Source organism: Rutilus rutilus, assembly GCF_951802725.1.
Source record: "Rutilus rutilus genome assembly, chromosome: 17".
NCBI classification, from domain to species: domain Eukaryota; kingdom Metazoa; phylum Chordata; class Actinopteri; order Cypriniformes; family Leuciscidae; genus Rutilus; species Rutilus rutilus.
Window position 1 is genome coordinate 2,481,941 of NC_140230.1, and position 72,089 is coordinate 2,554,029.

General features: G+C 40.6%; 1 protein-coding gene and 2 long non-coding RNA genes across 3 annotated transcripts in view; all 3 read right to left on the reverse strand.

The window, feature by feature from the left end:
* Nucleotides 1-26,808: 26,808 nt before the first annotated feature.
* LOC311276230 lies at nt 26,809-28,612 on the reverse strand. The gene is made up of 3 exons (XR_014625042.1): nt 27,678-28,612; nt 27,260-27,347; nt 26,809-27,175 (listed from the first exon to the last, which is right to left on the reverse strand). It is a non-coding gene; the product is annotated as an uncharacterized lncRNA (long non-coding RNA).
* A 6,148-nt stretch (nt 28,613-34,760) lies between these two features.
* Nucleotides 34,761-37,090, reverse strand: LOC311276522 (protein FAM200A-like). The gene is made up of 2 exons (XM_084386222.1): nt 35,269-37,090; nt 34,761-35,062 (listed from the first exon to the last, which is right to left on the reverse strand). Exon 1 carries the CDS (start codon nt 37,050-37,052, stop codon nt 35,274-35,276), a length of 1,779 nt encoding a protein of 592 aa, XP_084242348.1. The 5' UTR covers nt 37,053-37,090; the 3' UTR covers nt 34,761-35,062; nt 35,269-35,273.
* Nucleotides 37,091-69,915: 32,825 nt separating this feature from the next.
* LOC311306801 overlaps nt 69,916-72,089 on the reverse strand; it is a 4,791-nt gene continuing 2,617 nt past the window's right edge. The window contains exon 3 of the long non-coding RNA XR_014630222.1: nt 69,916-70,503. This is a non-coding gene — a long non-coding RNA (uncharacterized lncRNA). The remainder of the gene's footprint in view (nt 70,504-72,089) is intronic.

A 72,089-nucleotide genomic window follows, 5' to 3' on the forward strand; every position in this document is an offset into this window, starting at 1 on the left:
AATCCCAGTTGTCTCCGACGAAAGTTTATAAAACTATCCCGTGTAAAATTATCACTACAGAGGCGGGTTTTGGCGGTGATCCTCAGCTGTCCATCAAGGTGGCTCTTCACAAAATTAATCCACCTCTTCTTGATCGCATCCAGGTAGTACGCATTTCCGTGACGAAGGCATAGCTAGCTAGTAAACTGTAAGCTGTAGTAACTAATAGTCCTGACAGTGACTCGCGATCGGCAAACTGATGTGAATGAATGTGCTATATTGTTAGGGGAGGGGCAGCGTCAGGGGCTCCAGTGCGTCATCAAGTAGGGGCGTGTCCAGGAGCTCAGGGGCTCCGATGCGTCATCAAGTAGGGGCGTGTCCAGGAGCTCAGGGGCTCCGATGCGTCATCAAGTAGGGGCGTGTCCAGGAGCTCAGGGGCTTCAGTGCGTCATCGAGCCCCCGTTTTAGCCCCGCCCAAAAAATCCGGAACACAGCAATGGTGAAAAACTGTTTAACGGTCTAACTCCACAATTCAGTACTTCACAGTTCACAGTCTTTGTAATATGTTTTAGCAATACATTTCTAACATTTATAATGTGTTTAGAATTTTTTTTTAGAATTGCCTTTACAGGGACTTTAACCAGCTACAGAGAAACTGGCAGCCAGACAACAGACAAGTGACCAATCCTGGAGACTTTACTTCACGGATTCTACCAGCACAGTTCGGCTGAGGATTCATTACCATTATAAGAACCGTTCGGCCCCACGGTGGAAAAGTGGATATTGTGGAGGCGTTCACGTGCGTTCAATTCGTAAATACAATCTTTACGAGATGACGTGAATGCACCATACGAGTGTTGAGTGTCGTAATATCCATTTCAAGTGGACGTGTGGAAGAGACGTGAGACTGAAAGCACTGAAAGCCCTCGCGCTGCTCATATGCTGAGAGAGAGATAATACAGTAGAGCTGCATGATTCATCTTTAAAATACTGTGATCTCCATTCAAACACACACACGATCTTTAAAATACTGTGATCTCCATTCAAACACTTTTTTTTTTTTTTTTTGGTCACCTGATGGAGTTTTAGGACACCATTAGGTCACTTGATGGAGTTTTTCGGTTCCTTGCCACTGTTGCCTTTGGCTTGCTCAGTTGGGGATATTTTGGGGATATTTAATTTGATTTTATCAATCAATAAATTCCACTAGAAACAAACCTTGTTGTATTATTTTAATTTAATACTGTGAAGCTGCTTTGATACAATCTGTATTGTGAAAAGCGCTATACAAATATACTTGACTTGACTTGACTTGACTTAATTACATGTTAAGCGTCTTCGGGAGGGGGGGTACTGTCACGTGTAGTTGTAGATAACGTGTATATAAAATGCACCCTTTCCTTCAGTCTTTGTCCGATCTCCGTTGTGTTTATGTGTGTTTTCCCTGTCAGCTTGTTCCAGAGTACTATTATTAAAGCTTGAGTTTGTACCTATAATCGGAGTCTTCAGTCTGTTCCTGAGGAAACCACAGTGACACAACATTTTTTGTAGTTATTTGGATTTTTGATAAAAAAAAATTAAGTTAATCAAAAAGATTGTGATAATTTGTGATTTAATCATGTAAAAAACATCTTTGGTTCAAAAAGTATTTTTAGTTTCAACTGACCATAGAAATTTGATTTGTTCAAACTCACTTGAGAAAAAGTAAATCGAACTTGTAATACTCCGACACATTTTTTTCAGTGATTATATAAAAGCTGATATAACAAATTAAAACTATATATCACATAAAAATATAGAAAAATTGTAAAAGAAGAGCTTAATGTAATGCACAATTAACAATTAAAGACAATTAGTCATGAAACTATGGAAGCAGAATAGTCTCAAATATAATTCACGCAAAAAACATGATTCACACATGCGTAGACAATTTCACATGCATGAAACCTAATTCACACACACACACAAAAAAAATTCACGTGAGTGAAAAAAAAATATATTCACAAAAAGCAGATCTCGAACTCTTTAACTTCAGTAAACACATAAATGAACTGATCAAGTGCAGTACACATACCTCTGCTCAGCCACTAACCGGTTCTTGGTCGAAAGCTGATGACGTAACATGCCGGTAGGCCCGCCCTCACGTGATACCGATTGGTCGATCGATAAGCTTAAATCTGATTGGCTAAAGAGTACAACTGCTCTGTGTAGGAGGAGTTCGCTGCCAGGAAAGTCTCAAAAACACACACACACAAAGCCAAGGCGATTCACACGTGAATGACGATTTGTACATTCATATTCAAGGATAAACTCGTACATTTTAAACATTCAAAGGTTTTTGTGCACAGTTGTGTATTTACGAATTGTGTTTTGCATTTGTGAAATGTAATTTATGAATATATAATTTTATTTCATGTGAATTGCTTTTTCTGAATATATATTTTTTTCACGCACGTGAATTTTTTTTGTGTGTGCGTGAATTAGGTTTCATGCATGTGAAATTGTCTACGCATGTGTGAATCATGTTTTTTGCGTGAATTATATTTGAGACTAATCTGCCTCCATATTATAACCAGTTGCCCACTGTGTCATATTCATATCTGTGATATATCCAGTTGCCAACTGTGTCATTTTCATATCCTTTTTTACTGTGCTGTATGTAAAATTAGCGTTACCTTGTCTTTACTGAAAAAATATGATTACCAGCACGAAATTGCCAGTACATTGGCGAGTTCTGAGTGTTTTGTCGTGGCTGTAATTTGGTGCTAGAAATGCGTTAATTAGCATTAGCCACAGGGTTATTATCATATTGGGCCAGGTGTGTTTATTTTACAATTGTTTCGTTGTATTTACTGCATTCTTGCACTTTGCATTGAGTACTGTATATTGGAAGACACAGACCCGACCGTCTAATCTGTGTGTATTGTACATATATTACTGATATTATTACTGTTGCAAATCATGTTATTGTAACTCATATCTTAATATAATATTATTTGTAATTTGAATTCTTAATTTCTTAATTGTTTTTTTTATCATTACTACATTATGTAAATGGGAGCTCTCCGGTGTGCAGATATTTACTTTGTTGACTAATCATTTATTTAAAATAATTATTTTAAAAAATGGTGACACCATAGATGGCACTATAACTGTTAAAAACCTTTAATAAACATATATTTCCAATGGTAAATTACCTTTATTGGCTGTAAATGATCAAGATGGTTATGATCAAGATGGTTATATGCTAGCTAAATACATTTTTATGGGCACAATCTCTGGTCACAGTCAAAAAATGATGACGATTGAGCACTATAGGAGGCGCTATAACATGAAATAAACATGTAAAGGGCTATAACCTAGAGTCCTGCAAGGGTTCGGTACAGGTGACCCGCAAATTTTGCTCAAACGGGTGAAAAATATCCAACTGTGTCGGATACGGGTGCGGGTCGGGTCGGACACGGGGGAAACACGGGTCTAAACACGGGTTTAAAACAATCACATGCAAATGTAAAATATGCATATTTTTAGGAACACATCTACAAAAATATGCCTGTATTTCAAGTTGATAAAATAATTTAAAATCCACATCAGTTTATTTGTGCCGACGCCCTCCCAGGATCTATAACGTTACAGGCTACTTTCAGTTTTAAAAATTCATCATAACCGCGCGCGCGCGCGATCTGCTTGCAGTCGTCGAGATGGATGCTGAGGAGTTGAAGAAAAGAATAGCTAGTGGAGATTGTAAAGTTGTCAACAATACGTCATCAAAAATCAAGTCCAGTGTGTGGGAGAAATCTGGAGTTATCTGAAGAAAATATTGTGAAAGGCTTTGCTGCATTTTCGTGTTGGATAGCCGCAAATGTGGAACTTCATCTCCGAGGAAGCACGCAGATAACTGTGTTAACAAACCAAGCCGTTCTATCGAACAGTATTTTTCAAATTTAACACTGTTAAGTATGTGTGGTGTGCAGGGCGTGTTTGAACCCAAAATTGTCAGATGTAGGCTAGATGATTGCGTGGCATAGTGTTGTAGCCGCGTCTGTTCGATTGGTCAAATGTTAAGGCCACTCAGTTTAACAGCTTCGGCTGAAGTTGTCTTGTGTTAACTGTCGTGTAATAACTTCTGTATGACCTGGCCATAGAGGTCATACAGAAGTTATTACACGACAATTAATACAAGACAAACTGATAAAATCAGTTTAGACTATCACATTATAGACACACTTATCAAAATGATTGATAAACATTGTTGTAGCCAATTTCAATGTGTTATATGTTTTTTGTTGGTGGTTAAGTTGCATGAGGGTGACGTTCTTTCACCTGCACACCAGGGGGCATAGGCAGGGCATCACAGGCTATATGAGGAAGTTACAGGTGAATAGCGTCAGGGAATTAGGATCTGGGAAGCCACACAGTTTTTCAACCGTACATGCGTGCATGTGTGGGATGGATTTTGTCATGTCCAGCTACTAACATCATGTTTAATGTTGCTTGCAAACTTACGAGCTCGAGTTACATCAGCAATGCAAGCAGCAGTGTTTGTAAGTCATTTTACTCTGCATAAAATAAAGTGAAATAACGAGTTCCATGGCAGACCTGATTTCTTGCACCGTACGCGTTGGAGACGACTTCAAATTCCCTCAAGTGGTTTTTTTTGTGGTACGATCGCCACTACATTAAGTTGAAAAACTACGCTTCAGTGGACGGATCGCGCGGATGTTGGAGGGCAGAAGCACAGCGCTCCAGCTGATGGCAATGAGTGAACGCCGACAGGAGAAATTGGACGCTGAGAAATGAAAGTGGGTTAAAGCAACGCTGGAGAATAACGGTAGGATTGTTTTGGAATTGTTATAAGCTGTGTGGAAGAGATTGGACTTCTCACAATCAGGATATAGGTAAATCCTGTTTCAATTTTAAAATAAAGACTTCGGCAGCTTGTCTAATCATTGGCATAATGAGTAACGTGGATTTGAATGCACCTGTCAATCAAAGTGAAACGGTGAATGAACTTGGTAAAAGACCAGTTAAACTCACGATTAAAGCTTTGGAAGAAAAAATATTATCACTTCAAAAGGAAAGGAACCTTAGGATAAAGAAACTTTATAAATTAAGAAAGGAAGTTGAGCAACTGATGCTTTCAAAAGAAAATGTGTCCGAGGTACAGATTCTATATGATACTTTTTTAAAGTTGAGTGTGGAAACAACAGAACTGCATGAATCATTGAAACCTTTGCTACCAAAAGAGGAAATGTCAAAACAAAATAAATGGTTTGAAATCGAAATGAACAGTAATACAGAAATAATTAAAAGAATTAAAGAGTGGTCGCTTGACATTAAGGTGCAATGCAAGGATGTTAATGATGATGGTGATTTTGATGATGATGATGAAGTTGACAGTGCTGCGCCACATATGACTGTGATCACTGATGAAATCGGTCCAAATGACAGTGTTTCAAATGTTGGTGGTAAAAGGTGTACATCAGCTTCTTGCTCCAGCCACAGGTCTTTAAAGTCATCAACCTCCTCTGCATGCCTAAAAGCAGAGGCTGAAAGGGCCGCTCTTCTTGCTAGGGCAGCTACCCTAAAAGAAAAACATGAACTGGAGGTACAGGAGGAACAAATTAGACAAAAGAAGGAGGTGCTTGAACTGCAAAGTCAAATTGCTGCTCACACAGCAAAGGTTAAGGTGCTTAAGTACAGAGGTTCTGATGTGCAAAGCTCCAGTGCACATTCTGATGGAATGAATTCATATCTGAAAAGGTCAAAGTACAAATCCTCTCTTAGATCCTCTGCTATGGAATTTGTTCCACAAAGTTCAAGCTATCATTTCAATCATCCACCAAAAGGAGGCAGCAAAGCCACAGTGTCAATGGAGACATGTCTCAAGGATTCAAGCCATCAGTTCAATCATCTACCAAAAGGAGGCAGCAAAGTCACAGTGTCAACGGGGGCACGACCTAAAGAAACTATTTTTCAACAAGGTGGAACAAAAGTTCATGTTCCGCTTCACAAACCAAGCATGCCTCAACAATCCCAGCAAACCAATCACACCACATATCACACACAGGAAACGGCCATGCTTTCCAGCCAGGAGTCCATACAGCGTGATGGTTTAGTGCAAACCAACGTGGAACAAGGAAATATTCTCACTATTATGCAAAGGCAAAACGACATAACTGCTTTGCTAGTACAGCAGCAGTCTTCACTATCATTACCCCCAAGGGATATACCAACCTTTGATGGAGACCCTCTCGAATACAGCACATTCATTAGAGCATTTGAAAATGGAGTAGAAGGAAAGACTGCTAGCAATCAAGATTGTTTGTACTTTTTAGAGCAGTATACCAAAGGACAACCTAAGGAGTTGGTCAAGAGCTGTCAACACATGCCACCTGAAAGGGGGTATCAAAAGGCCAAGACACTTCTTCAGAAATGCTTTGGAAATGAACAAAGAATTGCCACAGCTTACATGGAGAAAGCTCTGGGATGGTCACCAGTGAAAGCAGAAGATGTCAAGGGCTTGCAAGCCTTTGTTTTGTTTCTACGGGTTTGTTGTAACGCAATGGAGGACATTAGCTACATGATAGAAATGAATATGCCATCCAATATGCGTGCTATAGTCTTGAAGCTACCATATAAGTTGAGGGAAAGGTGGAGAAACACTGCTTATGAGTTGCAGGAAAGGCACTGTCGTCAAGCGGGTTTCAGTGACATTGTCAGTTTTCTTGAGAGGCAAGTATCTATTGCCTCTGATCCACTCTTTGGAAACATTCAGGACACATCCATCTTACCATTAAAATATAACGTTGGACATAAAGTCTCACAGGTTCGCTTCAAGGGAAGGGGAAGCAGTTTTGCTACCTCTGTGGAAGCTGTTAATACTGGAAACACACATCAAGTGCAACAAGAGAAAAATGTTACTGATAAGTCAACAAAGGTGACGTGTCTGCTGTGTGAGGAGGGCCACAGATTGGAGTGGTGCCCCAGAATGGAGAAGAAGCTGCACAGAGAGAAAATCGACTTTCTAAAGGTGAAAGGTGTTTGTTTTGGGTGTTTGACTGTTGGACACATGAGCAAAGACTGTCATAGAAAGGAAAAGGAAACCAAATCAGAGGACACACACCAACAAACAAGTCATGTAGTTTCTCCTAAGACTTGTGGCCATATAGGGGCCGGTGCACAAGACTGTGTTTTGCCAATTGTGCCCGTGCAAATCAAGGCTGTGAAAGGTAGTAAGATGCTAAAAACGTATGCATTTTTAGATTCCGGTAGCACAGCCACTTTCTGCTCTGAGCGACTCATGAGGGAACTAAAGGTGAGAGGAAGAAACGCCAAGATCCTGTTGAGAACCATGAGCCAAGAAAAGTTTGTTGACAGTCATGTTATCTCAGGACTGGAAGTATCTGCACTCAATAGTAACACTTTCTTTGAATTGCCTGATGTATTTACACAATATGAGATGCCTGTGACTCGTGATAACATTCCACGACAAGAAGAGTTAAGTGCCTGGCCACATTTGCACTCAGTGGAAATTCCTGTCATCAATTCTGATGTGGAGCTATTGATTGGAACCAACGTTTCAAGAGTAATGGAACCATGGCAAGTGGTAAACAGCAAGGATGGAGGACCCTATGCTGTCAGAACCCTATTGGGATGGGTTATCAATGGACCACTAAGAGGAGGCAATGCTATTGGAAGCAGCTATCCTACCATTACAGTCAACCGAATATCTATTGCTAACATAGAGGAACTGTTGGTGAAGCAATATAACCACGACTTTAATGAGAAATCCACTGAGGAAAAGCCAGAAATGTCCAGAGAAGATCTCAAGTTTATGGAAATTCTGAACAGTTCAGTTGAACTCAGCAATGGTCATTACTGCATGAGATTACCTTTCAGGGAGGAAAATGTTATCCTGCCTAACAACCGTCATGTTGTTGAACAAAGGGCCCTCTGTTTGAAAAGGAGATTCATGAAAAATGCTACCTTTAAAGAAGAATACACTCACTTTCTCAGTGATGTCATAAACAAAGGATATGCAGAAAAGGTCCCAGAAAATCAAAGGAAAGGAAAAGAAGGAAAAGTCTGGTACATCCCGCATCATGGCGTGTACCATGCGAAAAAGGGAACCTTGAGGGTAGTATTTGACTGTGGTGCAAGCTTTAAGGGGATGTCGCTTAACAGTCAGCTACTTCAGGGGCCTGATTTGACGAATTCATTGCTTGGAGTTCTGTTAAGGTTTCGTCAAGAAGTTGTAGCAGTGATGGCTGATATCCAGGCAATGTATCATCAAGTCAAAGTGACAAAACAGGATGTTGATTTTCTACGCTTCCTGTGGTGGCCAGCTGGTGAATTAACACAACATCTTACTGAATATAGAATGATTGTTCATCTATTCGGTGCAATATCATCACCCAGCTGTGCCAGTTTTGCCCTAAGAAAAACTGCTGAGGACAACAGGGCAAAGTTTCCAGTACACGTGACAGACACAATCAAGCATAATTTCTATGTGGATGACTGTTTGAAGTCCTTGCCTTCAGAAGCAGAGGCCATAGCCCTGGTGAGAGACCTGATAACTGTATGCCAATTGGGGGGGTTTCGGCTGGTGAAATGGATTAGCAACAGCAGGTCAGTGTTGGAATCTATTGATGTGGAAAAAAGAGCTAAGGAAGTGAAACAATTGAATCTCGACAGAGACAATCTCCCTGTCGAGAGAACACTTGGACTGCAATGGTGTGCAGAAACTGACACCTTCAGGTTCAAAATGGCAGTTCAGGAAAGACCATTGACAAGACGAGGTATATTGTCTGTAATAAGCTCAGTGTACGATCCTATTGGATTTTTAGCACCCTTTGCCTTACCTGCCAAGTTGTTGCTGCAAAATCTCTGTAGGTTGAACTGTGGTTGGGATGATCACATTTCCCCAAATTACCAACTACAGTGGGTGGGGTGGCTAGAAGATCTAAGAAAGCTCAACACATTTAGCGTACCAAGATGCATCAAGCCCAAAGATTTTGGACAGCTTACAAGTGCCCAATTACATCACTTCTCAGATGCCAGCGAGGATGGTTATGGCACAGTATCGTATCTGAGAATGCAGAATGACAAGAAGAAAATTCATCTTGCCTTTATTCTTGGAAAAGCGAGAGTTGCTCCATTAAAGAAAGTGACAATCCCAAGGATGGAACTAACTGCTGCCGTACTTGCAGTTCGAATTGATAGGATGTTGAAAACAGAATTGCAGCTAGAGTTGGAGAATTCAACCTTTTGGAGTGACAGCACAACTGTGTTAAAATACATCAGGAATGAAAAAAGGCGTTTTCACACCTTTGTGGCCAATAGGATCTCCACAATAAGAGAAACCACTGCTGTCTCACAGTGGAGGTACGTCGATACAAAGCAGAATCCTGCTGATGAGGCTTCACGTGGGGTGAAAATTGATTACTTGCTCACGAGCAGCAGATGGATCCATGGCCCAGGTTTTCTTCTCAAGAATGAAAGGGAATGGCCTGTTAACATTGTGGATTCTGTCTCTATCAGCAGTGATGACCCAGAGGTCAAAGGAGAGGCTACAGTAAATGCTGTAGTCATTGAAGATGTCCTAAATGTAACAAACACTGTCAACACAGAACAGAATGCAACAAATCAGTTGATGACTTATTTCTCTTCATGGAAAAGGCTAAAGATCTCAGTTGCTTGCTTTCTACAGGTGAGAAAGATGTTGTTGCTGTTGAGTCAGAAGAGAAGAGAAATACAAGCTTCTGTGTCCAGCAGTGGACTTGATAAAGTTCAACAAAAGAACAAAGTGGAAAAGGAGATGCAAAGATTCAGAACTACACTGACTGGTCAAACCATGTCCCCTGAAGATCTTGAAACTGCTGAAAGTGCCATCATTCAATACTGTCAACTAGATAAATTCAAAGAAGAAATCACTGTTTTGAAAGGGGGAACATCTGGAGTGAAGAAAAGCAGCCATATTTACAAACTTGATCCAGTGTTAGAAAAGGGGCTCTTGAGAGTGGGTGGAAGGCTCAGTAAAGCAGCAATGCCTGAGTGCATGAAACATCCAGTCATTTTGGCTAAAGACCAACATATCTCCACTCTCATTATTCGCCACATTCATGAGCAGTTAGGACATTGTGGAAGAAATCATCTGCTTTCTAGACTTCGTCAGCGGTATTGGATCATCAGCGCAAATGCTGCTGCTAGAAAGATTATTTCATCTTGCGTCATTTGTAGACGTTTTAGAGGAAAGCTGGGTGAACAAAAGATGGCAGATTTGCCGAAAGACAGACTCCAACCTGACCTCCCACCATTCACAAGTGTGGGTGTCGACTATTTTGGGCCTTTTGAAGTGAAGAGAGGCCGCAGCTTTATAAAACGCTATGGTGTTATCTTCACCTGCATGGCCAGCAGGGCAGTACATTTGGAAATAGCTTATTCATTAGATACCAGTTCTTGCATCAATGCACTGCGTAGATTTATATCTAGAAGAGGCCAGGTATCGCACATTAGATCAGACAACGGAACTAATTTCGTTGGAACAGAACGTGAGCTGAGAGAGGCTCTGTCTGCTCTTAATCACCAAAAAATTCAAAAGGCATTACTTCAGTCAGGAGTGAAATGGAGCTTCAACACTCCTACTGCATCACATCATGGTGGAACATGGGAACGAATCATTCGCATGGTCAGACAGGTGCTGAACTCAGTCCTTCATCAGCAAAGTGTGGATGATGAAGGGTTACAGACTCTTCTATGTGAGGTGGAAGCCATATTAAATGACCGTCCCATCACCAAAGTGTCAAATGATCCTAACGATCTGGAACCCTTGACCCCTAATCACATCCTCCTGTTGAAAGGCAAACCTGCACTTCCACCTGGGCTTTTCGAGAAGAGTGATTTATACACAAAACGACGTTGGAGGCAAGTTCAGTTCTTATCGGATCTCTTCTGGCACAGATGGATCCGGGAGTACTTACCTCTGTTACAGGAACGACAACGGTGGTCTAAGGACAAGAGAAGCTTCATCATTGGAGACATAGTCATTGTGGCGGACTCTACTGCCCCTCGCGGATCCTGGTTATTAGGGAAGGTACTGCAGACCTTTCCTGACTCACGAGGACTTGTGCGGTCTGTTAAAGTCCAGACCAAATGCAACATTCTAGAGAGACCAGTCACAAAGATTTGTCTTCTGCAAGAAGCTGGATAAAGACTGATATATTAGACATATGTATGCTCACATGGACATTATAAACTGAAAGCACGTATGTGCATGATGGACATTTTTTTTTGGCTCCATTGTTTGTATGGTGTTAAATTGTTACATTATTATAGAGTAACAATTGGGGGCCGGTGTGTTGTAGCCAATTTCAATGTGTTATATGTTTTTTGTTGGTGGTTAAGTTGCATGAGGGTGACGTTCTTTCACCTGCACACCAGGGGGCATAGGCAGGGCATCACAGGCTATATGAGGAAGTTACAGGTGAATAGCGTCAGGGAATTAGGATCTGGGAAGCCACACAGTTTTTCAACCGTACATGCGTGCATGTGTGGGATGGATTTTGTCATGTCCAGCTACTAACATCATGTTTAATGTTGCTTGCAAACTTACGAGCTCGAGTTACATCAGCAATGCAAGCAGCAGTGTTTGTAAGTCATTTTACTCTGCATAAAATAAAGTGAAATAACGAGTTCCATGGCAGACCTGATTTCTTGCACCGTACGCGTTGGAGACGACTTCAAATTCCCTCAAGTGGTTTTTTTTGTGGTACGATCGCCACTACAAACATTTTTGTAAGTGTGTCTAATGTGATAGTCTAAACTGATTTTATTTCGGGTGCGGATGCGGTTTTAAGCACTGCGGATACGGGCAGGTGCGGATTTACAAAATCGGACCCGTGCAGGACTCTGCTATAACCACCCAACCGTTTGTCCGATTGACTTGCACTGTCCTGGTCCAAGGTTCCATGTATGTCTATGAGGACATTGGCATATCTCGAAAAACATGGCTGCTTTTAGCGTGCCGGTGTGCACAACATTTTTTTGTTTGCAAGTGGCTCAATTTTCAGAGATACACGTGTAAACCCTTCAGTTCTACTCTTAGAGCAGGTTTTGAACTGCCGTTTTAGGCATGGGTGTTGAGCGTGCTAACAAGGACTCTAAAGACTGCATCCTCGTCTAGCATCAGTCGCCGCAGTGCGCCTCCTGTGGCCAGAGGAGTGAGGTTTACTAGCACAGCTCTTACTAGCGGGCCTCCGTTACATGACTTACCCTAAACCTTCCTCCCATCCGGGTCACGACACCAATTGTAACGAGCGGGATTCAAACCTGTCTTTCCGGCATGGGAGGGCAAACATTAGAAAATGTAAGTATGGAAAACAAACAACTGTCTTTGTGCTTTCAGATACTTTTTTTAGGTTTGATAAAATAAAACTTCAGACTCATAATGCTAAATACATTTCTTATTGATTACCAAAGTTTTATGATATAACATGAAGATAAGAAGAAAAATAAATGTTTTAATTGATGATACACAGTCAAAGCTTTCATTGTTTTAAAAATACAATAACGAACTTTAAAAAAGCATGTCTTTTAATTATGTAAATAATAACAAGGCAAATGAGTTGCATGAAATTAATGCATTTGGAGTCTTACAGCTCTCATACCAGATAACTTGAGCAACACTATCATTTAAAAGCAGACCACCAAATGCCTGTGTATTAAAAAAAAAATCATGTTCCCTTACCATCTATAGCTTTCTGGTGTCCAACCATGATATTTCTTACACTTTTGGTCTAAAATATGGTCTATATTTATTGTTATTGTCATAGTTATAGCTAATGTTTGTAACTGCGATGACAACACGAATGATATTGATGACAACGATCAACCAGAAGAATAGGCCAATAGCAACACTAGCTGCGTTTACATGGACACTTATAATCGGATTGACGGCTCAATCGGACTAAAAAACCTTCATGTAAACACCTTAATTGATCCGATTGAGCTCGATCCGAATGAAATTTCGATCGGATTGAAAGGGGTGGTTTATCCCTTTTGTAATCCGATCGAGAGAAAATGTAAACACTTGATCGGATTGAAAACCGAAACTGAAAGGACTGCGCATGTGCAATGACGTTAAATAGCGTAATGACGTATGACGCGCGGAACGAGCTGTTCTTCCTGTTGAATAAAGTGTCATATTAATAAGTTTCCCGTCATTCTAAAATTCTCATTTCACTCGCGCGTCTGTGAAGTGAAGCAGGACAACGTCCCACCAGTCCTTGTTTTGGATTCTCATCCACAGACGTCTGGTTTTGGCCGCGGGGAGGGGCATTTTTACTGCGTGATCAGTAAGCAGCACGGCAAAACGGTTAATATGCTCTAAATTATGACCAGAGACGAATTAATATTACGTCTGCTGTTTAAAACAAATAAAGATCCAATAGAGGAGAATATGTATGCGCGAAAAAGCGGGAAACTCTGTATATTCGTGCAGTGTGCGCATGTCAAAACATCAGATCCGATTTGAAACTTGTGACATATAAACGCGCGCATCAACCCGATTACTTTATTTATCATTCATGTAAACACCTTGTTCGGATTCATCAGTCCGATTGATTTCATTCCGATTGTGTCCATGTAAACGCAGCTATTGACATGGTTAAGGATGCGAGCCATTCTGGAGTTTCTGTTTGCTATTAGTTGGTGTCCAAACATGTTAGCATCTCGAGTCTGTGAAAGTAAATTACAATAATATTACAAATATTGGCCTATAAAATCAAATCAAAGGTCTTCACAGGTCAGAATATAAACACAATAAGAAAACACAAAATGCAACTCTAAACTAAGAAGAAAATGAGAAATAACATATATTATTATATATTTGATTTATAGTAGCTGTAAAAAAAAAAAAAAAAAAATTCAGAGTTTTTAAACATCAGTGCTTGGAGTGCATTAGGCTATATTTGCAGTTTTGCAATATTTACACATATACACAATATTTGCAGAAAGTGTCCAAATTCACGTCTCCATTTTCAGCTCCTCCCCTCCTGCACACGAAAACTCTCGCCGATCGGTTACATCCAGCCGCAGCCGATTTCGAACACACCTTAAATTTTAATCAAACTGACTAGATTTTTTTTTTGTACTTGCAGTTTCATATTATTTTAAAGCACATGGCCTATACTATTTAATTCTGTATTATTAATTTTTCAATACGGAAGCAATATTTTCTTTATAGGCTATAGAGGCATCCTTTTCATTAACCGCATGGCGCTTCTCGTCTATGTGACTGACTTAACTGTTTGCGCTACAAACTAGTGTGCTTATTAGTAGGCTACGTTAAACGTACAGTATGTAATCTTTTTCGCCGCTAGGGGTCGCTAACCTCTTACAATAACAAAGGCGTAATTTGATGACGCAACATTTGCTAAGAATTATGGATCTTGTCGTCAACGTCAAGCCGACCGATCTAATAATGTTTATGGACTGAATACATCAATGTTTTTATCATGACTGTGATATGAAGCAGGTCGGGATTGCTAAGAGACAGCTATCAGCTCCACACGCGACGCGAGTCCCGCGGATATAAAAGGAATAAGGACATTTCAATTTACCGAACTACACGCAAGTGCAGAATTACTACTCACAGGTCAGTTTATTAGACAAATTAAACTTGTGAGGTAACGCAGCGCTGTTTCACTTGGTCTAACATTACACTATCACACTAAACTGCATTTGAATGTGTTGAAATGTATGTGTTAGTTTGTCTGTATGAGACTAGCAGTAAGCTAGATCAACATTAGAATAATACAGATCATATTCTAACATTTTATCATTGTTGAACTATATAACATTGATTAGTTTTATGTAAATGTGCTCACCTGTTTAATAAAGTACATGTAGGAGCGGTCGAAGTCTTGGACGTGGAGCTCTCGGCATCTCGAAAACACTGCGCTGATATTGATTCTCATTTTAGTTCTCCTTTTTTATCCAAAGTCTGCTTGCCATGGTCCATAATGTTTGAACGAAACAACAACAGCGTGCAAATAGACATTACGAACTACACAGTAGTCCACGTCTGTCGCTTTGGTTAATATCAGAGGGCTCTGGCAGAGCCCGTCTACGGAGAGCCTGTCCACTCCCTATTAAGCCCTATTGTACCGAATTTTGGTTGTAGTACCACCAGAGTTCCACTGGGGGCGCTCGCCATGAGTGCAAAATGAATGGGAGTCAATGGGGCTAGACGGCTAAATTTGTCTCTTTCACCCGATTGCCGTTGAGAAATCTCAGATGTGATTGTAGATTTTGCAAGTTCAACATGGGTTTTAGGTCGAAAGTTGAATGAACGAGTACTTATGTCGTTTTGATTTCTTACAGGTTGAGTTGTTGTTGCCCATAACACGCTAGCATTCTGCTAATGACGTCAGCATTCTGACGTCATTGACATTTTAAAAGACTTTTTAAACCAAATAAGTGGCTCTAAAAAATCTAACACCCAGCAATGTGTAATTTCTTTGCATCTCCTTTCGAATACAACATTCAAATTACTAGACAAAAAATTATATCCTGAGAAAAGTGGATTTTGAGGGGTATCCCAGCAAACACAGAACGTTGGCGCAACGTAGCCAACCTTCTAACAACGTTTTAACAACATGGCCAAAAGGTTGCTATAACTACGTTGTGTGGTGAAGGTTGTTACAGCGTTGTCACAATGTTGACATTGAACCACCGTTCAGGGCCATTGCTTAAGGTTGTGCCTAGGGTGTCTGGACAACCACTGGACTACATAATGTACTCGTCACTGCCCTGAAGCGCGAAAATCAGACTTTTAAATTCCAACCACCTGTTGGGCTCATTGTGTTCTCATTCATCATCGAGCAAGATACGTGAGTAGCCTATTGCATTTAGCCTACCTATCAAACACAACCTACAACTTTAATTTCTAATTTGATTAATGTTGCATCGCTCGCACTATTTAGTTTTTCGTTTGATCTTTCCGCTTTCCGAATTTAGTCTCATTCGTTTCTTTGCTCCTCTGGATTTGTGGATGTTTCCCCGGTGACACCTCCTGCTTTCGGCTACTGTCCGCCATATACAGACCCGCGGTTTTGTTCATTAAATGTTCTGATCTGCCTTTGCTTTTTATGTTTTATTTATTATACTTAAAATAAATTTGTATATTCGTTTATTTATTTCTTTTTTTTTTTTTCTTTTTTTTCACAAATGTAGCCTATGACTTTTGGAAGTGCAATTTGATTATATGCAGTTTTAATAAAGTTGAATTAACGAAACCTTCTGTCATTTTTACTCTTCAAAGTGTTGGCTACACTTGCAGGTGTTGATAGCCCCATTAAATAATAAAACAATAAACGATAAAAAGTATATAATTATCTAACAAAATGCACCATATAAAAATATTGTCAGAACGTCGTCTCTCAGTTCCTGAATGTCGCGCAACAACGTTGCTACAGCCCTGTCACGTCTTACATTTCTACGTTGTTACAATGTTGCGAGCACGTAGACAGCGACGTTGCCACAGCAGAAATGCAACGTGCCAGAGACGTTGCCACAACGTAAATGTGTTTGCTGGGATACCGCCATTGACCTCCATTCATTCTGCACTCGTCCTGTGAGCGCCCTCATATGGAATCAGAGTGGAACTGCAACCAGTTCAGAAGCCGGAAGTGTAGTGAGAGTGAAACTTCTCGCCATATTAGACATTCTCTGGCTCTGGTTACCATGGCAGTACGAGCGGAAACCAGGGACAACGCGGATATGACGCCATTGACGGCGACAAAACGGAAATAAAAAAACGTGACGTGTTTTTGAATTAAATTACAAATGTCTCCTCATGGTTTGAAAGTTGTTGGAAACAGTCGGGATAATGTAAGTACACAACTAAAAAAAAAATATAACATAGATATAGTGATTTGTGCTATTTTTAAAGCAAAAAAGTTACATATTGTGCCTTTAATAAATAAAAACAATGTGTAAAGAAATACCTGTTTACAACGTCAATCACTATAATAGACTGTTTTTGCACAGCTAAAATAGCCTAACTGGAGATGATAATTAACACCGAAAGCCTTGAACATTCAAAATTAATATGACTCCTAAGTTAAGAATAAGGTGAATACAGGCCTAAAGTATTGGAGTAAACAAGCGATTGCAGTGTGATAGCTACTGTAGATGACTTAATTTAAACTTCTGTAGCCTAATGCATAGTTTATTGTTTTATGTTTTACTCAAAAGAGAGAAAAGATCTACTGTAAATTGACAGCAATTCACTAAGTTGTTTTTGAACGATGAACTCCTAAAAATAATTAGGAGTTCATATTAGTTTTTTATCGACACCAATGGTTCAGTGAAAAACCTGTATCTTGATCAAGCGACACTGTTACTACACAGCGCTAAGAGATCCAGTAAATAAATCATTTGAATTCGCTACTTAAGTAATAACATTGCTGAGAGATCTAGTGAGAAACATTCACATTTCTCTGTTATTAACGGATCAAACAGCGCGTGGAAGCCAGGAAGAAACATTGTGCCATGAATGAACTATCCAGTGTCCACAGATCTGCAACATTTACCATGGATTTACTGTAGTAACACTAACTGCAACCATGGAAGTTTGGCTGGAATAGTAGGCTAATGCTTTCAAGTAACATTAAGTTGGTTTTATTTTGACATTATGAATAAAATTGCTGCCCTCAAATGTTAATCTGAACTAAAAATAGACCTTTGTTTATAACTAGGCTACTAAAATATTAGGCTACATTTTTTCCAAGGAGCTGTTTTGTTTTATATGCTCATAAGAAGAATCTATTATAGGTCCATCATTGCTCTAAGTAATTTTTTTTTTTTTTTTTTTTAAATCATACTTTATTATATTAGTTTTAATAAAAATGAAAGAAATCTCTGGCATTTCTTCACAAGTTCTTTTAAATGTCACTTTGTATTTAAGAAACACGTGCCCTTTAGTCATTATTTGGGTAGCACACATATTCTGAATGCCTTCGGCAGAATTCAAACAAGCCATTTTAATCTAGATTAATTCCAAGATTACAGTGAGATTAATCTAGATTAAAAAAAAATAATCTATGCCCACCACTAGTCCATACATACCATTTTCATCTCCGTTCATGCCGTAACTCTGTCTGACGCACCCACCGCTAGCCTATCTTAGCACAAAGACTGGAGGTAAACGGCTCCATCTAGCATACTGCCTAGAGCCCTGCACAGGGCAAAACATCCAGCCCTAACCGAGACCTGGCCCGTGGTGTTCAAGCCCTAATCCGGCCCCAGCCCGAAAACGTCTGCAATTTTTCAGCCCGACCCGACCCGACCCGACCCGAGACCAACATCAATATCACTTTAAGCTCTCTCTGACGCGCGCGCTTTCTGATATGCGCTGTGTCTGCTAGACGCACACACATACACACACACGCTACTAGGTAAAATTGTATTATAGGCAAGCCAAATGTGATCCAGCAGTAAATAAAGATCTACAGCCTACCTTTCTTTGATGTCAAGTAACTTTACTGAAGAACAACGTTTCAAAGAACTCTTCGCCAACTGGCTAACGTTAAATAATAATAAAAATATAATAAAGAACTGAGTTCCGTTGAACTGAGTAGCCTCATTCACTGTTTATTCGCGATCGTTGTGAAGGAAAAAGAATAGCATCCACTGTTGAAGGCTTCAGGCTCGGTAATCAAATCAAAACTCTTTCAAAATGCAGCTTTTCCTGATCGGGAACTTTAAGTAACTCCCCACGCTCCAACTTCTCCCTGATGCTCTGCATGGTCAGCTGTCACCTAATGCATTGCACGCGCGTTGCGTTACTCGCGTGATCGCATATTGCGTTGCATATTTATAATATTATCAATATAACAATATTTCATACAGTAGCCTGCGCTCTGCACGTATATTATGGCCTCAATGAAAGGAGAAAAGCTAAATGAGCCCGAGTCCGACCAAAGCCCAATCTGTAAAAAAGTAAAAAATTGACCCGACTGCTCCCAATAAGTGACAAAATAACGCCAACATTTTCCTATTTACATGCTGTGATTTGTATAGTCACAGCGTGTACAAATAACATGGTCACAAATTCTCAGAAGGAGAAGCAGTGCTTGGGCGGAGTGATTTGCGGAGTGATCTTGAAGTAAACAAGAGCAGCCGATCCCAGAGGTGAGCAGCAGCACAGCAGGGTAAAGATGGAATAGCACAGGTAATCTGGCTCTGGATTGGTCAGTGGAGTGAAGGACACATTAACTGGAGGCTGCACAGTGACCACAGTCTGCCCTGCATATGGCCCTTACTGGCCAGATACTGCCGGAGCTCCATTATGCTGCACAGGTTGAACTGAAGTGCTGGGATAACTCTCAGAGGGAGGGAATCCAATACGCTGATTTCACGCAGCCGTTATTTTGAAATCGAAAGCGAGGCTCCGGTGGGAAGAAAACCGGAAGTGTCGCCTTTATTCACAGGAGAGTCGTGAATGCGATGGCGTATTGTTGTGTTTAATGATGTTGTGTCAGTTCTAAAACTGTACATACATTTCTTTCATACTTTAGACTATATACAGTGAAATTCATTTATAAATATATATAAAAAAAATTATAATTCAGAAAGTAAAAAAAAAGAAGCAGGAATGAACTATATACATATCCTATATTGGATATTAACATCCAATTGTGTAAATCGCGGCAGCAGCTTCAGGTTGGTAGTCCAAAGGCATTGTTGTTTATCTTTACTTCCGGGGTTTTTCCCACCGGAGCCTCACTTTCGATTTCAAAATGGCGGCTGCGTGAAATCAGCGTATGGAGTATTCTGGAGGGTCCTGCTCCAGTGGAAGTAAAGGCTGCCCTACTTCCATTGGAGACTTTTTGGGACCCATGTTTCTTTTTTATATTTTTCCTGCACCCCTGAAGGAATAAGAAAGAAAGGAATAAGTACGTCTGTTCCTGGTGTGTAGTAGGGTGAAGATTGATCTGTTATGTGTGTCAAGTTCCTCTTCTGGTTACGGGTACCTGGGTTGTGTTGTACTGTAAGGGGAGGAGTGAGAGAATTTTGGCACAGATTTACTGTTTACTGGAACTTTTCTTGTTTGACTGCAGACGTCACTTGGTGGAATCAACATCAGGAAAAATAAATACCATGAGACATATGATTTAATGATTCCTGAGCATGTTTTTTTTTGTTGTTTTTTTTAAATCAGGTTATTGTTCAGCAAATCCTATTTGACAAACACTTTTACTGTTGATGTTGTTTGATGGGAACTAACAGTCTTTGTGGTATTTTTGTTTGCTTGTCTGACAAAATTCACTTCTCATAAATGCTCAGGAAGGTGTAGGTGTTATACTGTCAGACGCATCACTTTCTGCACAGTTGGTTGAAACTTGTGTTGCACATCTTGTTTTATAGAGTTATAGACAAACTCTTCTGCTAAAATGTAATAACTTAAGTCATATTCAATTTTTTTATTTTATCCTCACATTGTTAAATTCAATGGGGGTTTCTTAAAAGGTCTTCCATCTTGAAGACATATTAAACAAAGTATATGTACAGTATATGGGTATTACAATCTGATGAACAGCGTCCTTCCTGTGACTTTTACCCATTCATTCTCAATTATCCCCCAGACCTCAAACTCATTGCGCTCAGGGAGGCAAGAGAGACGCCACAACCCGCTGTAACTTTAACCCCTGGTGTCGCTGTCAAACTGGACACATTTTTTCCATTGTTTTATTTTTGTACCTTAGATTTTATCATCCAATTCTTTTGAGGAAGCACTGCCTACCTTGCCTCCTCAGATGAAAGGCCCCGGATGGATGGATAGATAGATAGATAGATAGATAGATAGATAGATAGATAGATAGATAGATAGATAGATAGATAGATAGATAGATAGACCTGGCTAAAACATGCTTCTTGTTCATCTCATATGCACTAAGAATATATTTCTGTTATTAATAACTGAAAATGTAATTCAGTAATTAAGAAAAACAAGAAAAAGTTTTTCATGATAAAAATTTAATTAGCCAATCAAAGCTTTCATTGTTTAAAACATACCATAATCAGCGTATGTTTTAAGTACAATGAGCAAACAACATTTCAGATGCTGAGAACCAAATCTGTTTCTAATCTGGATCCAAACATGACAGCTCTAATAGCTGTTATTTATTCCTAATAACCATAATCTCTAAGACAATGAACAAAACAGTGAAAACAAGCCCAATAGCAACGGCGACATGATTCAGGGTGCGTGCCGTTTTGGAGTTCTTCTCTGCTAATGCTTGCTGTCCTGAGTAGTTGGCATTTCGAGTCTGTGAAAACAATAGTGAAACATAATGTTAACCACTTCGGTTCTCATCCTGAATTTATGAAGGTATAAAAGAGTAGCAAAACTCGAGAGCACGTAGTTTGAGAACTTGTACAATAAATATTCCTACTTGTACGTGAAAATTTACACTCGCAGCTCCAATGTGAAAACCTGTAAATTAAAAATCTGAAGTTGAATGTTGAAATTTGCACTCGCAGACAATAGTCACAAACCTGTATTCTGAATTTGAAGCTGCAGACAAGTAGTCACAAATGTGTAAAATGCCATTCTCAGAAATACAATGACAGACAAGGCGCCAACCAATAAAACGGCTGCTTTGAACACCCCCGCTCCCACCCCCATTTCTCTCTCGCTGCCACTGAGTTTCAAGTGCACAAGTTAGTTTTGCACCTGATATATCGCGAAAAGAGTAACAAAAGTCAAGGCGTGAAATTTGAAATTGCAGTGACAGATTTGAGAAGTTGCAAGTGCCTAATTGAGGTTGTACTGTGAATGTGAATGTAAGATTAAATGCAAATATATACAGTATTACAAGTTTGTGTCTGTCGTTGGAATTTCTGAGAATGGCATTTTACACATTTGTGACAACTTGTCTGCAGCTTCAGATTCAGAATACAGGTTTGTGACTATTGTCTGCGAGTGCAAATTTCAACATTCAACTTCAGATTTTTATTTCACATGTTTTCACATTGGAGCTGTGAGTGTACAAGTACGAATATTTGTTGTACAAGTTCTAAAATTCACATCTACATGCTCTCGAGTTTAGCTACTCTTTAACCTTCATAGTATTTCTTTGCCATTGGCTCGTTTTATATACTCGAAGATGATAGGCTTTCTAAGCGAAACCCCATTCGTCGTCATCCGACGTAACTCGGAGTGACAACGAAAGGGAACCGAGGTTACGCTAGTAACCGAGTACGTTTTGCTACTCTTTAACCTTCATAGTATTTCTTTGAGCCAATGGCACAGGGGGGAATTCTCAAATGAGGGAGGAAACTCCACCTTTGTGGATGGGTTTTCTTATAGTTCAACATATAAAGTTTAATTTCCATTTGATTGAAGATTCAGGTCAAAGGTGTTTGAAACACTATTTAGTTTAACAAGCAATCAAAATTATATATTTTTGTTTATTTATTAAAACCAAGTTACACCAACATGTCATCAAATGTATACGTTTTAAACATTTCATTTACTTTTTATTGGTAATAATTCAAATGCAAATGTTAATCCTAATGCAAATGAAAACTTTCATTTAACTGAGTGCTCAAATAAAAATTGTTTGCTCATGGATCTTTATTCTGAGTTATTTACTTTGTAATTAGTCATTTCTACCAGTTTAACCTGTTTGGGCTGCTTTGCCACGCTTTGACAGACAGAGTGTCAAGAGAAATAAAACAACGTCAAGTGGGACAGGCCTGGAATTTCCCCCACGATTTAGGAGATTTCCCGTAAAGGAAGGAGATTAAACTAAGACTGGATTTATGTGTTCAGTCAGGTTTTTGGACAACATTTGCTAACATACTCTTATTATGCATATTGAAAACCAAGTTAATAAGTTAGCAGATGCTTTTATCCAAAGCAACTTACAAATAAGGAGAATAATAGACAAACCAACAACATACAATATACAAGTGATGTGAAGTCCAGTTAGTCTAGTACAGTACATGTAGCATTTAGCAACATAGCAGTTGTTAGCTACATCTGTGATGAAAAAAATTAGCTTGTAAATAGTTTTTCACATATGAACATAATTTAGGCAGATGTTTAATGTAAAGTAAGTTAATTTAACTTTCCAGTATTATAGCCTGTGTGATTAGCTTATCTAACCTCGTTCTTTTGCTTTTGTAGTAAAAGAGAATTGTGGACAGAAGATTATTTTTATTTTTACCTTTTATTTTTATCTTTTAATAAATTGTTAATAAATGTATAAATCAAACATTGAATAAAAACGATTCAAATATTCATTAAAATATATGTTTACACACATGATTATTAATGCTTCACAAATGAATTGATGTTTAAAAAAAAGTAAACATCACTCAGAAATTTAAAAATGATCAATATTAGCATGAAAAACATTTTTATAAGCATTACTTAAGAAAATGTTATAAAAGGTGAGTAAAATTTAATTAGAGAAAGTATAAACTTTACTTTATAATTTCTAAGAATTTGTTTAGCTGTTACTTGAAAACATGCTGTTACATTAACTTTCCGTTTCTGAGTGAACACTGTTTCTTAGATTTTGTTTTCAGTCAAATTATGTAGCATACTGGATTACAACAGTAAAATAATAGTTTTCTCTTAAAAAAGTGTGTTGAAGGGGTCTCCAGTGCCACACCTCTTTCTCGCGAACTGAAAGTCATTTGATTGAGACAAAAAACTGGACCAACGCCCATCCGTGTTTATCAGTGATGGCAATTATCTGCTGGATGAAGGAACTTTATAATGCTTACATATCCCACAAGCTCAAGTTGTAACAGGCCCCTGACCTGTTTAGTTGTCAGGTGCATCTCTTTTTTAGTTATGAAATTATTTAAGTGAACTCAACCTGACGGAGACATATTTACTTAAACGCTGAATGTAAGTTAAGTTTTAAGTTTAAGCTTGCAGATTCAACCACATATGAAAATGAGTGAAAAACTTTGAAAAACTTCCTCAGAGTTCTGCATATGATTTCCACAGAAAAATTATGTATACATTATGTATACATACATTTATACATTATACATACATTTTATACTAAACATGTATTTATAATTGTGTGTGTATATATATGATGTTTTGTTTTAGATTTTTTTGTTTAAAAAGAGACTTTGTTTCCATCTATAAACTGATGTCAGTGCAAAATAATCCATACATTCCCCAAACCACAATGCAAAATTAAAACTTGTTTCCCATTTGTGAACACATAACCATTGATAGAGGCTCATAATAATAATAATAATAATAATAATAATAATAATAATAATAATAATGTTGCCCCAAAGAACCACAAATTGATTAATAGAAAAAAAAATTCATACAGTATAAATAATTAATACTTATTTTTCTATAGTTTTTTCTTTGCGTGCCTTAAAGGGTAATGATAAATAAGGAATCCCTGTAATTATGAACTTGATGATTATCAAGCTCCTTGCTCTTTATATTTTTTATATTTTACATTACTTAACACTAAAATGTAACCCATGGTAAATACATGCCTAAATATTTTGACTTCTCTATCGCAGGAATTGCTTTTTTGATTTGATTTATAATGAGATGTTATGTTTAATTATGCTTATATAAAGACTAAAGAAATTAAATAAATAGTTCATAAATAAAAGGAAAGTACTAATACTTACGGAGCAGGAGAAAACCAGTGCAGCGATACCCAGAGGTAAGCAGCAGCACAGCATGGTAAAGATGGAATAACACAGGTATTCTGGCTCTGGATTGGCCAGTGGAGCGGCTGTCACAAAAACTGTAGGCTGCATGGCGACCACAGATTGCCCTGGATATGGCCCTTGGGCATAGGGGCCCTGGGGCACTGGCTGGCTTGGAAAGGATGGAGGGTATCCAGCAGGATTGTCCTGGTATGCTGGTGGTGGTGGTGTAGGCTGCAGCATTCCTGATTTCTCTGATGAATTCCAGGGACCTTGAGGCTGATTTCTGGGATCCATTTTTCTGATTACTTAGTTTTGAATTTGATTGCAATTTCCTTTGCGTTGTCCTCTGCAGGGATGAATGTATTGCTGTATCCGGTTCAGACTCTTACTGTATATACAGGCAGCAGCAAATGGGAGGCGAGTTGTTGTAGGGGTGTGACAATAACTTTTGGCACTGTTCCCATCATACTGTGACTGCGGGAGCCATCTTTGTCTAACAATGACCCTGAAGAGACATGAAATATCAAGAGGATCAGTTGGATTACACTAAAAAAATATATACTTTAACTCAATTCAATTATGGACAGTGGTTCCACACAACCAACTAGTTTTTATTGACATTTGTTTTTAATCTCTGCAAAATCATTGTGTTATGACAACACAAATGAATTTGAATTCTTGTTAGCAGGTCCTCAACCCACGCACAAGCTCAACACTTTACAATGGTAACCACCCAAAACACTAACATAACAGAAACTTTTAAATACCAACATAATAGAACAGTAAACATTAAATAGTCTCCCCAATTGAAAAAAATAAAATAAATACCCACTGTACAGGAGGTCAGTGTACCCTCCTCCAGGGCACTTCATCCTCGCAGACGGAGGGTACCCGTGTCTCCAACACCCACTTCCCCCTCATCACTCCCTACAAGAGGCCAGTACGAGGTGTGGGAGCCCAGCGCTTTAATCTTCATCATTCCAGGGCACGCTCCATTATAGAGCGTGCTTTTGGGATGATGAAGACCAGGTTCCGATCCATCTTCCTGAAAGCGCTGGAGGTGCACCACACCTTTGTACCTCATGTAAGTTAAATGAAAAATACATTTGCAAAAAATATAATTAACTTCTTTCTTCCAGACCATATCATTTTTTGTTTTGTTTTTTCATTTCAGGTCATCACAGCCTGTGCCATCCTCCACAACATCTGCCTTGGGGTTGGTGACATCATGGCCCCGGAGGATGAGCATGAGGAGGATGATGCGGAGGATGAGGGGGAGCGTGTTTTGGAGACGGTCAGTGGGGCTCCCTGGCGTGACCAGCTGTCTGCAGAGGTGTCTGCCCTGGAGGAGGTTCCCATTGACCATGATTATTTGTAACAGGCAAGTCAGAGAACTTTAAAGCTATTATGGCCAAAACCAAAAATGAATGTCCATAGAATGGGTTTACATGTTGACATTTTTTATGCTTTGATTTGAGGATGAGAATTTATTTTATTCTTCCCTCTTTTTGAAATGATCTCAGTGAGATGGCAGCCGTCGATTGAGTCAGCCCTGCAAACCTGTTGTTATTCAATGCAGTGGACAGTGAAAATTATGCAGTCAAACACTCTGGAGACCATCCTAGATGATGTCCCACCCACCGGCAGAGAGGCCTTACCAGCGTCTCTATTGTGGAGCCCACCCGGGTCCAGCAGCTCCACCAGGGTCTCCCTGCTCAGCTGAAATCTTAATTTATGTACTGTTCATTTAAATTATGTTGTCAGATGATATTTGAGTTATGTTGTAAATGGTTATTTATTATTTATAAAACGTTATTTATCTATATAATTATTTATTTTTTCCAAATGTTGTTATAGTATAAAATATTGTTTGTTTTCAAATTGCCTGTCAAACCTGTCATTAAAAAAAAAAGCAATGTCAAGAACTGTTCCTTTTTATTTCATATCCCAACACATCAAGTTACTTAAAAAATAAACAATGCACAGAAATGGAACAAAAATGTTTATTATTCATTTTAAATAAACTGTACACAAGTTTGAAAAAAAATACATCATTTAATATAACTTAGATTACAAAAATAAACTGTACAAAACTTAAGTTTCCTCTTTCCATTTAATGTAAATAAAAAATCCTCTTTTATATATACATAAAAATATATATATATATATATATTTCTCCACCATACGCTCAAGAAGCACAAACAGCCTGTCCATCCTCTCCCTGCTCTCTCGAGCTCTCCTCTCCTCTGCCTCCCTTTGCAGAGCCATGTCCTCTCTAATGAGGTCCAGCATCTCCTCATCATAGTCCCGCTTTCTCCGTGCTGGTGGTGGTGCTGGTGCGAGTGCTGCTGCTGCGGGTACTGGTGCTGCTGACAGAATGCCTCTGTCCCAACACCTCATCCATGAGGACAAACCAGGGCCACGTTTCAGCAGTGGCTTTCCCACCCACTCCCTCTCCTGTCCCAGGACACTTGCAATCCTAAGGCAGAGCAAATTAACCATGGCTTGTTAACAACAACAGCACATTACACTTCAGCAAAGATGTGTGTATTAACTTTCTTACTTTGTATTTTGTTTTTAAGTTGTCCCATTTTTTCTTTGCCTGCATGGGGGTTACCTTCCCCAGCAGGCCCATTTTCTCCAGAATTGCTCTAAAAAAGCAGAAAAGGGTACTTATGAAAAATTATAACACAGGGGTGCAAATGAAATATTAACATTAGTGCATTGTTAAAACTGAAAAAAGACACATCAGGACATGCATTCAAAATAGTTTAGAAATCATATTTCTGGATACTCAAATGTGGTTAAAACCTTTGTAAACATAACTTGCATGACAGCACTACAAAAACACATAAAAGTGAAACCCATTGCATCATCTACTGCTTTTCTTATTGTTGTGGGTTTTCTAGGGTGAGTGATATTTATTATAATACACAAGTGAGACAGACTACTGCAAATTTTACAAGTAGGTGTTGTCTTACCTCCAAGCCACGCTGGCGGAGTTTTTCACCCCGGTGAATAAATGGTCGTTTTCAGACTTCGGTCTGCTCCTTGCTCCCTGAAAATTATTAAAGTAATTAGCACAAGTTTTGCGTCTAACCACCTGACAAATAAAGCCACCCAGTGGTAACAAAGGAGTTAAGATGAAGTTTATAAGAAATAAAAACTTGTGGCTTTTGACTGTGGTTTCGCTAGCTATTTAAGTAAATGAAAACATAATACTTACATTTAAAAGTGAATTTTCCCTCAACCACCGAACTCGAGGACGCCATTTTTTCAAATGAAAATGCTTTCGTCACCGGCGCTCAATGACTTATGGGGTAGGATAGGCCACTAAGGATCCGTTTTTGTATCCTTCCTTTCACGGGGAAAGAAGGGTGCATTTGGCATCGCTTTTAGCCTTCGTCGCGCCGTGATGACGCAACTGGCCATCGAATACGGCCTTCGAAGGATGCATATCTGAACTGGGACAGCCGTCATCGTGCCGAGGTGACGCAATCGGCCTTCAAATGCGCCCTTCGAAGGATGCAGTCTTTGAATTGGGACGTCCTTCTTCGCGCCGCTGTGACGTTTTGTCGTGCCGCGGTGACGCAATCGGCCTTCAAATATGGCCTTCGAAGGACGCAGCCTTCACTCTGGGACACAGCTAATGTGTGTCTTCTTCTTCTTCTTCTTCTTCTTCTTCGTTGATGTTTAACGGCAGTTGGGATCCAACATTAATGGTGCATTTCCGCCACCTACTGTACTGGAGTGTGGGCCGGAGATAAGTAACTAAACCATCTTCCATTCGATTCCTTCCCGTGACCCTCCCTCGGTCCCAACCTTTTGTTGAATGTTATATAAATGTCTCCCTTTCTCCTCTGCATCCCAATATACCTGCCATTTTATTTTAATTTCTGACCAGATTTGTGCTTTGGCTTCTGCTTTAGGCCATCCTTAAAAATATTTTGGTTTGCAGTAACAGCAAAAAAAAAATAAAAAAGGGTCGGTAGGTAGGTCTATATTTTTTTATATATATAAAAATAATTATATAAAAAAGTATATATTTTTTTATAAAAAATAAAATAAAATCGGGGTCGGGGGGGAGAGAGAGAGAGAGAGAGAGAGAGAGAGAGAGAGAGAGAGAGAGAGAGAGAGAGAGAGAGAGAGAGAGAGAACATTTTTCACCTATGTCTAGGGGCTGTTTACACCAGGCCACTTCATGCGTTTTCTCAGATCGGATTGTCATCTGATTTATCAAAACGATCCCATTTACATCCTATAGGCTAAATGTGTGTGTTTTTTGCGGATATAAATCCGATCTTCAATTCCCGCTATATGCAGATTTAATGGAGTGCACGTCACCGAAAGCAACAGTTATGAGATACATTATTTTATTGATCATCAGCTAAAATTTCTGAATCAAAGCCCGCAACAAGAGAAAGCGGAAACAGCCCTGGTAAGATCATTTCGTTTCTTTGCATTTAATGATGATGATTGTGTGTTAAGCGTCAGCGACTTACTTTCACTTTGATTTGCGATAGCACGTTGATGCTCAGCTTCTCATCTGCGGCAATGCGTGTTGCAGTAGCGTCGTCATATCTGACTAAAACATATAGCCTATAACACGCTCTCGCATGTTTATTTTTTAATAAACTATATTCAACAACATATAAAAATGAAATAATCTTTAGAGTAAAGCCGCAGCCATCATTACCAAGCGCGAACCATTGACAGTGAATGAAACGAAGCGAACTTAGCCTACAGGCCGTAGTGTGACATGCCTTAACCAATGGTGTAAACATAATCAGATGACGCGCCACGGGTTTTTATTTAAAAGAAAGAACGTAGCTTATGTTTGTATGTAGGTCTAGGCAATTTATATTCACAATACTTAATAACTAAGATTATTTTATTGCATTTGTATTAGTTGTTTGAAGAGTTAAAAAAAAAAATCGGTCGGTCTTAACGCAAGTTTACAACCGGCAAGTCGGTCGGACTAAAAGGGAAAATAAATAAATAATTGGGTCGGTACTAAATTGACAGGGTCGGTCGGGTTACGGCAAACAAGAATATTTTTAAGGATGGCCTTACTTATTGTAATTGCTATATCCACAGCTTCCCGTTTACTGGCTTGTTTTGCCAACCTATCTACTGTTTCATTTCCCTTCACCCCCACATGTGCTGGAACCCATGTCAATTTTACCCTTACCCCCATCTGACAAATCCGTGAATGAAGTTCTAGTATTTCATATATTATGTCCTGTCTTGCTTGTGACCTAAATGATTGCAAACTCTTCAGAACTGCACTAGAGTCTGAGCATATGACAAGTTTTGCTGGTTTAACTTCTTCTATCCACTGCAATGCCAACCAAACAGCCACCAACTCAACGGTGAATACTGATAAATTATCAGAAAGTCTACTCTGCATCTCTACCCCCATTTTTGGTACACTGAAAGCAGATCCAACTTTTCCAGATTCAGGATCTTTAGACCCATCGGTGAATATGACCAAATAGTTACTATACTTGTCATTCATCCTATCACAAAATTCCTGACAAACATCCAACACCTCTCTACTCCTTGTGTGGCTATTTAAAATCTCTAGATCCACACTACTGTTGGGCTAAATTCCTTTCCCTCTAGTCCCATCTCTTTCCCAATAGCATCACCCACCCATCCAAAACTCTGACTTTTAACTCTTTCGTGCTCCCAGCATACCTGTATAACTGCTCTTGTGGGGTGAGACCTATCTTGTCCTTGCAGGTTTGCCCAATAGTTGGCTGTCAACTGTTCCCTTCTTAATTGCAGAGGCATCTCACCCATTTCCACCTGTATTGCCACTGCCGGTGACGTATGAAACGCCCCAGAACATTTTCTTAATGCTTGTGCTTGATTCAAACAGCCGCTGTCTGGTTATATGGGTTTCTGTCTGGTTATATGGTGTGTGATTTTGACGGGTTTCAAGCAGGCCCGGATTGGCTAATCGGGAGCACCGGGAGAATTCCCGGTGGGCCGGTCTGTTTTATAGGCCAGGAGGGCCGGTGTTGTCATGGCACTGGGTTGAATGCTTTCCCTATAGCAGGGATAGGCAACTCCGGTCCTGGAGGGCCACTGTCCTGCAGAGTTTAGCTTCAGCCCTGATAAAAACTCACCTGCCTGTATCTATCTAGTAATCCTGAAAACACTGATTGCCTTGTTCAGGTGTGTTTAATTAGGGTTGGAGTTAAACTCTGCAGGACAGTGGCCCTCCAGGACCGGAGTTGCCTATCCCTGCCCTATAGGCTCCAGTCATAGCGCAGCCCCACTATTTTTATTATTATTATTTTTTCGCAGCCCCACAGAAAAAATAAATAAAGTCACTTTGTTAGAGATGTGCTAACAAAAAATAAGAGATACAAAACGAGGATAATAGCCTAGGCGCAAAGGCGGCGCTGAAAAGGCCAGAATAATAAAACATCTCTAGAAACTGCGGCCAAATAGCCTACGAGTCAGGGCCGTACCGACCATTGAGGTCTCCGAGGTCCGGACCTCGGTAATTTTTCCTGAGTAAATGAACGTTGTGAAATAATTGCCTAATATTAACTCTAATTTGGTGCTGCAGTGATTCGCATATCGCGACGATAACCGACCTCATCATCTGAGCTGCTTCAGCACTCAAACACCGCTCGTCGGCAATGGCAAAATGTTTGAGATGACCGATCAAAGCAAGCGGGATTTATGTTCACAGAAGCGCGAATCCCAACGCGACGCTTCACGAGATAAGGTGCAAGTGGTTAAACTAAACAGCTGTTTTACGATAGAAATTTTAAACGACCGACATAAATAATCACTTTGCAAAGACTGTATCAATCTAAGCTCAGCTTCAGGAAGGGGAGATTTACAGGTAAAGATAAAGAGACTGAGAGAAGAAGAACGAGAGAAGGAGATGGAGATGAGAGAGGAGAGCAGGTAGAGCAATAGCCTATAACATACTGTGCCCATAATGAGAATAACTTTATTACAATGGATTCCTATTTAACACAGATGTTCTTTGCCAATGACAGTGGAAAAATAATATGCCCCCGAACCCCCTAGCAAGATCACTTTTGGGACCTCTGTATTTATAAAACCCTGTATATTTTTGAAAAATACAATGAATTACAAGGCTGTACAGAACAGTGCACTATTGCAGACTTAGGCTCAATCCCAGTTCACCCCTTGCACTTTCCCCTTGTCTTGATTCTCTTTTGGTTGGAGGGGCAGCACTAGGGGTAGGGGGAAGGGCCAGATAGCCCTTGAAAGATTGGGCCATATATACTGAGGGTTTAATTACATTATTTTAGTCAGTCGGGAACTAAAGTGGGCCGGTCTAAGGCATGAAACTCCAGGGCTGAAAATGAGTCCCACTCCGGCCCTGGTTTCAAGCAACCGGTGTCATGTTCTATGTGTGATTTTTGACAGCTGTCTGAACTTTGTCCCAGTTATCTGTGGTTATATGGTGTGTCACAGGCACCCCCGGCTTCACACTCCCTCCCACCCTCCGCAGTGAAAGTGAGAAGTGTATGTCACACAAACACATTCCATCCTTTATATAATATAAATTATATAATCTAAAGCAATTTAACTAAGGTTGAAAAAGCAATTTTAATTTACTAAGGTTGAAAAAGCAATTTTACTAAGGTTGAAAAATATTCTGTTCTTTCAAAGTATAATATCTTATTGATCCAATTGTTTTAGTTTTAGCTGAATAAAAGTATATAAAAAGCTTACTAATACCAATTGTTTTAGTTTTAGATGAAAGTTTATAAAATCAGCTTACCTTATTTTAGAAAGTTGAAGTATACCATCGATGTCCACAAAAATGCAATGTATGAAAAGGAGTTAGCAATCAGAATGAAACATGGTCAATGTTTTGTTAGGGCTAAAATGTTTTAAAATTTATAAAAATGTTTTTTTTTTTTTATTATTTTTTTTTTTTATACATTATAAAAAGTTGTAATAGAGTTTTTAAAAATCAATGCATTATTAAAAGTGGTAAAAACAAAAAACTGTTTTTCCTGAATGTCTCAACCAGCGCACTCAAGAGAGGGGCGCGTGTGTCTCTGTGACTATGCGCGCGCGCGCGTGCCTGCATGCGCGCCCCTCACCGTCCAGCTCTGACCCCCTCCTAATGTCTCAACCAGCGCACTCAAGAGCGGGGCGCGTCTGTCTCTGTCTGACATCCCTCAGTACAGTGAAACTGAGATTAAACAATGTTACACAAATAATATACAATAATATCTTACTAAAAAAATCTACTGAAACCATTTAATTTAGTTTTAGATAAAAATCATATTACATAAAACATTAAGTTCTTTATAAGTATATAAAATAATTATCATGCTGAAGATGAAAAAACATTCTGTTCTTTTAAAAGGTTATAAATGAAATGGCTATAAAAAAAATATCTTGCTAAAGTTGAAAAACATTTTGTTCTTTTTAAGAGTGTATCTACTGAAACCATAAAATTCACCCTACATTTTTTAAGATAGCTGAAGCGTCTTTCTCACCACCTTTCTGGGGGGCGTGTATATGTCAATTTTTTTTTATTATTGGTAAGTTAATCTATTTTATATAGTCTATTGTTAATTCTACAGTAGCCTATTGAAGGATGCAATCATTTAAATTAGTTAAGTTGTTTATTTGCTTCACATAGGCACTATATTTCTATTATTAAATATATCTCTTATTAAAATAATGCTTATGTGTCTGACTGTACACCTTAACCGTAATAAAAAAATCAGTAACACTTTACAATAAGGTTCATTAGTTAACTACATTAATTAACATGAACTAATAATGAACTGCACTTATACAGCATTTGTTCATCTTTGATGTTAATTTCCACATTTACTAATACTTTATTAAAATCTTGTTAATATTAGTTAATGCACTGTGAACTAACATGAACAAACAATGAACAGCTTTATTTCTATTAACTAACATTAACAAAGATGAATAAATACTGTAACAAATGTATTACTCATTGTTAGTTCATGTTAAATAAACCTTATTGTAAAGTTTTACCAACCAATCATACCATAACATGATTCATTTACATTTTTAACCTTATTTCTTAACAAATAGGCAGCATATGAAATCTAATGTAATCAATCAGAAAATTATTGAGGTGATTAAAAAACTGTCATTACACTATCTGCCTCAGGAGCAGTGTTGCCAGATCTCGCGAGACAAATAAGCAACCAGGCCTGTGAAAACAAGCCCAAAACAAGCGACTTTTTCTACGGAGCCCCCCTAGGTTCCGGGAAGAGAAAAATAAATAAACTGTGTGCACGATTTTACAATCCGTGGGGACGGATTTTAAACTGTGGGTACAGATTGTCAATTTACATCCATGTGGACAGATTGGTAAACTGTGCGCAGTTTTAAAAAACTGCACACACGGTACAGTTTATTTATCCCCCCTGAGCTTCAAGACAATGACCACAAGAGGGAGTTAAACCACCTTTTAACATTATTTAACATTAGAAAACTGATGTGATGGGATATCAAATATAGACTGATGTACCAACTACATTATATACACAGTAAACCTCTTATAATTAAAATTTGCACACACAAATAAATATAATCCTGAATTCACAAATTCTTTATTTATTATTGCAGGGACTGCAGAAGATCCCATTTTTAAATAACTATAACCCAGAAACAGGATAAATTATTGATGATTTTAGTGTGCAGCAATAAAGTGGCTCCTGCTCTGATAAACAAATGAGTGAGTTAGAAAAGACTTCAATAAACTGGTTTAGACACAATTAAACCATTTGAACTGGTGAGGATGAGGCTTGGTCTAAAACATTTTTCTTAAGACTCATAACACTTTAGCCTTATATAAGACTCATAACACTTTAGCCTTATATATATATGAAGAATAACACCAACATTATCTTTCAAGTTGCTTCAGGTACCAAGGTGCAAATTAAACATATTTAACAACATAACAATTTGTCTGAGCTGAACCTATGAAATATCTGAAAATATCTTAAATATCCTGAAACATTCAACATGTTTTAGTGCTACATCCAGACATTCTTGATGGCCCACATTCAAACAAGAACATAATAAAACCATATAAATAATCAAAACAAACATAACAAAAACTTGTGTGAAATGAGAATGTAACTATCCTCTTGTTTAGTTGAGGAGAGTGTGGTGACCCAAAGAGGGCCAATCAAAGTCAAATGTCAAAGTGGCATATGAGCTTAAGACGCCACAGGACAGGTCAGAGTAGACAGTTTCACTCTCTGTAGAACATGGCCTTGTACTGATGTCTTTGGGGAATTCTTCAGGTGTATCTTCATACATCCACTGCTGTTTCCTTCATGTGTAGAGGCCAGAGCTTGTGCTGCAGAAAGAAAAGGTAAGATTTTCTAATGAGGGATACGGTCAAATTATACTTCAGCTATAACACTAGAAGATGGATACCTATAATTCCCTAAATCCTATTAAATATTACAGTACTTTGAGGATTATCATCATTCATCAAAAACAACTTTTCTTCTTAGCATCATATCCTGGCTCTAATAAAAAAGATACAGTAACAGTGCTTACCTTAATTAAAATTCATCTTCACTGTCTTCATCTGCATCCATCTCCCTGCTCTCTGATGCTCCACTCACAGAGTACATGCGACTATTGAAGCGCTGGAACATCTCTTGGCTTGGGGCAAAGTCCTTGCAGCATAAGCCTTGTCTTCTCAGTCCGTATTTTATGTGGAGTATGCTGCTGAGAGTTTCTTGTCCCATTCTGTTCCTCAGTTTGGACTTGACCAGGCTCATCTGTGAGAACACTCGTTCTACATCAGCATTGCTCAAAGGCATCGCGAGCAATGACAGAGAAAAGAGGGCAAGTTTTTTGAAAGTGTGGTCTCCACTGCTGTCTTTGTAATTGAGCACTTCAACCCAAAAGGCTTCTGCCTGGCTGTCCTCTTTGTTTGTCCATGGGAGATATGCAACAGCCTGATACTGTGTTTCAAGAGCTGCAAGATCACCAGAGTAGAGCTTCAGCATTGAGACTGAGCTGAGCTGTGGTTTAGTTTGTGACAGGATGACAGTCGGACTGAACACAGTCATAGATTTCCATATCTGGATGTTAGCTGGGAGTCTCTGTTGCACTTGTCTGCCCGCTTCCACCAAGAAGTCACGGCACCTGCTCTTCATATTTCTCTCAGCCGTGCTCTCCATTCTTGCCTCATCCAATGCCATCATGAAGGTAACCCCATAATTGACTGCACCCACAGGTAACAAAACACTGGGGTCTGTTATGTCAATTGCAAGCAGTTGTTCATCTGATGTGGGGATCATTCCAGGTCTCACCACTCTGGAGATGAGGCAGCGAAAGAAAAGAAGCAGACACTCCAACATTTTGAATGGATTGCCCCTGTCCTGCTGGAACAGCTTGTTGATCCTGTTGAATTCTTGTAGAAAAGGCATTAAAAACAGCAGGTACAGTTTGTTAACAGGATCACTGAACATCTGGTGCAGGATTTCAGCATCATAACATCTCTGGTTGTCTTTGGTTAGCTGAAAGTGAAGCTTCAATTCATCCCACTGATTGAGTATGCGCGAACAGCAATCATGGATGGAAAGCCACCGTGTACCTGACATCTGTACAAGCATCAAAGGGATTTCACCAGGATTGATGAGGCTGTAGATCTTTGCATACTCACGGCGGCGAAGAGCACTGTGGGAAAACCAGTTGTGAGAATGAGAGACCAAGTATTCAAGGTTGCGTGGGAGGGTCTCCACTGCCTTGCTTACACACAGCTGTATGGAATGGCACACGCACTTGAGCAGCTGGAGATTTGGGTTTTTCTGGAGAAGGTGAGTGTACACTGAATTCCTCTTCCCTACCATAACACTGCAGCCATCTGTACCTAATCCAATGCACTTTTTGATGTCCAGTCCAATACTCTGTAGAAAACGGGTCAGAGTGGAGGCAATAGCCTCTGCTGTTTCACCCTCCAAGTTTATTAAACCCAAAAAGGTGGACACAACTTTGTTCAGTGTCATACTGAAGTAGCGGATTACCACACACAATTGCTTGACAGATGAAATGTCTGTGCTTTCATCAATAACAAGTGAGTAATCAGCACCTCCAATATCCCTCTGAAGTTCTGTGAACATACACGGAGCAATGGCATGGTTAATTAATGCCGTGCATTTTGTCCGGTGCATTTTGATGTCTTTATCACAAGTTGAGCACATTAACTCCCCAAGATGATCGACTGATTTAATGGATGTGTGACAAGCTACATAAGTGGCTACCTTCAGCTCAGCTCTCTGTCTTGACTCATTCTGTTTGGAGACCGCGAACCCAATGTCTGTAAGCCTCATTGAGGAGAACGGTGCTAAGTTTTTTTTATGTTTCTCTGTGCTAGCATGTTGTACGAGGTCCGCATGGTGTGCACGTATTTCACACTTACATACTCATTTAATTTCATTTAGCATTCATTTAAGCATTCATTTAAGTTTACGTCACTCACTGACGAGTGACGACGTTTTCCTAACCATTGCCCTGCCCTGCTCTGCCTCTGATTGGCTAGTACTCGTTGCCATCTGGGTCAGAGCCAATTAGAAGCATGATGTGGGTGGGAAAAAACTCTGCTGTCTCCTGTGTGTATGGGGAAAGGGGAGGGACAGAGAGAACAGGCTAGACAAACTCCTACGTTGACAATTTATTATGGAGCTGGGATCAAGCCCAAATAAGCAACTACACTTTAGAAACAAGCCCAAAAAAACGCGACCCGCGACTACCAATATTTGTAAGCGACTTTACAGAAAAACAAGCCCAAAGTCGCTTACAATAAGCGGACTTGGCAACACTGCTCAGGAGATGATTGAGGTATGAAGATGTATCTGTATCTGTAGCAGCCTCCGCCATTCTTTCAAATCGACACTCTGAGTGCCAACCCGCCCTCCTCTGACTCTGATTGGCCGTGACCCTGAAAAAAAAAACAATCAATCCAACGATGGCAGCAGCGGCAGCGAGTATTACCCAATCAGGGGCAGAATAGGACGAGTCTTCACAGAATGCCGGTCGGATGATTTGCATGAGAGATGCTGCATTGAAGACAACTCCGGAAATACGGGACAAACCCCGTCCCGTATTGATTCAAAACGGGACACGTTATTTTATTCTCAAATACGGGACGATTCCGTATTTTAAGGGACGGGTGGCAACCCTACTTAAATCTGATCGATATCCTCTATCAATCTTTTTCCCTAACGCATCTGGCTCACAAGTCAGAACGATTTGTTGTGATATATTGTCATAATATCTTAAAATATAAAAGCTTATTTCAGTTGCTTTCTTAAATACATCATGTTATTGATACAGTCTGTTATATTGAAATGGCTCCCTCTGCTGGGTCTGGGTGATATAACAGCCTGTTATATTGAAATGGCTCCCTCTGCTGGGTCTGGGTGATATGACAGCCTGTTATATTGAAATGGCTCCCTCTGCTGGGTCTGGGTGATATAACATCATGATTTTTTCTGTCTCTGTCTATCTGTGTGTGTGTGTGTGTTCCATTAACCCTCTGGGGTCTGAGGTGTTTTTGGGGTCCTTGAGATGTTCTGACATGCCCTGACATTTGTGCTTTTTTCAGTTGCTTATAAACATAGTAATGGCAAAAAAAATTTACACACTATTTAGTAGGGATGCACCGATTGGGAAATTCTGGGCCGATACCGATACCGATGTTTAACTTAACAACTTGGCCGATGGCCGATGCCGATGTTTTTTCTTTTTGTTATTTATTCCTTCTTTTGTGCCACGGAAACATACAAGTCTTTCGGCTCTTGATCACACTATCCTAGAATGAGCACAAATTCAATCAGACCAATTTATGAAACAAAAAAAACCTTTAATGTCACTTTCTGGTTGACAGTTATAACCTTATAAAATAAGTTCTTTTTCAGTTGTTATGAGGAGCAATATGAGAGAGAAATGTGGTAATCATTGTCTGACCCAACAAAAAAAACATTATAATATTCATTTTATTTTTCGTGTTCGCATTTATGAGGGAAAAAACACGGGTGAATGTTCATACCAAAATATTAAATTTTAAGCGCGCACGCGCTCTTCTGCGAGAGAGAGAGAGAGAGAGAGAGAGAGAGAGAGAGAGAGAGAGAGAGCCCCGACGGCGCGCGCGCTGTCACTCACTATTCAGAGCGGTCAAGCTTCCCCGTACTTTTTGACAAGCGTCCTTGACAGGGAGGCCAGAGCTTCTTTGCAGCTCAAGTCGGCGGCGGTGTGTACAGTTAACGCTCTATCTGTTGACGGCGCTGAGGGAAAAGCTCCCGCCACTGGAAGAAGCGGTCGCCGCCCATTTGTGTCCTCCTGCGCACCCATCAAAGCCGTGCAGAACGTCTTCAGCACTCGCGGATCGTGCATACTCCGCCGCTTCTTCTGCTACACACCATGGTCGTTCTTTTCTCGAGAAAAGGAGTTTTCTCATAGAAAAAAATTAAATAAATGCGTCATTGTACCCAGCACTTCTGAAAATGCACTTCCGAATGCGTCTCTGTCCCCAGCATATCAAACCAAACTGACGCCCATGTGACATCGGCGAATGTCATTTTTATTTCCCGATGGCCGATGGCAGTTAACGAGGCAAATATCGGCCGTTACCGATGTTCAGCCGATGCATCGGTGCATCCCTACTATTTAGCACAAACAGGGCTACCATAATATGTGAGCAACAAGAATGTACATGTCTGCATTTTTGAGAGAATAATGTTTATGCGTGGTTATTGAAAAAACAAAAAACTAAAGTTTCTGAAATAAGACCACAAAACACACATTAAATATGTGCCAATAAGACTTTTGTCTAATGGATGTCATCGCCTAGTGTTTTTTCTTCAAAATTTTGTGAAAATCACCCTGCCTAATCCTTTACATAACACAATACATTGATTTGAATTTTGCAAAGCACTTTCTGTTTGGAAAGGCAATATTCGAGTGGGCGTCGACGATCATGCATATTTAGTGGTTCACACCTGAGGACCGCATACTTAATGAGCCATTCATTCAGGTGAGTCACTGAGCCACAAGAATGCAAGAGCAACAGTTGGAAGCATCTCAATTCTTTTTTATTTTTCCACATATTGTGCTTGCAATTTGGCCTATAATAGCCAAGGAAAACATGTAATTGTGCAGTTAATTCTCATACTGTATTTTCAGTTTTGGAATATTTATCCTCTCCCCAAATTTGTCACTAATAAAACACAATAAAAATTATTTAAAGAAAAGGCTTATATTTACCTTTTAATAGTTTGTTTACATCTACCTTGTAAATATTTTAATAAACAACAATTCAAGTGTAATCTTTCTTTGTACAAACTAAAGTATACATTTTATCATACATATTTCAAAGTTAAGGATTTGATTGATTATTTGATTATTTTTGACAAAAAAATTGGCAAATAAAAGCTTATTTGAGGTGGCAGATATTTTACAGTAAAAATGTATAATCTATCCAAAACTAATCAACGAAATGTTGTCTTTCATATGTCTGTAACATAGGTCTTTCATTTTTATTATAAGGAATATAAATGCTAATTTGCAGTTTAATACGTTGCTTATACAAATATATGTGCATACACACACACATATATATGTGTATATATTTATACACAAAAATAAATTTTATTTATATTTTTTATATACATAATATCCAAGGTAAACATGTCTAGTAATTGTGCAGTAAATTCTCATACTGTATTTTCAGTTTTGGAATATTTATCCTCTCCCCAAATTTGTTACTAATAAAACACAATAAAAATTATTTAAAGAAAAAAATTATATTTACCTTTTAATAGTTTGTTTACACTTACCTTTTGAGGGACATTTTCCCTTATTATTATTATTCCTCACAGCGCTGCGAGACGGTGTAAACAAGTAATGATCTGAATAAACTTGTGTTTTCTCGAGCTGATATGGGGCTCGAGAAAACACAGCCCCTCACAGGTTTGCGCCGTGGATTCCCGCGAGTCAGACGCGGATACTGTGTTTGTTTTAGGCTCGCGCAGTCTTCACTCGGACGCGCGCTTCAATCCGTTGTGGAGACTCTCTTTTCGTTCCAGTGAAATTACAAAACAAAATACACACAAACATGTGTGGTTGTATATCAGGCAGAGGCCTGATATACAACCACTGATAAACATAATCTGATTTGACAAAAAAAAAAAAACTATATGAGTGCGGATTCGAACTCAGAACCTCTGACACGCTAGGCAAATGTTCTACCACTAGACCACTTGAGTTCACGTTTTTACGTGTTCACGTATTTACTCACGTGAAAACTCGGTGTTTACTCGGCGTGATCAATTCGCTCTTGAACATGCTGCCGTTCGTCTGAGTTACAATCTTCCTCTGAGGAAAAGCCAAGGTGAGTTATTCCTCGCTGTCCAGGATCATCTGAACGGCGTCTTTACCGGAGAAACGCGCCATCCTCTCTAAACGCGATGAACTATCAGTGAATCTGATCTTATGAAACTTCGTCAAGTCAAGTCAAGTCATCTTCATTTATATAGCGCTTTTAACAATGTAGATTGTCTCAAAGCAGCTTTACAGAGATAAGCGTATAATTTAAGGTAACAGAGATTGTTTCGGCTTTACAGCAGAGTTAAGTTATTTCCATCTAAAGTTAGTTTTAATTGATTTGGTTCCGTCGCAATGATCATTTGTTATTAAATTAGGGGCCGCTAAGACGACACCATTCTCTCTACACAGACTTTAAACGCGAACCTGTGAGAAACGCTGATGGCGTTCACATGCGCATTTAGAATGGGTTCTATAGTTATGTGCGTTAGAATATACGTAGGTTTGGAATTCCCTACTAGCCAAGCCTAAACAAAATACTTGTCTTTCCTTATAAATTTTGATAAGGAATTTTATTTTATTTGTTGCTTTGGGGTAGGACCGCAAGACGAATTTTCCCGACAACGCCTTATCTGTAGAGTGGTAGTGGGATCCTCCATAGGGAGAGACTAGTTGGCACTTCAGCACTGCGTTGTCATCGGTCCAGGTGAAGGTCCTTCGTCAGATCTGGATACGGCCCGGATCCGGCAGGCTGCAGGAAAAACCTTGGGATAAACACAGACACTAAAATTAGCGTAGATGCCATTCTTCTCATGATGTAACGAGTACATCAGGATTTTTGGGAAGTGTTCCCGGTTCCGGCTGACCTAATCTATGCAGCATAACATTAAATTATAGAAGTCTATAATGTATTATGTGAAAGCTAGGTTAAAGAGATGTGTCTTTAATCTGGCTTTGAACTGACAGAGTGTGTCTGCTTCCCGGACAATGGTAGGAAGACTGTTCCAGAGTTTTGGTGCTAAATAGGAAAAGGATCTACCGCCAGCAGTCGATTTTGATATTCTAGGTATAATCAACTGGCCGGAATTTTGAGATCGTAATAGACGTGACAGACTATAATGCGTTAAGAGCTCGCTCAAGTACTGCGGAGCTAAACCATTCAGTGCTTTGTAAGTAATCAGCAATATTTTAAAATTTATGCGATGTTTAATAGGCAGCCAATGCAGTTTTGACAGAACTGGGCTAATATGGTCATACTTCCTGGTTCTGGTAAGAACTCAAGCTGCTGCGTTTTGAACCAGCTGTAGTTTGTTTATTAAGCATGCAGGGCAACCACCTAGTAGAGCATTACAATAATCTAGCCTTGAGGTCATGAACGCATGAACTAATTGTTCCGCATTTGTCAATGAGAGCATATGACGTAATTTAGATATATTTTTAAGATGGAAAAATGCAGTTTTACAGATACTAGACACGTGACTTTCAAATGAAAGATTGGTATCAAAGAGCACACCCAGGTTCCTAACCGACGATGAAGACTTAACAGAGCAGCCATCGAGTGTTAGACAGTATTCTAGGTTATTACGTGAGGAAGTTTTTTGTCCAATAATTAGAAACTCTGTTTTTTCAGAATTTAGAAGTAGGAAATTACAAGTCATCCAATTTTTTATATCAGCTATGCATTCCGTTAATTTTGTGAATTGATAAGTTTCGTTAGGTTTTGAAGAAATATAGAGCTGAGTATCATCGGCATAACAGTGAAAGCTAATTCCATGCTTCCTAATGATATCTCCTAAGGGTAGCATGTACAGAGTGAACAGCAGCGGTCCTAGTACTGAGCCTTGTGGTACGCCATACTGAACTTTTGATCGATGAGACATCTCATCATTTACTGCTACAAACTGATAACGGTCAGATAAGTATGATTTAAACCATGCTAGTGCAATTCCACTAATGCCAACATAATGTTCTAATCTATTTAAAAGAACGTTGTGGTCAATGGTGTCAAACGCAGCACTAAGATCGAGTAACACTAATAGAGAGACACAACCACGATCGGATGATAAGAGCAAATCATTTGTGACTCTAACGAGAGCTGTCTCAGTACTATGGTACGGTCTAAATCCGGACTGGAAATCCTCGCAGATATCATTTCTTTCAAGAAAGGAACACAGTTGTGAGGATACTGCCTTTTCTAATATCTTTGACAGAAAAGGTAGATTCGAGATCGGCCTGTAATTGACTAATTCTGAAGGATCAAGTTGCGTTTTTTTAACAAGCGGTTTAATCAAAGCCAGCTTAAAGTTTTTTGGTACGTATCCTAGAGACAAAGACGAATTAATGATATTAAGAAGAGGATCTATGACCTCTGGAAGTATTTCTTTCAGTAGCTTAGTCGGTATAGGGTCTAACATACATGTTGTAGATTTAGATGATTTAATGAGTTTAGTAAATTCTTCCTCTCCTATAGCAACGAATGAATCAAATTTTTCCTCAGGGAGACTACAATGCACTGCCTGATGCGATACTGTAGTAGACGGTTGCATAGTTATAATTTTGTCCCTGATATTATCAATCTTATAAGTGAAGAAGTTCATAAAGTCATTACTTAATTCCATTCAAGATGGCGCCGCGGATGGCTGCCTCGGTGTGGAGCTCTCCAGTCATTGTGTTGTTTTTGTTCGTTTGTTCTGCGTTTAGTCATTCTTTTCCTATCAGTTTCACCAAAGACGAACTTCTGGACATTAGGAAACACACACCAGACAAGTTTTTTACAGATTTTGATTACTCAGACGTTTTACTGGACATTCTCGTTGGAGGCGCAGCGGTGTTGTTAAAACGCGCGGTCAGACGCAAACGCGGGAAGCGCGCCGGCGCGCTGGTTAAACTCCGCGAGCGCGGCCTCCGCACTGCACTACCCAGTATTCATCTTGCGAATCTCCGATCTCTTCCTAACAAAATGGACGAACTTCTTCTCCTCACCCGCACTAATAAGGACTTTTTAAACTCCGCTGCTCTGTGCTTCACTGAAACCTGGCTGAGTGAAGCCATACCGGACAACGCACTACATCTGCCGGGCTTCCAGCTGTTCCGAGCGGATCGCATCGCGGAACTAACGGGGAAAACGAGAGGTGGTGGATTGTGTTTCTACATTAACGAAAGTTGGTGTTCAGATGTAACAACACTGAAGAAGATGTGCTCTCCTAATTTAGAGGCGCATTTCATAAACTGTAAACCTTTCTACTCGCCGCGGGAGTTTTCCTCATTCATTCTCGCGAATGTTTACATTCCTCCAGACGCGTGTGTGAGCGCGGCGCTACAACAGCTGGCTGAACATATAGCTGAAATGGAACAAAGGTACCCAGACTCTCTTTTAATCATTCTTGGGGATTTTAACAAAGCAAATCTCTCCCGTGAACTGCCAAAATACAGACAGCATGTTACATGTCCTACCAGAGACAGTAATATATTGGACCACTGTTACACCACGATAAAGAATGCGTATCACTCCGTCCCACGGGCAGCTTTGGGGCTCTCTGATCACTGTTTGGTTCATCTTATACCGACCTACAGGCAGAAACTGAAATCAGCTAAACCTGTATTAAGGACTGTAAAAAGATGGACCAACGAAGCAGAGCAGGATCTACAGGCCTGCTTCGATTGCACTGATTGGACTGTTTTTGAAGCTGCAGCCACCGATCTGGATGAGCTCACAGATACTGTAACATCATATATCAGTTTCTGTGAGGATACATGCATTCCTACCAGGACATTCTTATCATTCACTAATGATAAACCATGGTTTACTGGGAAACTCAAACAGCTTCGTCATGCCAAAGAGGATGCTTACAGAAGTGGGGATAAAATCTTGTATAACCAGGCCAGAAACAAACTGACAAAGGAGATCAGAGTTGCTAAAAGAAGCTACTCTGAAAAGCTGAAAAACCAGTTTTCAGCCAACGACCCGGCATCAGTCTGGAGAGGCCTGAGGAACATCACCAACTACAAATCACCATCCCCCCCATCTGTGGAGAATCAACAACTGGCTGACACTCTCAATGCATTCTATTGCAGGTTTGAGCAGCCCAGACTCACACCTCACACCCGCCCTGATGTGCACTTCACACATCCACCATCACCTCCTGCAACCCCTCTCCTCCCCCCTTCTGCCATCCAACCTGAGCTTAAGGTCTGTGTGGAGGACGTGAGCAGAGTCTTCAAAAAACAGAAGACTAGGAAAGCTTCAGGCCCAGACGGCATCTCATCTGCTTGTCTAAAAGCCTGTGCTGACCAACTGGCCCCAGTCTTCACGCAGATCTTCAACAGATCATTGGAGCAGTGTGAAGTTCCCTGCTGCTTCAAACGCTCCACTATCATTCCGGTTCCCAAAAAAACTAAAATCACTGGACTTAATGACTACAGACCTGTCGCTCTCACGTCTGTGGTCATGAAGTCGTTTGAAAGACTGGTGTTGGCCTATCTGAAGGACATCACCGGACCCCTGATGGATCCCCTTCAGTTTGCTTACAGAGCAAACAGGTCTGTGGATGATGCAGTCAACATGGGACTGCACTATATCCTGCAACATCTTGACAGACCTGGGACTTATGCACGGATCCTATTTGTGGACTTCAGTTCGGCCTTCAATACCATCATCCCTGATCTTCTCACAGCCAAACTGACTCAGCTCTCCATGCCATCCACAATCTGTCAGTGGATCTCCAGCTTCCTGACGGACCGGCAGCAGCTAGTGAGACTGGGGAAACTCACATCCAGGACCCTCACCATCAGCACTGGCGCCCCCCAAGGGTGCGTTCTCTCCCCACTGCTCTTCTCCCTGTACACTAATGACTGCACTTCTAAAGACCCCTCTGTCAAGCTCCTGAAATTTGCAGACGACACCACTGTCATCGGTCTCATCCAAAATGGTGACGAGTCTGCTTACAGACTGGGGGTTGAACAGCTGGCTGTCTGGTGCAGCTATAACAACCTTGAGCTGAACACGCTCAAAACAGTGGAGATGATCGTGGACTTCAGGAGAAACACCCCAGCACTCCCCCCTCTCACCATCATGAACAGCACTGTGGAAGCAGTGGAGTCATTCAGGTTCCTGGGCTCTACCATCTCCCAGGACCTGAAGTGGGCAAATCACATTGACTCCATTGTGAAAAAGGCCCAGCAGAGACTCTACTTCCTTCGCCAGCTGAAGAAGTTCAATCTGCCACAGGAGCTGCTGATCCAGTTCTACTCAGCCGTCATTGAGTCTGTCTTAAGCACTTCCATCACTGTCTGGTTTGGTTCAGCTACCAAATCGGACATCAGGAGACTACAACGGACAGTCCGGACTGCAGAGAGGATTATTGGTGCCCCCCTGCCAACCCTCCAGGACCTGTACTCTTCCAGAGTGAGGAAGAGAGCAGGTAAAATCATCACAGACTCCACTCACCCTGGACACCCCCTGTTTGAACTGTTACCGTCAGGACGGCGACACAGATCACTGGCCACAAGAACTTCCAGGCACAGGAACAGTTTCTTTCCACAGGCCATTTCCCTTCTGAACACTTAACATGCCCCCCAAAGCATATGCCTGTAAGTGCAATACTCCCACTGTCTAGTGCAATAAACTCAGGTGATATTTATATCTATATTATTCATACTACTCAAAATACTGTAAATATGTTTATAATCTGTAACATGCGCTAGACTCCCACTGTCTAGTGTAATATTCTCCAATTCAGGTGATATTTATATTATTCATACTACTCAAAATACTGTAAATATGTTCATAATCTGTAAATGTTTATTCAGACTAAACCCAACTGTGACCCTACTTTTTTACTTTTATACTATTTTTATTTATTTTTTATATATTTTCATTCTTAGAATTTGTATTACTATGTTCTTGTTGTATTTGTATTTGTATATGTGCACTGGAAGCTTCAGTACCAAGAAAAATTCCTTGTGGGTGCAAGCACACTTGGCAATAAAGCTCTTTCTGATTCTGATTCTGATTCTGATTCTGATTCTACTGCTGTGTTGCTTGGAAACTTCGGTGCTTGAAGCTTTATTTTTCGTTAGTTTAGCCACCGTTTCAAATAAATACCTAGGATTATGTTTATTTTCTTCTAATAGGGTTGAAAAATAAGCAGATCTAGCAGCTTTTAAAGCCTCTCTGTAAGTAATTGAGCTCTCTTTCCATGAAATGCGAAATACCTCTAGTTTTGTTTTCTTCCAGTTGCGCTCCATTTTTCTGGCTGCTCTCTTAAGGGCCCGAGTGTGCTCGTTGTACCACGACGACACTTCGTGTTTTCAAGGCATTGATCGGGGGGCGGGTGCGAAGCATAGATCACCTAAACTATTTACCATGTCAATAGCGCCGGGGGCGGGGCGGCCTCAGTTCATTATAGAGATAATTAGGCAGAAGGAAAAAACGGTACCTCTCCTTGCTTTCAAACGGATTACATGAGTTGAAAACATTTGTTTTTTTTATTAATTACTTCATTTAAAAGAAGAGATTTCAAGCTTCATAAAGACATATATCACGTGCCTGTGTGAGAAGTATTCGCTGAGTTATGATTCATTTTCGGACGCGTTTCAGAATGGACTACACGGACAGAGAGAAGGCAGAACTCGCTCCGTGATTATTTTTCTTAATTTGGCGAAAAGCACAACACTTTGTTTTTATTGTGAGTATACAGAAAAATAATACACATTTAACAGAATCGATTGATGTATGAAACTCCTATGGAAAATCAAATTCAACAGAGTATTTATGAGTTTCTTTTACACTGATAAAAAAAAAACGAGCTGGTATCGCCGGCGATACCGCCGACCTCAGGGGGTTAAACAAGCAAATAAAACCACTCACCATGTGTTTTAAATCATAACAGGGTTTGTTTTTTTTATCCCAGGTTCAAATATTGAGCAAAATGCCGTTGATGCCATTAATACATGTAAGTACGTATTAACTATTATTTTTATTAATTAAAATGAACGTATTTTAATTTAGTCTTTTCATAAATTAAATTGAAATCATTTTAATTTTGTATTTTTTTAATTCACAGTGGTTGCTCATGCAACTGATCCAGACAGCGCAGCCGATGGTAAAACAAGATCCATCTATCCATCGCTCTAATTTTTAGATGTCTTTCATGCTTATGAGAAATCAAATTTTATTTTTTAGATTTCATACAATTTATCACCCAACCAGGCTTCGAGACGGTCATCGATTTCACACAAGAAGGGAATGAAGATCCCACTGTCAAAGTAAACGTCTCCCCTAACCCCACCCCGACGCCTGTTGACAATCAAATAGTTCCTGGATCCAACGACGACAAACCACTTCCTGGACCCAGCGGTGAATCAGCAAGAAAGAAGACTAGAAAAACGGATCGTCCTACCTCACCGACCAGTCCTGGACCCAGCGGTGAATCAGCAAGAAAGAAGACTAGAAAAACGGATCGTCCTACCTCACCGACCAGTCCTGGACCCAGCGGTGAATCAGCAAGAAAGAAGACTAGAAAAACGGATCGTCCTACCTCACCGACCAGTCCTGGACCCAGCGGTGAATCAGCAAGAAAGAAGACTAGAAAAACGGATCGTCCTACCTCACCGACCAGTCCTGGACCCAGCGGTGAATCAGCAAGAAAGAAGACTAGAAAAACGGATCGTCCTACCTCACCGACCAGTCCTGGACCCAACGGTGAATCAGCAAGAAAGGAGACTAGAAAAACAGATCGTCCTACCTCACCGACCAGTCCTGGACCCAGCGGTGAATCAGCAAGAAAGAAGACTAGAAAAACGGATCGTCCTACCTCACCGACCAGTCCTGGACCCAACGGTGAATCAGCAAGAAAGAAGACTAGAAAAACGGATCGTCCTACCTCACCGACCAGTCCTGGACCCAACGGTGAATCAGCAAGAAAGAAGACTAGAAAAACGGATCGTCCTACCTCACCGACCAGTCCTGGACCCAGCGGTGAATCAGCAAGAAAGAAGACTAGAAAAACGGATCGTCCTACCTCACCGACCAGTCCTGGACCCAGCGGTGAATCAGCAAGAAAGAAGACTAGAAAAACGGATCGTCCTACCTCACCGACCAGTCCTGGACCCAGCGGTGAATCAGCAAGAAAGAAGACTAGAAAAACGGATCGTCCTACCTCACCGACCAGTCCTGGACCCAACGGTGAATCAGCAAGAAAGGAGACTAGAAAAACAGATCGTCCTACCTCACCGACCAGTCCTGGACCCAGCGGTGAATCAGCAAGAAAGAAGACTAGAAAAACGGATCGTCCTACCTCACCGACCAGTCCTGGACCCAGCGGTGAATCAGCAAGAAAGAAGACTAGAAAAACGGATCGTCCTACCTCACCGACCAGTCCTGGACCCAGCGGTGAATCAGCAAGAAAGAAGACTAGAAAAACGGATCGTCCTACCTCACCGACCAGTCCTGGACCCAACGGTGAATCAGCAAGAAAGAAGACTAGAAAAACGGATCGTCCTACCTCACCGACCAGTCCTGGACCAAGCGGCGAACCACCAAGAAAGACTTATCGTTTTACAGCGGTGGTCCGACCTGAACCGAGCGGCGAACTATCAAGAAAGACTTATCGTTTTACCCCGGCGATCAGTCCTGAGAGCCCTCCAGACAGCAAAACTGTTTGTCTGACGCATACCGAAACCCATAGCAGATTAGACGCATTGCGCGCTGAGCTCCGTGCCTATCACCTCGAGACACGCAGCCGATTCGATGTGCAGGATCGCTTTATTCAGGATCTAGCCAATGAAATATCCAGTCGTGTCAATGCTATGAGCACGCACTTTGAACAGCAGTTTGATAGAAATGATCGCAGGGTGGACGAATACCATCGGGAATTGATGCTCGTTATTCATCACCTTATTCTCACCATCATAGATGAGACGAGAGAGTAAAATTGAGTATAGGTGTATTCTAAGTAATTCTTATATTGCACGTCTGCTATGATTTTTTTTATACTCTATGATTTTTATACTCTGATATTTCATGTATGATTTTATACTCTGATAATGTAATATTTCATGTATACCCACTGATTTTTATACTCTGATATTTCATCTATGCTTTTTATACTCTGATATTGTAATATTTCATATATGCTTGTTTTAACTCTATGATTTTGTAATAGTGCGTGTTTTGGTCTGAAATCTAAAAATGGAAGGGTCAGATGACACAGAACTGTCACCGGACGAGATTGAAATGCTAAGTATACTGCCCGATTCTTTAGAACAGTATTTGTTTAATCTAGAATCCCCTGCTATTTTCGATCTTTTTGAATTAGCTGTAAATCCAAATATGAATTTGTTTGATCCTCTGCCAAGCGTAGACAACAACCCGGTGTTACAATATGGCTGTGTTTTAAACAGCCCACCAGCAGCATGTACCGCCGCTGGACCAAAACCAGACCACGGGCTGTACCCACACGGACGAGGAAAGATCGCTCTCGGGCTGTTGGGTCAGTATCGAGCTTTTAAAAGCCATCGAGAAGGGCTATGTGGTAGCCAAGATAGACGAGGTTTGGCATTTTCCACAGCGGTCAGACACGTTGTTTGCCGAATACGTAAAAACCTTCTTGCGTTTGAAACAACAAGCGTCGGGCTACCCTTCGAACGTCGTCACGGATGCTGAGAAAGAGGTGTACATTCGTGACTATTTTGAAAAAGAGGGGATTCAACTCGATCCGGAAAAAATCAAGTACAATGCCGCCCAAAGGGCAATCACTAAATTAATTCTAAATAGTTTGTGGGGACGCTTCTCTTTAAGACAGAACTTACCTCAAACGACTCTGGTGACTGACCCCGAAGATTTCACCAGAATTGTTTTTGGCAATACCGACACGTTGGCCTATTTCTCATTCATCTCAGATGACGTTGATCTCGTCCAGCATAAACCCGACAAAGACGATGTTTGCAAGGCGCGCGACGTAAATGATTTTCTAGGCGCTTTCACTACCGCACACGCCCGACTGGAATTGTACGAATTGATGGACAGACTAGGCGACCGTCTGCTATACTCTGACACAGACAGCGTCGTATTTGTGTCTAGGGACGGCGACTGGGAGCCGCCTCTGGGTGATCATTTAGGGGAGCTGACGAGCGAATTAGACCAAGATGATTATATAACGACCTTCTGTGCCAGCGGCCCCAAATCGTATGCTTTCGAGACGGTCAAAGGTAAAGTTTCTATGAAAGCTAAAGGTATAACTCTGAATGCTAAAAATTTCCCGAGCTATCTGTCTAGAATCCCTGATTGGTCTGGTTGACAGCTATATGACGTCGAATGATAGATCCAAATACATCCTGGCTCAGATGGAAAACATTGTGAGAGACTCTCACACTGCACAACAAATCAGTCGTTAAAAGGTTTAAGGTCGTCTACAATAAACGTCAGCTTTTAAGCGACTATAGCACGCTTCCTTATGGCTACTGATCAGATGATGCACAGAGGTGGTCAGGATGTGTCCAATTTTGATTTCAGACTTCAACACCCTCCAACACTCCGGAAAGTCTTTTTTTGTAAAACTTTTGTTGGAAAAAGGTTTGAATATCATTTCCAAGAAAATTGAAAACATTGTTTGGTTGTATGATTGCTGGCAAACTTTGTATGATGATTTACTTCAATTGTATGACATTAAATGTATACAAGGAATACCCCAGACTCTGAATGATGATGATTTACTACCTGTTACCACCACTAATCTTCTCATGGTTGACGATCTTATGCAGCAAGCTAGCGCTAACGTTGAACTCCAGCGAGTGTTCACGTAATATTTCCACCACCGCAATCTCAGCTCTATTTACATAGGGCAAAATGTATTTGCACAGGGAAAGTCCAGCCAAACCATCAGTTTAAACGCCAATTATATGATCCTGTTCAAAAATCCGCCTTATTTTACAATCGGCGTCCGACGAATTCATTTTAGCGCTCTGCGATGTGGCTCTAAACATTTTCTATGGCGTCATTCCGATCAACAGACAGCAGTACCAAAAACTGAAAAAGAGAAAAGAGGATATTCAATTTGTAGCCAATAAAAAAATTGGCATAGCGGCCAAGAAACGAGTCTTCAACCAGAAGGGAGGGTTCCCTGTTACCGCTCCTAAGCATCGCCGTGCCGTTTCTCACGAGCTTGATAGCAAATCGTTAGGATGGAGTATGCCGAGAAGATGTATTTAGTCCCTCACCATCAACTGGATAAGCTCAAGAGTGAAAATGCTCGCGAGAACATTCAACAGACCGTGGAGAACGATTTGGACGCCGCCATAAGAAATATTTTACGCCGCACCGATTTGAATCCTTACGAAAAAGTCAAACTTTACACCCATACCCTGAGCAGGTTTTTGACCATCGTTAAACAGGGGGATCGTGAGAGCGGTGTTTTAACGCTTTCGTTACCCGATCTTGATCCCGGTCATAAAGACGAATCACCGACTGGTGCTAACGTTGAAGACGGTAAAGCTGACGGGGGTGTCGTCGACGAAGTTCTGAAGAACGTACCTTCGAGAAGTGTGAAAAACAGAAGATACATATTAGACAAGATGTCTAAAGCTAAAGGACTAAAGCGTTCCTAAAAACAGATTTTCTTGATTCGAAACACGAGAGCCGGCGGGTATGGAGAACGATTTTAGACAGTCCCTATCGATGGGGTACTTGGCCGTTGTCGAGAGCAGCGTCTGGGCGTGAGCGAGTCTCACCGGCGGCGATACAGAAACTTTTTTGACAAATAGGGACTTTTTATTAATCCATTATATGTAATTTGTAAGCCACGTCGTCGGACCTCATCAGACAGAATTCATCTTTCACTCTTATAAATCGTAACTTAACGTCCAAAGAATATATCGCTGTGTATGGGGGCAAGAAGTTCCACCTCCCTGCTTCGACCTGTGTAGGTCGATCTCTTCGTCAACCCCTCGTTACGGCCTGCGGGGTCACGCACATCCATGTGACCGGCTGTGTCTTTGTGAAACAGCCCGGCGGAGAAAATAGATTCCAGCGTATCTTTACCGTAGTTGAGCAGACTTTCGATGATGCAGCGATAGGGATAAGTTCCGGAGCTTTGAGATATCAGGCGGTCGCCGAGGGTTACGTCGACTTGTGAAAACATAGTAGCAGCCAGGTAGTTTATCGGACCCACCGTTGCCGGGTGGAGGATATCGTCTCAAATAATCCAAATAATCATTGCCGTTGCCGGCGATAAAAAACTCCAATGGTGCAGAGTCCGATAGGGGTGTAAATCGGACAGTTCATCACGATACGATACGATATCGATTCTCTCAGCCAGCGATACGCTATTTTCCGATACTTCAAAAAATTCCACGATACGATTTGATTCGATTCAGGGCTATATCGATCGATTAATCGATATTTAGATATTATGTTCACACAACCAGTTACATTTTTATTAACTCACAAATGCAATCAAAATATATAACATGAACATTTAATTAAACTCTTTGAAAATTGCACACCCTCTCCCAATTGGGACATTTATAACAGAAGAGGTCATTTGCAAGTACTCCGTTCTTATTCATTTGCATAAATCATGTTTTTTATTATTATTGTGCATTCCAAGTAATATCAATCAAACTGCAGCTGGGTTGATTTGATTAATAATAATAATAATAATAATAATAATAACTTAAAAAATACAGGTAAATTACAAAATTAAAGTTAATTGAAAGTAAGCTTTAACAAACTATTTGTAATATTTGCACTAGTCTATCTCACTTGTGTATTATAAGAAATATCACTCACCCTATAAAGCCCACAACAATAAGAGAAGCATTAGATAAGGCAATGGGGCAGTGTGGAGAAAAAATTCTCTGATAGCCGAGGCACTCCTTAATTAAAATGTCTTTATTGCAAAAATGACATGTCCTAACTGGACAACTTTAAAATGCCCACGCGTAGCGGCATGGGGCCTTCTTCAGGGCATGTAGGCAGGGCATGTAAGGCAATGGGGTTTCACTTTTATGTGTTTTTGTAGTGCTGTCATGAAAGCTATGTCTACAAAGGTTTTAACCAAATTTGAGTTTCCAGAAATATGATTTCTGAAGTATTTTGTATGCATGTCTTGATGTGTCATATTTTGCAGTGTTAACAATGCACTTAAGATTGCACCCCTGTGTTAAGTACCCTTTTCTGCTTTTTAGAGAAATTCAGGAGAAAAAAAAATACAAAGTAAGAAAATTAAAGGGATAGTTCGGCCCAAAATGATATTTAACTCATGATTTACTCACCCTCAAGCCGTTCGAGATGTATATGTCAATCTTTTTTCAGACTAACACATTTTCAGTTATTTTAGAAAATGTCTTAGATCTTTCAGTGGTTATAATGTGAAGCTATGGGGTCCACCTCCTTCAAGTCCCAAAATGTGCATGCATCCTTCACAAAAGTTAATGTGTGTGTTCACGGAGATGGATGCTGGCGTATGACGTAGCGTAGGAAGCGTCGTGACATAGAACGAACGTAGAGTTTTGTTTTGCTCTGCTCTCTGGCTGCGCTGTCACGTTCGTTCTACGCCACGACGCTTACGCTACGTCATACGCCAGCATCCATCTCCGTGAACGCGCGTCGACCGCTATACCGGAAGCCAGTTATTTTCGTTTATAAAGTTTTAAATATGTATATTTTTACGACAAAACCGCACGGATTACCCTCAGAAGGCCTTCGTTTATCCCCCTGGAGCCGGATGGATTACTTTTGTGAAGGATGCATGCACTTTTACTTTTAATAACTACTTTTAATAACTTGAAAGTACTTTTAATAACTAGCCAATACTGCATTGGGGAAAAACTACTAAAACCTTAGTTAAGCAAAATGATCTTGCATACTCTAATGTACTTAAAGTATCAAGAGTAAAACTATGTATTCTGCAGGAAAAAAAAACATTTAAACTATATACTTTTGTGTAGTTTAATGTAAAATCATATGTGAGGGGGAAAAAAGTACTTCAGTAGGTTACTTCACATTTGTGCGTGAATAATTAACGAAATATGCAGTTCCGAAAATTAAAGTAACAAAATGTAGGTCTATTCACGAGTTCACACTTACATATAATTTAAATGGGTAAGTTTAATGCGTATATGGCGTGCTGTCCGGAGGGAGGGCTCCGAGCTCGGAGTTCAGCCCGAACCCAGAGTACTCCCCCCGTATGTAAGTGTTTAGTACTAGAAGTGTGGAGAAGGGGTGGTGGAGGGATGCTGCAAAAACTGTCAATGGAATGAGGTGAGACTGCTGAGTATTTATACCTCTCACCATTGATTGCTGAGTGCTTTCCACTTGTGTTAATTATCTGAACGTGCTCCTCCCGAACCTTGTTAATAAAACATCATTTCACGAGTTCACACTTACATATAATTTAAATGGGTAAGTTTAATGCGTATATGGCGTGCTGTCCGGAGGGTCAGCCCGAACCCAGAGTACTCCCCCCAAAGCTAAAGCAGAGGACAGCCGCCGGACTAAAGATCCCCCAAATGAGTGCCGAGTTGGCGGGCTGGTATCTCAAGAAGGCCTGGATGCTTGACCGGGAAAGCCCGTAATGGTGGCTCCCTGCCCGGCTGACGTCCCCTGTTGGTCTGTAAACGGGAGCGGTTTGTAGTTTACAGAACAGGAAGGTGGGTGCTTGCCTCTGAGATTTCCTCGCACTGCGTTGCTGGAAGAAAAGAGAAAACATTAGTACTCTACTGGGGAAGTTCTCACTCCGTCCACTGTGAGACCAATGCTCGCTGGACGGAAAGGAAACAGGAAAGTGAGTGCTTGCCCGGGAGATTTTCTCACATTGCATCATTGGATGAAAAGAGAAAACGTAAGTGCTCCACTGGGAAAGTTCTCACTCCGTCCACTGAGAGACCAATGCTCGTTGGACGGAAAGGAAACAGGAAAGTGAGTGCTTGCCCAGGAGATTTTCTCACACTGCATCATTGGATGAAAGAGAAAACGTAAGTGCTCCACTGGGAAAGTTCTCACTCCGTCCGCTGTGAGACCAGTGCTCGCTGGACGGAAAGGAAACAGGAAAATGAGTGCTTGCCCAGGAGATTTTCTCACACTGCATCATTGGATGAAAAGAGAAAACGTAAGTGCTCCACTGGGAAAGTTCTCACTCCGTCCGCTGTGAGACCAATGCTCGCTGGACGGAAAGGAAACAGGAAAATGAGTGCTTGCCCAGGAGATTTTCTCACACTGCATCATTGGATGAAAAGAGAAAACGTAAGTGCTCCACTGGGAAAGTTCTCACTCCGTCCGCTGTGAGACCAATGCTCGCTGGACGGAAAGGAAACAGGAAAGTGAGTGCTTGCCCAGGAGATTTTCTCACGCTGCATCATTGGATGAAAGAGAAAACGCAAGTGCTCCATTGGGAAAGTTCTTACTTCGTCCGCTGTAAGACCAATGCTCGCTGGACGGAAAGGAAACAGGAAGGTGAGTGCTTGCCCAGGAGTTTCTCATACTGCATCGCTGGATGAAAGAGAAAATGTAAGTGCTCCACTGGGAAGTTCTCACTCCGTCCGCTGTGAGACCAATGCTCGCTGGACAGAAAGAGGAGACAGTAAAGAAGAGACAGTAAAGAAGAGAATTTTTTTTTTTTTTTTTTTTTTTTTTTTACTCGATGAGGGTTTGGTGAGCTTTTTTAATATGGAACCGGTTGGTCCTGATGTAGCTTTGGAAAGCATCGGAGGACCATCTCCCAAGGGCTTGAATCTGCTGTTGGGAGAGGCCTTTTTGGGCTGCTGAAGTTGCTGCCCCGATGCGGAATGAGTGACTTGAAAAATTCTTTGCTGGAACGCCTGACTGTTGGAGAACGGATTTGAGGTGTTTCTGGAACCAAAAACGTGTCACGGGTTTTTTGGATTCATCTAAGAACAGGGGTTCCAGAGGAGATTTAGCCTGAGAACTTCTCCATTGCAGGTATGCCAGAATTGACTGGTATGGTTGGATTTGCGAAGCGAGGTTAAAAATGTAGATGAAGTGACCTTTTTTGGTTTGGTCAGTCTTACTTTGTTTGATCAAATATGAAATGGTTTCGCCATCTAGTACTGATAAGTCTGAGATGGTGGGATGGATTTTTGGGTCAAATTTGGAAGTGATGGCGAGTTCTGAGCATCTAAGAAAGCCGAAAAAGGCTAAGATAAACATGGCGTCGAGTGTGCGAGCGATATCAAGAGTTTGGTAGCCTGTGCGAAGGGTGCGAATACAAATGGTGAGAATGTCTAGCGTTATAGGTTGCCTGGCGTCGGGACGGGTAGGCTGGGATCTTTGAATCCCTTTAATCAGGAGTGAGGTTTGTGAATTGTTTATCTCAGAGGAGGGAGCGCCGTACATCAATTTATGAAAAAACTGGATGCCGCTTAAATAACCTTTGATGGACCCAACTTGCAGGCCCTTAGAGATATTAAGGTAGGAGATAAAAGAGGTGATTGAGAGAAGAGAAAAATCAGGGAAAGGCAAGTTATAAGAGACATGGAACGTTTTAAAACATCTCCAAGCAGTAACATAGGATTGAAGGGTCCTGGGAGATACTGCTTGGAGGATAGTGTCGAGTGATGCGTCAAGCAGAGGTTTTAACGGATGGGTTACGGGAATATTAGTTCTGAATAGCGAGGAACTGGAGTTGGGAATTGATCCGCCTCTGGAGCCAGCATCCTGAATTTCTGAAACAGAAAACGAGACAGAGAGTCAGCGATTTGGTTTTTTGACCCAGGGATGTGTTTAGCAATGATAATGAATTGGTCGCAAGCCGAAATCCAGATGAGACGTCTTAAGAGTGGCATCAGAGCTGGTGAATGGGAACGGCCTTTGTTAATGCAATGCACTGTTGCGTCGTTGTCGCAATGCACTAAAACGCTACTTGCGGCCCATTCTTTTCCCCACAGGAAAGCTGCTACCACGAGAGGGTAAAGCTCGAATAGAGCTGAGGATTGAGATATGTCCTGGAGCTGAGGTGGCCACGGAGCCGCGAACCAACGACCTTGGTAAAAACCCCCGAACCCTATAGAGGGGGCAGCGTCTGTAAACAATTGGATGTCGGTGGGGGATGAAACAAGGTTGTTGTAGAAAAAGGAGAGGCCGTTCCACTGTTTAAGAAAAGTTATCCATAGCCCAAGTTCGTCGCGACATGCTTGGGTTATAGAAATGCGATCTTCTAGTGAGTGGACGGAGGACGCGAGTGAGAGGAGATGCGCGATGAAGGGGCGGCCCTGCGGGATGATGCGCATTGCGAAGTTTAGATGTCCGAGCAGGGACAGGAGTTCGCGTTTTGAAAAATTAGATTCTTCGAGGAAAGTAGAAGAGACGAGGATTATTCGATCGATTTTTTCTTTGGGGAGGGATGCTTGGAGTTTGTCTGAATCCAAATGAATTCCTAGGAACTCGATAGATGTTGCAGGGCCCATGGTTTTTTCCTGTGCGATAGGAATTCCTAGCTCTGAGAAAACGTTTTGTACCGTGAGGAGGTGCGCAGCTGGGATAGCATCGGGAGGCGAGATTATTAGAAAATCATCTAACAGATGAATAAGGTAAGGAATTGCGTAGTTGTTCGACAAGATCCAGCAAACGGCTTCTGATAGCATATCAAATATTTTCGGGCTGCTTTTGCATCCGAATGTTAAACGTACTGCGAAATAATATTTCCCAAGCCAGCGCACTCCAAAAAGATGCCATGAACCTGGATGGATGGGCATTACTTTGAAAGCAGATGTGACGTCGAGTTTTGCGAGCCAAGCACCCTGACCTGCGATTTTGATCATATCGATAGCTTGATCTATGTCGTGGTATTTGAGCGAAAATTCATCGAGAGGGATCAAGCTGTTTATGCTTGGGAACGGGGAATTATGCGGGGCTGATAAGTCGATTATTAGACGTTTTTTACCCGAGAATTTCCTTGTAGCCACTCCGATGGGGCTGATACGAAACAGATTAAATGGCGGTTTGTCGAATGGACCGATCATGAAGCCAGACTCAACTTCTTTTTTGATCAGTTTGTCTACGACTTCAGGTTCTATGAGGGCGGATTGGAGATTTTTACATATGATGTTTTGGGAAAGCGGACATTCTAAGCCGGGCTTAAAACCATTTTTCAAACCTGACAGCAGATAATCAGTAAATTCGGCATCCGGGTGATGAGCTAGTTCGAAGTGCATGCGCAAAATATTTACAGGAGTCTCCCAATAATTTTTTGATTTTTTATTCACAGACTTGAAAACTGGACATACAATGCGAGCATGAGCGCCGCCACAGAAGCTGCAGATGTGCATAAACCTGCAGCGCGATCTTTGGCATTTGCCTGCATTGAAAAAATTACAAGGCTGCCTGCTTTCGTCAAAAGCAGAGTCCTGCCTTGTGCTGGTGGTTGCAGCACGCGGCACATAGCTGGTGGATCTAGCGTTGCTTTTTTCTGGGTAGGGGAGAGAGGAAGAATTAACCTTCGGGCACGACGTGGTCGTGTGTGTTACTGACCTGCAGACTGCGCAAGTGATGTTTTTACAGCCCAGAAACACCCTGCTGTGAAGATCCTGGTCGAGTGCGCCCCAGTATGTGCACTGGTTCCACTGTGCGACTCGCACGGCGCTTTTGGCTGAAAAAAGTCGGTGGTAAGTATAAAAATGCCCACCCCCATAGGACAGCGCGAGTTCGGCTATGATAGATTGGTAGTCATTCAGTTCGCGCCGCCTGTGGGGGAAAGCTGAACAGATTATTTCAGTGTAGCGGGAAAAAGCAATTGAAAACTCAGAAAACGAAAGAATGCGAGATGAGTGAGTGTTTGTGTTTTTCAGGGTGACCGAGAAATCCCCACAATCTATTTGATGGTCAGGTTCGGCTGAGGGGAGTAGAGAGAGAAGAGAGGAAAGATCTACATCCGCACCTGAAAGGATCTGTGCACGAATGTTTTGGGATACTGGTGGTGGTTCCATGGCGACTGCGTTGGACGGCACGGGCATCGGTGTTGCTGTGAACAGAGAATAAGGTGATTTTTGTAACATAGAGCTGGGAAGGGCGTGAGCCGGGTCTGCGAATGTCGGCGGCGGCCTCACGCTTGGATGACCTGTTGGGGCTTGAAAAGGAAAGTTAGTTACAGGATGCGAAGGATTGTGTGAATGAGCTGCAAACGGAGGCGGGCCAGTGCTTGATTGAGCTGCTGGAGCTGCAGGCCACTGAAAGTGGGCGGGGATGTAACCTGTTGGATGAGACTGTTGAAATGGATGTGCCTGTGCTGCTATCGGTGATAGCCCCGTGCTAATGTCTGCGGCGGGAGCTGGAGGCCACTGAAAAGGAAAAGAGTTAGAAACAGCTGGAGTAACAAACTGAGTGGTTGTGGGGAGGCCGCTGGGCCCGGCTACTTGCTGCGCTGTGGCAGCAGAAACCATGGTGGAGGGCTGGGCCTCATCGAGAGGTGGGAATGCCATAGCGGAATCTGGTGCGCGGCCCAGGCTCGCTGAAGGCCTGTTGCTGCGTCTTGGTGGACGAAGCGATCCGGATCCTGTGCGGGGAGACGATAGTGGTGACTGGGCAGGCGATTTTTGGGCCCTACGGGCTTTGCTCTGCCTGTGGGTCGTCTTGGGAGTTGACTGTAAGGAAACGAACAGATCATACAGCTCCGCCTTTTTCATTTTCCGCGAAGCTTGTATGTCTGAATTCCCCAGCGCTTGTCTTAATCCGGCTACGGTCCATTTCCCGATAGGTGGGATCGTCGGAACGGCCGAGCGGTAGGAGGAAGCTGGAGAAGTAGATGGAAGTCTTGCCGGGGGCGGTGAAGACTGGCCACGGCGCCTTGGTGAGCGCAGGGCTGTTCGGGCCGGTGTGCGGCCGCGAGAAGAAGCCTGGCGCTCAGGTGCAACATCCGGCGTAGGAGGTATGGTCGTGGGACCGGTGGAATGCGCAGGTGCCTCCCTGGCAAAGTTTGCTTCTTCGTCAGAGGAAGAGCTTGGGCGTTGAGACATGGCTGCAGAGCTGAGAAGAAGCTACTAAACTGCTGCAAAAACTGTCAATGGAATGAGGTGAGACTGCTGAGTATTTATACCTCTCACCATTGATTGCTGAGTGCTTTCCACTTGTGTTAATTATCTGAACGTGCTCCTCCCGAACCTTGTTAATAAAACATCATTTGTCACAATATTAACAAATTATTGCTAACTACAGCTGCGTCCCATATCAAAGGGCGCATCTGAAGCGCTCGGACCGGTCTAGCCTACGGAGGATTGTTCTTGTCGCCTGGCAACTGTGACAGCTGCCGATGACGAGCGCGAGAAATACTGGACTTTTTTATGTTCAATTGGGTTTTATATTCAAACAGGGCTAAACTGAAAATACATGACCTGGCAGCGCCGGGGCTGAAACATCCTCACCATGTCCTCCAGTAAAATATAAAACATAAAAATGACAATATAGCCAATTCTGGCTCCATAGCTGTTTACTCAATTATATCAAATGAATTATCAGGATGGCAGCTGTCCTCTCACACCATTGCTTGGCGCCAGGAGCGGTGATCAAAAACACCGGTTGCGCAATTAGGAATTCCTACAAAGGCTACATGGTGCATCCTTCGAAGGATGCAGCCTTCACATTGGGACACAGCTAATGTGTGTGACTCAGGTGTGTGCTTAAGTGGTCCATGGTTGATAAACAACAGGTGCAGGTGATTAGTATTCTCTGTGCATGCAGGTGAGGGCCATTCAGAGAATGATGGGAAATGTAGTGAGGAGGTGGTGACTAGTTGGTGACCATGACACTCATGGCACACACACATAAATAACTAACAATTACTTTACATCTCTGCCAATACAGTATAAGGCATTTCTTAGAAACAAAATAAAAACATTGTACACAATGCATTATATTCAGTTCATTGGCTAAATACAGTATCTGTAACAAAAAGGTGTCTACAATAGACAAGTATAGGCAGGGTAATTGCATTGCACTTAATATAATACTGTACAACAGTAAACTACAAAACCATTAACATATTTACTGACATTTCACTTGATACTTACTGATATAAATGTTATATTTAAGCTTTATTGCACAATGCACATTTCTTAATCTTAAGCCTAAAATGTGTTTCAATATCTATATTAGTAAGGATTGTATGATCTCTGTATAACATCAGTCTTTCAATGCAAGATATTTAAAGTGTACCTAAAGTATACTTGCAATAGTTCCACTAAAGTACAAAAGTAGTTGTTCCAATTTAGTATACTAAAAGTGCAATTGCAGGGTATTTATATTAAGTACATGTAAATATATTTGTAGTATATTTAGCATAAAATAAATGTATTTAAATTATATTTTAGGATATTTATTTTTCACTATAGGGTCTCATTGCTAAAAATGCTTAAGGGGCAAACATTTTTTTTTTTGGGGGGGGGGGGGGGGGGGGGGGGGTATTAACATGCCTAAGACTTTTGCACTATTGTACTATACAATAGGCTATACAAGAAAAGACATCTCAAAAAATGCATGGAAACACATATGTTCCATGTAATAAGTCAATTACATGACATAATCAAGACATTAACATTTTGACTACCCTAATTAAAATTGTGCATCTTCACTTAACTTGTTAAGTTTTGTTAAGCTTGTTAACTCTGATGTCACTGTTTCCAAATCCAAAAGCTCTATCAGATGCCAAAAACAAACAACACACTGTGCTAATATACGCTCATTGTACTGAAATATTCCTGAAAATGATGATCCTAACTTTTATCTCTATACCGAAATCTCAGATGGTTAGTTATTTAGCAATTTTGAATCGTAAAATATTGAAGTCTGGGATGCCGTGAGACTGGAGACTGTAATGCACACTATGGCTTTTGAAAATATGTGACTTTGTGACTTGAATCAACAGTGCTCATAAATAATCGTTGAGTATTCTCACTAGAGACAAGATAGAGGAAGTAGAAGTAGAGGCGTCGACCCGGAAACAGTATTACGTCACAACAAGCAGAAAACATTTTCTATTATAACAGAGTTATGCAGTAAAATTATCTGTTGTTCTGTGAATTTTCACTGGTGAATTCCAGTCATTTCCATAAGAATCCACATGATCTGCAATTTTGTGTGCGGTCAAAAATGTCACTATGGGACCAAGATGGTCACTGGAATTCGCTGGATCTGACCAACAGAAAGCTGTGTGAAAGTGACTCCTGTGTGAGCTGTGCTTCATTACATCGCTACACTGCTGACAATGGTCAATATACCTTTTTGCCAGTGTAATTTCATGAAATTTACAAATGTGACCGCACCTTTACTCGCTGCAACATAAAATGTAATCAATAATAAAATCTTCACAAGGGACATGTGAGGTACTTATTAACAAACTAGAAAAGTGAAAAGATGTAGCTGCTTAATTTTCCGTTTTTTTCCCCTCTTTTCTGCTGGATGGTCCAGGCACTTCAATGATTTTCAGGTCTACAGGAGAATTTTTAATCTTGGTCAAACTTGTATTTTAGCTTATCCGAGATCCATGCAAAGTACAAAATTTACTGTTAGTAATGTTATTGAAGTGATAGTTGTGAAATTAAATAATTTCCTCAGCCTTGTGACATTCTGTGGAACCCAAAAGCAGATCTCAGGCATAATGCAACCCCAGTCACCGTTCGCTTTCACTGCATGAAACACAAGCAGAAAAAAATTGTGTAAATCATTCATGAAACCATTCTTATGTACACTTGTTTAATTCAATGCAACCATTTATGTAAACATGGATAAATATTCTGTTATTGCTGTTATTTCGAGAATTGCTGATCGCTGATCGATTGCTCCTGTCTGCCTCGCTGCCTGCTGTGAGTGTGTTTGCTTCGGTGCTGTAAGCTCCGTCTTAGCCTCGTATTTCTTTGTTTTGAACCATCATTTACTATCATTTCTAGTTGTTATATACTACTACTAAATACAGCTTACCCAACATCTCAGATTAACCTGACATCGCTAGCTTCCGTTACTACTGTGATAAATGCAAGGAGTCAGTTAGGCTGACAGAGAAGATTTCAGACCTAGAGACACGCATCCAAACCTTAATTGAGGATAGTAAGAGTGCTAGAGCTTTAGATACTATTTTGGATGCGGCTAGCATAGTGAACTCTTTACATGATGCGGTTCCAGCTGAATTAGTGCCTGAGCAGCAAGGCAAATGGGTGACAGTGAGGGATCGCTCTAGTCGCAGATTAAAAAAAAAAACACTCTTCCGTTCCGATTACCACAACAAATCGATTTGCCCCGCTCAGTGAAACACCCACTAAGAATTCTGTTGATTGTGCCCTAGTTATTGGTGATTCGATCACACGGAACGTGAAAATAGAGACACCAGCGAACATAGTCACATGTTTGCCGGGAGCCAGAGCGCCTGACATCAAAGCAAATTTAAAAGTGCTGGCTAATGCTAATCACGTTATTCACGTCGGCACTAATGATGTTCGACTCCGCCAGTCGGAGATCACCAAAATTAATATTAAAGAGGTGTGTGAACTCGCAAGTACGATGTCAAGCACTGTAATTTGCTCTGGCCCCCTTCCTGTTCGCAGGAGTGATGAGATATGCCTAGTTAGGGCGGGCGTACGCGGTGCGAGTTCGGACACTCGGGAGGTCGTGAGATATTGCACACGGTGCGAGTCAGTTTAACTGATAATCGCGTCAAAGCAGCTGGTACACGGCACGACTATCCTGCACGAATTTTATCCGGCAGCAATCATGCTTCCGTGCTAAACACAGAGACCGTCAATGTATTGCATGCAGGCAAAGTTTCAGATAGAAAAATGACAGAAATGTGTGTGCAAATGATTTGTTGAAAAGCAGAGAACAGTAGCCATTCCATTCAACATAAAAACTTATATAATATAGAAATATATATAGAAATATATATATATTTATATATATATTGTAAGAATTGTATATTGTAAGAATTGAGAAATTACAAAATGCCGACCAGACCCTGAGAGGACAAAGGACCTCTCTGGAAATTAACATTTCAACTATAGCCCTCATGCACCATCGAGACGAAAGTCTCACCTCCGAGTCATCCTAATCTATATTTCATTCCCTCTTCCCTTTTTAAGAGTTTAGAGATAACTGGCACACAAAGGAAGGTGGTCTCCTGGCAAATGGTCTCACACCCCCAAAAGCTGTAACCTCTGAATGCAAATTTCTTTTGTTAGTACATGTTTCCATGTGAAAGAGGTCTGTCTATATAATGGCATGTAGCAAAGGGTTCGGGGCCTTCTGTACCTCAGATTGGCCCGTGAGGCTGAGAGTGAGACCTCTTGTATTTCTTAATGTCAGGTTCACATCTCTTCTCTTTAATCCAGAGCATTTGATGTTTTGTATCGATTATCTTTGAATTGATTATGAAATTGGCATGATACATTTACCTGACATAATAAATTGTTACATTTGATTATTCTAACTGACTTTGACATTATTTTCATTAAAGAGTTAAAAGGAATAGTCAAACATTCGCTCACAATTAATGATGCACAGATGTCATTAAAACCTTTTCATTTATGGAGTCAGATGAAATAATGAGATAATACATAATGTATTGCATTTAATAAAAAAAATACTTTGCCACGAGAAAAGACAGTAACACGTAAAGACCTTCCACGCTGGTCGGATGCCGGTTTTGGGCCGATCGAGCGCTAGCTTACTATACAGTGAGGAAAATAAGTATTTGAACACCCTGCTATTTTGCAAGTTCTCCCACTTGGAAATCATGGAGGGGTCTGAAATTGTCATCGTAGGTGCATGTCCACTGTGAGAGACAATCTAAAAAAAAAAATCCAGAAATCACAATATATGATTTTTTAACTATTTATTTGTATGATACAGCTGCAAATAAGTATTTGAACACCTGTCTATCAGCTAGAATTCTGACCCTCAAAGACCTGTTAGTCTGCCTTTAAAATGTCCACCTCCACTCCATTTATTATCCTAAATTAGATGCACCTGTTTGAGGTCGTTAGCTGCATAAAGACACCTGTCCACCCCATACAATCAGTAAGAATCCAACTACTAACATGGCCAAGACCAAAGAGCTGTCCAAAGACACTAGAGACAAAATTGTACACCTCCACAAGGCTGGAAAGGGCTACGGGGAAATTGCCAAGCAGCTTGGTGAAAAAAGGTCCACTGTTGGAGCAATCATTAGAAAACGGAAGAAGCTAAACATGACTGTTAATCTCCCTCGGACTGGGGCTCCATGCAAGATCTCACCTCGTGGGGTCTCAATGATCCTAAGAAAGGTGAGAAATCAGCCCAGAACTACACAGGAGGAGCTGGTCAATGACCTGAAAAGAGCTGGGACCACCGTTTCCAAGGTTACTGTTGGTAATACACTAAGACGTCATGGTTTGAAATCATGCATGGCACGGAAGGTTCCTCTGCTTAAACCAGCACATGTCAAGGCCCGTCTTAAGTTTGCCAATGACCATTTGGATGATCCAGAGGAGTCATGGGAGAAAGTCATGTGGTCAGATGAGACCAAAATAGAACTTTTTGGTCATAATTCCACTAAACGTGTTTGGAGGAAGAAGAATGATGAGGACCATCCCAAGAACACCATCCCTACTGTGAAGCATGGGGGTGGTAGCATCATGCTTTGGGGGTGTTTTTCTGCACATGGGACAGGGCGACTGCACTGTATTAAGGAGAGGATGACCGGGTCCATGTATTGCGAGATTTTGGGGAACAACCTCATTCCCTCAGTTAGAGCATTGAAGATGGGTCGAGGCTGGGTCTTCCAACATGACAATGACCCGAAGCACACAGCCAGGATAACCAAGGAGTGGCTCTGTAAGAAGCATATCAAGGTTCTGGCGTGGCCTAGCCAGTCTCCAGACCTAAACCCAATAGAGAATCTTTGGAGGGAGCTCAAACTCCGTGTTTCTCAGCGACAGCCCAGAAACCTGACTGATCTAGAGAAGATCTGTGTGGAGGAGTGGGCCAAAATCCCTCCTGCAGTGTGTGCAAACCTGGTGAAAAACTACAGGAAACGTTTGACCTCTGTAATTGCAAACAAAGGCTACTGTACCAAATATTAACATTGATTTTCTCAGGTGTTCAAATACTTATTTGCCTCTGGCTTGCTTAGTTGGGGATGCTTAATATTCAACAATATTATTGATCTGACTGCACTGACACTATTGGATGAGAATGATGATGACATCACTTTGCAGAACTGCTTTTATATAATGTTAACTGCTTTATAATGTTATGAACAGCAGCTACGCTAATTATTTTCCATTTGCTTTTCTGTTTTATCTCGGGATGCCCATTCTAAGGTAATTTGAGAGTATGTCAGGTCCAGTTTGGATCCATTATAACATTGTCCCAGTGATCTTAAAGGAGTCATAACCTAGTATTACCTTGGATACCCACGCTCTATTATAGTCTTTCAGGCCCTTCTAAAAAAGAAAAGTGGAAAAAAAATAAACACAGAGCTCCTCTGACCCTTATTTCTGAAGGCATTATTGTCTCGCGAGATCTGATGCGATATTTTGGCTGTCGTGGACGGTCATTTTAATAATGCAAATGAGGGGCGCGTTGATTGGTGGCAGGAAGGAGGGGGGTTGACACCGCAGGTAACTTCAGCATATCATTCCAAAATGACATTATGGCGCAAGTTGTGAATGAACCCGACCTGGCCGCGACCTATGGGATTCAACCGTATATGTATGAGCCAGACTCTGAACCTGAGCTGGAAAGGGAAGATGTAGAGTCGATGGAAGGACGTCTACATCAAGATGTCTCTGAATGGTAAAGACAATCATTTTGACTGAGACATACATTATACCTTTTATTTAATGTAGATTACATTAACGGAGATGTAGTCTACTTTTTTTATCAGCTTACAGTGGTTATTGAGATCAACGTTTGCTATCATGTGGTGTTTTTGCCTTGTTTCACGTTGTGGTTTTTTAGACATTCAATATTTTTCTTCTACAGACATGTAACGTGATGTTTTTCTTTATGTTTATTATTACTTGACTGTTTGTTTTATTTATCTATCCTTATCTATTCTATAAAAAAAATCAATACAATTATATGTTGTCATAGATATATAATATACAATTCTTCGCCTGATATTGCCCCAAATTTGTGAACGATTCCGGCGTAAAATGATTAGCACAGACACCTAACGTTAAGCCAGTGGGAAGGGTTGTAGGAACCGCGTCATTAAAAATGAATTTAATCCACCAGTCCCTGACAGCTTGGTCCGTTCTTGGGAGAGAAAACACATTTACATGTTGATTCTGGCAGTCAACAACAGAGCAACTCACGTGTGCACTACGTTTCTGCATCTTTCGCGACTGAATATGAGGGGGAGAGGGGCAGGGCGGGCTTCCTGCAGCGGTGTCCATATATGGTATATCCTGCCCCGTCTTGACGTCAAGTTGGGGCAGAAATTAAAATCTCGTATTTGAGTGCGTGTGCACGTGGGCTGGTTTACGAACCCAGGGGTAAACAAACGCTTCACTTTTAAATATCGGCTTCCCGGCCAGTGTATAATCGTTAGGCAATCATAACATACATTGATTCTCGTGGAAAAGTGAAAATTACAGGTCATGACTCCTTTAAAGGCAATTAATATCATGCTAACATGATAATACTGATTGCACCATATAAGAACAGTTTCAATACGACAACTATGCCATTCAGTAGTTAATTAAAATGTGTTTAATATCACTATTGGTATGATCGTATGGAGTAGTATGGATAGTATGATCTCTGTATAAGTATACTTGCAATAGTTCCACTTTAGCACAACCAGATATACTTAAGTATATCTTTAGTTATCCATAAATAGTGCTGAGGTCCAACTAAAGTACATTTAGAACAAAATTAGTTGTTCCAATTTTAGCAGACTTTAAGTATATCTATTTAGTATTGATATACTTAAAAGTACAATTACAGGGTATTTATATTAAGTACTTAAACATGTATATGTATTTAGTATACTTGCCATAAAATAAATGTATTTATACATATAGGGCCTAATCTTGCACCCAGCGCAATTGACTTACATCGACGCAAGTATCATTCCTATTTTGCACCCGCGCACAGCGGACTTTTCCCTCCACAGACGCACGTCGGTAAATTAGGAAATGAACTGACCAGGAAAAACCTAGTCTAAAGTCAGTGTTGCGCATGTTATTCATATGCTATTTTAAGGACGCATGCTTGGCATCAATGTAGCTTGCAAGCTGTGCAAAACGCGCATACACTTTGATTCTCTCATCTACACAGAAGCAGCAGTTTTCATTTCTGCAAATCATACATTATTACAAGGAAAAATATTAACACACAAGGGAAATCATTGTTGTGTCCATGAAGATGTGAAAAAAATAGGCATAAATCTAGCTTACACATTGTTGTGTTTATGTTCTTGTTAGGAGATGGCGGAGAATGGAAGTTGTTGCACCTGCTGCCTAATCATGTAAATGCCTGGCACTGTTGTATTGCTTGTGGGTTTGAATAAACCTTGAAGAAGTAAGACACTTTCTTGTCTTCATGATTACCAGGACTTAGACATAACACACATTTACCCAAATTATCATACGCCTGTTTAAGGGAAGCTAATCTGGGTGTGTTTCTCCATCCCCAATGTCACTTCTCTGTGTTTTACGGCCCTGACGAGAATGTCGGTCTCCTCGGCTGTGAACCGCTCCTGGCAAATCCGCCGTTATAATAGCAATCCGCCATGGAACAAGCGCGCCTGCTCTTAAAGGGAATGTGAGATGACGCTCTGATTGGTTTATTTCACGTTACACCCAAACCACACCTATGAGTAATGAAGCTACTTCAGACCAACACATTTTTGCGCCGAGATCCGCCCACAAAGTTACTTGCGTTTCGTGTTTGATACTTGCGTTTGAGATCGTTAAAATAGGGCCCATAATGTATTTATACATATACAAATGTATAAATACATTTTGGTAAATTTATTTTTCACTAGGGTGTTCATGGATTTTTTTATTATTCACAAAATCTCTGGTCAGACATAGAAAATAGAGAATGAACAATATATATTGTTTTAATGAACTATCATAGTATCATAAACAAAACTTTGTTTGCATTTATTTCAACAATTAAAAAATGAAACAATTATTTTCATAATGCATTTACATTTTGTCCATTGACACTTTCATTGTTTTAATTAAAAGCAAATTGTACTGTACATTTTTTGCTTATAATATATATTTTATGCAGTGATCCAGATCTGCAAACAGAGTAAAATCTAATCGCACAATGATTCAGTCAACATTATGAAAACATAGCATGGGGTAACTTTAGAAAGGTAAAAGATCTCTCTTAAAGTAAAAGATGTAGAGGAGATATACTGTAAGGAGGATGGCACCCACAACAACACCGACATGGTTCAGGATGAGTGCAGTTTGAGAGTTGCTCGCTGCTTCAGCCCTCTGTCCAGCACCGTTTGCTTTGCGAGTCTGTGAAAGTAAAGGTAAAATCGCAAATGTCAACAGGCTGAAAAACAGATTACTGGGAAATCAGACCTGCAACCACAAACCCCAATATTGCACCTTATAACTCACTCTAGAAGCATGTAGAGAGTAAAAACCGCCCTCTGAACGGGCCCTTTTTTTCAGATGCCCTATTAGCCAAACACTTATATTTTTCTGTCAATTGTCACAGCAGAGAAAATCAATATGTCTTCAATGATAGGGTTAGTGCAGTGTGTACGTGGCCAAATTGGCCAATGTTGTGAAAAGGACGAATGTGAATTATGGCGATTACAGAGAGTTATGCATATGCAAATGCTGATTTGAACTCAGCATCATAATTGAGCATTGTGGCTTTCCATGATGTACTGGAGGACTTTCCAAAAGCATGCACCTGAGCTGATGTACTTGCAAGAAACATGAAAAACCACAATGAGTTCTGTTGAGGTTAATTAGGGTGCAGAACCTGCTTGCTCGAATTTGACCTACAAAGCATATAACTCTTTTGGGATCTTCACTGTTGTAATGATCAATTTTTTATTTTTACAGATAATGCACAGCACCAGCACAGATAATTAATCTTTATACATTTGTTTAGGGTGTACACTCTGCATAGGAACTGATTTATGTATCCACACCCCCACATCATATATCATCGTGCAAAGCTCAGCACAAGCTTTTGTGCCAGGTTATGTTGTCATGCAATATATATATTGCAACATTGCATATTAGATCAAATCAACACCTTAATTATTATTTGAATTATCACTACTATTAACCATGCACTACTATCTTTGGAAGGCTTTCTTCTTTATCTCCTTATATTGAAATAATTTATTTCAAAAATGTTTTTCAAATAATTTATTTATTTATTTTCTAAATAAATAAACCCCCTGCAGTTCCCTCACGGACCCCAGAATGGGAAACCCTGACGCAATGCAATGTTTAATGCACAATGGGTACAATATTATTCTATTTAATTCAATGTGATAAACAAGTTAGGTCAAAACTTATCTAAATGTAATCAAAAAGTAGTCTGATTATATGTCCTGAAAAGAGTAATGTCAATTTGGAATCAGTAACACTACGATTTGTGAGTAATCAACCCAGCACTGTTAATACACACAATTATAGCAGAATCATTGTCACTTAGGAATAAGGTCTTTGTGTGTGTCTGAATCGAGACTGTGATCTTTTAATAATTAATCATGCATGGGCCCATTAGTCATCTTTTTACCAGACCTCAAAAGTATCCCCCCAAATCATTTCAATTTTAAGGAGTGTTAACTCAACCTTTGATATTATGATCACACCAGAATATTTAAACCTGCTTTTACACTGCCGCTGACCCCGAGAAAGCAGAGGTCATGTATGTTTGAAACAGCTTTACAAACAGTGTTTTCAACTATTGCTATTTCTGTGTTGCAAACATCAAATAATAACAAAAATACTGGGATAATTTTTTAAACTAATGTTACACTCCAAATAGAAATGGTATCTATTACATTGTTATGTCAGTAGCATCCAGTGACTGATGTTTCATATATAATTAATTGAAGAGTTTTTTTCAATTG

Bases quoted from the DNA above. Each gene is read 5' to 3' on its own strand.
- LOC311276522 (XM_084386222.1), bottom strand. From the start codon at position 37,052: ATGAGGCTTACAGACATTGGGTTCGCGGTCTCCAAACAGAATGAGTCA.